This window comes from Capsicum annuum, chromosome 1, assembly GCF_002878395.1.
Source record: "Capsicum annuum cultivar UCD-10X-F1 chromosome 1, UCD10Xv1.1, whole genome shotgun sequence".
Classification (NCBI taxonomy): Eukaryota; Viridiplantae; Streptophyta; class Magnoliopsida; order Solanales; family Solanaceae; genus Capsicum; species Capsicum annuum.
The window spans coordinates 249,099,140-249,171,228 of record NC_061111.1 but is presented as its reverse complement, the minus strand read 5'-3'; the positions used below and the strand labels follow the sequence as shown (position 1 = coordinate 249,171,228).

At 33.2% G+C, this 72,089-nt stretch overlaps 1 protein-coding gene across 1 annotated transcript; it reads left to right on the top strand.

Moving 5' to 3' along the window:
* Positions 1-50,611: 50,611 nt before the first annotated feature.
* Positions 50,612-54,142, top strand: LOC107850059 (abscisic acid 8'-hydroxylase CYP707A2). Its single transcript, XM_016694530.2, has 7 exons — positions 50,612-51,099; positions 51,425-51,743; positions 51,879-52,265; positions 52,459-52,633; positions 52,755-52,861; positions 52,959-53,077; positions 53,205-54,142. Exons 1-7 carry the CDS (start codon positions 50,900-50,902, stop codon positions 53,305-53,307), a joined length of 1,410 nt encoding a protein of 469 aa, XP_016550016.2. The 5' UTR covers positions 50,612-50,899; the 3' UTR covers positions 53,308-54,142.
* Positions 54,143-72,089: the final 17,947 nt, after the last annotated feature.

The window sequence follows — 72,089 nt, the reverse complement described above, 5'->3', positions numbered from 1 at the left end:
AAAATTCCGCATGCATGTCATGTCATAGAATCAGCATAAAGAGAACTGTATATATATAAATATATATATATATATATTAGACACAAAACAAAAGGGACATTGTATTTCATTAAATAAAAAGATAAAAGGGTTTAAGCATAGATGCCAACATAACATAAACAAACTAAAATTCAAATTACAACCCTGCAATAACTTAGATAAACAGAAAGAAAAACAAAATAAACTACCAAAACTCCCTCCTGATGGGGAGAGGAGTGACTTCCCAATTATTGAGTCAGACGGCTGGACCTATGAATTGCACGTCTTCTATACTGGTGCCTTCTCCTGCTTCGACCATATCAACTTCAATACAAAGGTTCTAGCAGTTATCAACCAATTCAACTTTAATTTCCACATGCTTCGTGACACCACTCTTAAAAAATGATTCACTGAGTAGTGGCATTGGGCGAGGGAGTGACCATGTTTCCTTTTTCCTTCCCTTGGCTTTCTTCAGATCTTCAGCCGTAGGCTCAAATCCCAGACCAAATGTACCCACGTTCTCACTCGGATATATGGGACAAACTATACCGTGCAGAGACGCTCCCAAACCCTTTCCTAGCTCAAATCTATATTTCCAAAGTTCACTTACCATCATGATAGAAGCGGAAGACAATTGCAGTCCCGGTATGACCTACCATTCAAGGATACGATTCACTGGCACTGTATCAAAAATTTGATAGACGAATATCTCCTCTACATTATTTTCTTCAATAAGAGACAAGGGAGAATCTTCGTAGGCGGACAAATCTCCTTCACCGTGAATAACCACTTCTTGCCTATCATGTTCAAACTTAATCATTTGGTGCAGTGTAGATGCAATCGTCTTGGCCTTGTGGATCCACGGCCTTCCCAACAACAGATTGTAAGAGGAGTCTATATTCAATACTTGAAACTCTATGGAAAATTCAACAGGCCCTATGATCAACATTAGTTCTATTTCACCAATGGAGTTTGATTTTGCACCATCGAAAGCCCTGACATATACATTGTTGGGCCTGATCCTCTCAAAACCAATATTCAACTTTTGCAAATTAGAAATAGGGCAGATATTTGTACCTGAACCTCCGTCAATCATAACATGAGTGACATAGAAAACTCCGTACTTCACTGTAATGTAAAGGCCCCGGTTATGCCTTGTACCTTCAACATGCAATTCATCGTCAAAAAAGCTGATCCAATTGACCTCAAAGATTTTTCCAACCATTTTCTCAAGCTGATTTATTGTAATCTCCCTTGGAACATATGCTTCATTTAATACCTTCAGTAAAATATAACGATGCTCTTTGGAGTGCAACAACAAAGATAAGAGGGAAATTTGAGCATAGGCTTTCTTCAACTGGTCTATTATTGAATACTCTGGCAATTTCATCTTTTTCAAAAATTCTTTGGCTTCTTCTTCGGTGATAGAATTTTTGATAGATGATGGTCCACTCACAATTGCCTTGGACTTTCTTAAACTTTCAGGCACGAAGCATCTTCCTGACCTAGTCAAACCCCTACCTCATCTACATCTTCCACTACTTTTTTCCCATGATAGGTCATCACAGTCCGCCTATAATTCCAGGGAACCCTTTTTGTATCAACTATCGAAGGTTGGGTCACCAATTTGATGATAATAGGTGCTGCCAGTGCTCCTTTCACCGTCAAGATGCGCTTACTCAAAGCTCCTACCACAGTCAACTTAGGTTTATCCTGACTTAAATCAACATACCTTCTGGCACCTTGCACAGTGATCAAGGGTTTCTTTGTGCTTTCTTGGGCTTTATCTTCTCTCATTCCTTTCTGGCTCAATGACATTGCTTTCAAAGACTCTACTACATTCACCGATTTCTCCTCAATGGTCTGTATCTTGACGATAGGCTTATAACACCTTGACGACTCTTTCCCGTCATATATCAATTCTAACATATTGGTTTCAGCATGGGTTGGCAGCGGATTCTGGTTAATGTTTGGACCCTCTGGGGCCTGGACCAGCGTCTGATTTGTGTCAATTAAATCTTAGACAGCTCTCTTGAAATTCCAGCATTTCTCAATATCATGACCTAGTATGTTAGAATAGTACGCACACCTTAAATAATAATCGAGATTCCTCAGCGGTGGATTTGAAACCCTTCCTTAAATTGGGCTTAAGACCTTCAACTTTCTCAACCTATCAAACAAGCTAGCATATGACTCGCCAAGAGGTTTGAATTGATTTTTGACCGCCTTTTCTTTCTTATATTCTGGCCTAGGTTAAAAACAGGGTCTGGAGGGGTTTTGGTAATTCGGTGGAGCGAATGGGCGATTTTGTGGGGCTTGCGCACGCCATTGTGGGTAAGAAGGGGTTTGGGCATATGGCTGCGCATTATATACTGGGTATGGAGGTGGTGGAATGGAATATAAAGAGTTTTGTGGAGGATAGTAATGGTGGGGAGAAATATATGGATCTTGGGCAAAGACTTGGGCTTGGGATTGGGGATAGGGGCGAGGTGGTCTTTTGGGATAGGAATGGGTTCCAGCTACGACAGTCGCCACATCCTCTTTCTTTTTTTTACCTCTGAATGTGCAGATCCACCTTGAATCGCTTGTGTGGTGGCTTTCAATGCGGTAAAACTCACTATTCGGTTGGTTTTGATTCCGTCCTCTATCATCTCCCCCATTTTGATGACTTTAATAAAAGACTTTCCCATTAACAGAAGTAAATATTGAAAATAGGTCTTATCTTATGCCTTAATAAAAACCTCTACCAACTTACTTTCTTTCATTGGAGGCTTTACCCAGGCGGCCTATTCACGCCACCTTATTGCATATTCCCTAAACCCTTCAGTGCTTTTCTTCTTCATGTTGACCAAGGATTTTTCATCTGAAATCAGGTCGATGTTATACTGAAAATGTTGTACAAACTTAGAAGGTAAGTCATCCAAGTTGTTCAACTTGTCGATATCTTGATGGATAAACCATTCTGAAGCCAGATCAGAAAGACTCTCGCTAAAGAAAGCCATAAGCAGCTTTTCCCTTCCTCCTACAACCCTCAATTGGTTGCAATAACGTCTCAAGTATGCCACGGTATCACCGTGCCCTGCATACTTCTCGAACTTGGGCATTTTAAAATCGAGGGAAAGGTTGATGTCTGGGAACATGCAAAGATATTTATAGAAAACACTCTTATAACCTCCGATTCCCTGCAAATTCCTCATGGCATGTTCTAAACTTTTCAACTTCCGTGCTATGACTTCCTGTTCCTCTGTTACGATAGGTTTCTCCGTATCAAATGGAAATGCAGGTGGCTGAGTGTACCCATACGGTTCATTCGTTCTCAAAGTAGGCTCCAGGGCATAATACTGACTATCTGGAACCTTCAATACTGGCTCACTAGCAGACCTAGGAAGCCTCATTGTCGGACGCACTGCATATGTGGGAGCTTTCAGTGGTGGCGGAGCCACGAATACTGGTGTGATCGGTGGCGCCGGCTGACCAGTGGGTCTCGATTGGGGAGCTGCCAAGGGCACACCAGAACTACCCGGATAATAATGTCGCGAAGTGAATCCTGGCGCGTGCTCAGGTAACTCAGTAAGAGCAGAGAATTGTTCTTAAGAGAGAGGTGGACAATTAGAGATATTCCCAAGACCTTCAAAGAGTGGAGGAGGAGGCATTCCCCTGGCCCATGTCCGGTGCAAATCTATCAATTGTTGCCTAAGCCTTACTACCTCATTATTGTGTTCTGAACTTTCTTCCCTGTGATCCCGATCCGGGTCAATGAGCGAATTTTCAATCTCCCTGCTAGTCATGGGGAGATTTTCTTTGGATCTAGTGAAGTATGGGTGACTAGCCAGAGTGCTGCAAACCTACCACTGTTATCTGAAAGAAAATGCCCATCAAAAACGACATCCATTAGGATTAGGGCACACAACAAGCATGGGAATCACATTGGTAAAATTGTCCTAAATTCATGTTCATTTCTACCAGCTTTTGAGGGTAGCGAGGTCATTTTAACATCATCTCGATTTTTATTTACACTTATTATTATTTTTATTATTATTTTTCGCCCTCCTTTCCCTCTTTTTTTTTCGTATCAATCTCTGTTCTTTTCCTTTCTTGTCTCATCATCCTTTTTTCTTTCTTCTCTCGCTATCTACCTTCATTTTATCATTCTTTATGGCTTTTGCCTTTCTTTTTAAAAAAAATAAAAAACAACGAAACAAAATGATTAGATCAAACCCAAAAGTAGGTTGCCTACGTATCATGTTATACATGAATCAAATCTTGAGTAGTTCGGGAAGTCTTGCCAAAATGGTCGATTAAACTGTTTTTCTTTCTATTTTATTTTTCTTGAAACTTTAAAAAGAAACGAAAAGAAAATTTGTCAAAATAAATGACGAAAATATTTTTGAATTCTTCGGCTTTAACATCCCTATACAAAATGAAACCTATGATTACCAAAGAAAATCTTTTCGGGTTTTCGATTTAGAATTTCATATGAAAACGAAACTTGAACCTATTAAAGGAAAAATCTTTTTTGTTGTTTTCTCTTAAAGACGTATATGAAACACCTACACTAATAAAGAGTGAAGAAAATATTTTTTGGATTTTTGAAATAAGATTCCCGAACCCACAATAGGTTGCCTACGTATCTCACTCCCGAGAGAGGAGAATCAGGGGTGCGAAGTTCGTCCAGATTGGATAATTAATGATTAAATAACAGGCTAGACCCTGACTTAAGAGATACGACCAAAGACAGATGATGAACCATGTTAATAAAATATTTTGAGTTTTTATTTTGATACTTCACAGAAAAATGGCATCAACAACTATGAAAGAAAAATCTTTTTGGTATTTTCATTACACGAAATGTAAAAAATTTCTAACAGCTCTTTTTTTTTTTGCATTTTCTTTTATAAACACATCCTATGAATGAAAAAAATCGTTTTAAAGTTTTCGAATTGTGAATGCATGCTAAACGAGACAAAGGAAAATCTTTTTGATGTTTTTGATAAAATGAGTGCGAAAGGTAAAAAAAGTCCATCTGAATTTTGGAATTGTGAAAAATAAAAGCCATAAAAAACTCTAAAAACTATGAAACTCTTCTTTTTTCTTGTTTTATTTTTTTCTCTCTATTTTTCATTACCCATACACTTTACTTCTAACACATGTTTTTCCCAAATCCGTCCGTCAAATGACCACGTTATCCTCAAAGATGCTACATTTAGCACGTAGGGATGTTTTAGAGGTGATTCTCCTACAAAGGGCCAAGTGGGCCCCACTAGGTCTCAATATGATACACATAAGCATGACCTAAAGGCTGACCTACATTGGGGTTCACTAACAAGGCTGTTCGGGGGAGCGTATGGTCGATAGTGGCTGCGACAGCTTTCCACCTACTCCATAACACCGACGGCTCCCCCCTACAATAAGGGTGACTCAACTAGAGGTCGTGTACAACACGTGTACTACGGACTTGTTTCAGAAAGAAGGCCGGGGGTAGACACATGATGCCAGATATAAAAGCGGTAACACATAGAATAAATACTGTAAACAAAGAGCACAAAAATACACAAAAGTGAAAACACAAACAAAAATCACAAACAATGCTTAAACACTCGTAATGTCAAACAAAGCCGATACGACTCCATAAAAAAACTCGGATTCTGAAATGTCCCCAGTAGAGTCGCCAAAGCTGTCACACCCTTTTTTCGTACTCCAAAAGATTCGTTTTAAGTTCGAAAGGGTTTTTATTATCAAAGTGACAAAAGTGAAGATTTGTTTCGAAAAGGACTTTTTATATTCAAAACTCAGAGTCGCCACTTGGCATAATCCGGTGTGCCAAGTCACCATTACAAATCCTTTTCAAAACGGTTTTTACTCTATAACTGATTCGCGAACAAAGATTCCAACTAAGGAATTCTGTTGGCCGAGGGAAAGGTGTTAGGTACCCCTCGATCCCGTAGTTCGACCATGGTCGCTTGATGGAGTGTATCGGGTAATTTGACATTACAAATGTATAAACCCCATAAAAACACATAAAACAACAATCAAACACACAAAACAAAACAAATCCAAAATTTAGTGTTCAGTCCAATTATACAGTCCAAATAAATAAAAATGCAAAAATAAATCCTATCTAACCTACACTAATCCTAACTACGCTCTCGTGCTTTACCCGATGCCTCGGGCCTTCATCATGAACCTCCTTTGCGCACATGATCCGTCGGGGCATTTCCCGATGAATAAATACAATGTGTCTCGGGGCATTCCCCGACTAAATGTATACATTTGAATTAAATATGATAAACTAAAAAGAAACATTCACACGCACATTCCACATTCAACAAAACACCCAGGTTTTAAATTTGCTTACCCAACCTACGTTTGCCTATCAATTGTCGGCCTGAACATGAAACTATCACAATTAACGGCATCGATGAATTAAAACAACAATATTCACTTTATCAACTTTTAATCTCAATCCCACCCCAAATTTATTTACAACCACACGATTAACTGATTTAAATAGAGAACCAACTGATCAAGTCACGACAATTATAGAAGCTCAAACACATAATCTGAATCATATCATCAAACACATACAACTCATGTAATTAACATCAACACACCACATTAAAATAAAAATGAAAGTAGAACAGAGTTGAAGAAATGGACCTCAAACAATGTTTTGCAATTATAATGATATCAGCATCAACAATAGACGAAAGGACTGACTTCGAACACGGAACCTCGAATGAAAACCAAATTCGCAAATCTTGACCCCGAAATCTGTTATCCCAAACCCGTTTTCTCTCTGTATTTTTATTTGTACCATGGGAGAGGGAGCTAGACGGAGCTGCTGTGTGTTTGTCAATTGTACATGGACTTCACCGGCAATTCGGATCTGACCGAAGTGATAGAGAACGAGATTTTATAAATAGATTTCACCGATGGTTATGGAGTTTTGGAATTCTGTAGGGTTTTTGGTCACTGGTTTTGCTGTCAGTGGGGTGCTCCAGTGATGGAATAGTAACAATAGGGTGATTTCGGTTAAATATCAGCGAGTTTCTCACCGGAATAATCAACCTCTGCCTATTCTCTCTCTCCGATTGGGTGGTGAGGTAGGGTATGGGTAGGAGTAGGTGTTCTAATTTGATTGGGTAGGTTGTTAGGATAAGATAAATTTTGTTAAGGTAAGGGTTGTTATTTTTGTCATTTCGAGGGGAATAATTACATGGGTGAGGGTACATGATAGGATAAAGTAAAAATGGGTAAAAATGATATCGGGGAGGGACGAAATTAGGGGTCTACAAGGATCAAAAATAAGTTTTTGAATTTCTCCAGGTAAAATATAAAATTGATTTTTCTTCAATTTCAAGTTCAATTTCAACTCATTTTTAGTTGGATTTTAAGATTTAGAACCCTAAGAGTAGGGGTGTACAGACCAAACCGTCAAGTCAAACCGAACTGACGAACCAAACCAAACCGAGAAGAAAACATCCAACTTATGGTTTGGTTTGATTGGTTTGGCTTTAGGAAACAAAACGACCATTCTTGGTTTGGTTTGGTGTTAACAAAAAAAAAGTCAAACCGAACCCGAATTAAACCAACATAATATATATATATATATATATATATATATATATATTAGTTTAACCGCACGTGTCTCGAACATGTAACCTTTGATTATTTAAAATTAGACGATTTTGTCTATTGCAAAAGCTTATATTGATATTTATATATAACTTTATTATAAAAAGTTAATAGTAATTTACTCAAATAGAGTGGATTATAAATTTTTACAAAGATATCTAATTATAATAACATTGTTTGCTTACAAATCTTATGCCAAAAAAAGACTAAAATTGAACACAACAGTACAATTAAAACCTTATCAATTACATGCACAAAAGATGATAAAAGAAATATTCTTAGAGAAAAAAATGCAATATTGTCGAAGGCAAAAATAATTGAGAGAATAATACCTTAAAAATTTTTGATGAAGAATGTTGAATAACGGCCTTTTATATATAAGCGTTCGGATCCTCCTCTTTACATAAATATCAGTTGAATTTTCGTATTCATATCTCAAATCTATATAGTAAGATTTTTTAAGTAGATATTTGAATTATATTTAGTCGAATTCCTACATCTACATTTGTGTGTGGCTCCATATCATCAAATCTTTAAATTTAGATTATGAAAATCAAATATCCACATGTGATTACAAGCAACCAAGACATTCACATATAAACTAAAACTAACTCAATCAAACCCAACCTTCGATAGAGAAGGGTACTATGCATAATGTAATATTGGTGAAAATGACTATACTACAAACAGCTTTTTTGCTTCGATTTTATTTTGTTCTTTGAAATTCCACATCCTCCTTTTTTATGTTATTCTCATAAATTAGTATTACGATTTTCTTTAACATAAATAAAAATTAATATGTCTCAGTTACAAATAATATGGATTACTATAGTGGTTGAATTGTACATAAAAGTTACGATATTACAAAAAACATAACTCATAAATAAAAAAGAATTTAACCTCCTATCCTAATTCGTGACCTTGATATGTTTTTTAAAAAAATAAATATGGGATTGGAGCCCTTTTTATGTCACGATAATCAAAATTATGTCACGATTACGCAAAGAAAGTAAAATAAAAAACGAGTAATAAACCTTTGATTTTTGACAACTTCATTCGACGGTAACATACTTATCTAAATTTTCGATCAGAAAACTAAAAGAGAAACACAAGAAATTATCAAAAGAGAGAATCAATGTCAATTGTTGATTATTATTCTTCATATATAATCTTTAAAGGTATGATTTAAAAGAAATAAATAAAGGCAAAAGGGATGATGATAATGATAGTAAGAAAACACGAGAATAAAAACTAAAATAAAAAGCAAAATTACAATATAAGAATTTATTTCGTATAAATTTTGATCCAAAATATTACTTAAGTAGAATTATAAAGAATATTTTTTATATAAGGCAAAATTCTATTTTTAGAAGTACTAAATATTACCTAGATTAAATAATCAAAATCAACAAATATATGTTATTAAATCTTAAAACTCATGCGTAGAAACAATAAATTAAATTTATTCTATTTATAAAAATTTCTTTTTATAAATCATATAATTAAATATAAATTTTTCCGCCTCCTTTTTTTTACGTGCACAACGATTTTTTCCCTTTTTAACTTTAACTTGTCCTAAAATTTTATTCATAATATTCTACTTATTCTTCTTTATAATTTTAAATTATCAAGTACTAGAAGTTTTTAGTTTATCAGGATTCTTTCTATATATTGTAGGAGTTATTAAATTCTTTTCTTATATTTTAGGAGTCTTTAATATAATTAAATAATAAATTGAGGAAAATAGTAAAAAAAACATTTATATCTATTGCAGAGGCTTCAAATGAAGGGAAAAAGTTCAAACGTCATTTTTAAGGCCCTTCACACTTTTAATATAGTATAGATATAGATATAATATTCAAACTTTTTTATACATAAAATATTAATTATAATCTACTTTTTAAATACTTTTTCAACTAGTTTTAGTAATTTTCAATAATTTGAAAGTAGATGTAGATATATATTTAAATTTGGGCATTTAAGTTGTAATATTTGTCCATTAATTGCTAATTAAGTGATCCAAAATCCAATATAAACTTAAAATCTTAACTTTTTACTCTTCATCTCAGTTTTTAGTTTCAAGAAGTTTTTCGCTCCTCATTTTATCATAATTATGGTTTTTCATTAGCACATGAGTGAAAACATATTTGATCTAGTCTTCGATCACAATATAATTGTAAAAACTAAATATTATTAAAAAAAACCCAAAAACAACCGAAAAAACCAAAAACTCCGAAAAAAACAACTAAAACCTAAACCGAAAAAATTAATATTATGTTGGTTTGATTTATTTTATAGTTTTAATAAACCGACGTGATTGGTTTGTTTGTTTTTTTAATAAAAATCGAACCAACCCGACCTATGTACACTCCTACCTAAGAGTATGGAGAACATTATTCTTAAATAAAATTCTGAGTTTACTCTGTCTTTACTGAATTAAATTTTGAAGCGAATTTTGGATCCAAAACAAATATAGTCCATATGGGTACCGTCAGACTCCTTTTGACTGGTAAAGTGACATTTGATTAGATTGAATGCGCTAAGTGATGATTTGAGAGAGTAGAGGCTCTGGTTGATGCTTTGGGTTGAGTTTTGGCTTACAGATCTTCTATAAAGGCAAATTGAGAGGTACCTTGGCTTTTTCTGAAGTGTTGTATGTTTGTTGCTTGTGTTCTACGAATTGTTTAGGATTAGAGGTCCCGCTTAGATGAAATAACGAGAATCTCTTCGGGTACTAGAGTCTTTTGATGGATTGTAGTAATATAATGGCTTACCTTTGTTAGTCTTAATTGAGGATATGATTAGATTAGGTTGAGGTAGATACTGGTAAACTTCAAAGCTTACAGGATCTCTCTTTATTTATTTTATGCTTATCCATATTTAAGATACTTTAGCTATTGATATAATTCTTTATTTAAAGGTTTGCACTATTGACAACCAGACCTAAGATATATCTTATTATTTATCTTTAAGCATGTTTTGGGATTAATCTGTCTTCTTTTCTTCTGCTTCTAATTTACTTAGACCATTGAGTTTGGATATGGAATAGGCTTACCTATCTGGAGAGTGTGACACATGCCATTATGTACTCTATTTGGGTCGTGATAAATTGGTATCTGAACCTCAAGTTCGTTGATCTCATAAGTACAAGTTAAGTCTAGTAAAATCTTGTAGATCAGTATGGAGACATCAGTTATCTATCTTCAAGAGTCTACATTACTTTAAGAGAAATTCATTTTTTATTATGTGTTATGCATTCATATCTTTGTATTACTCAAAAACCTCTTATTCACTCTCTCACAGATGGTGAGCGCGCGTTCTTTCTTAGCTAGAGATTCAGAGTTTGTGTCCTACGTGCGCATAAGAGCAGAGGTCGAGATAGAGGCCAACTTGTGATTGAATCTTCGGGTACTAGGATTTCCAGTGATGGATTTATTGAGTTAGAAGGGTTGAGGTCAATGCAGGCACTACCTGTGACCATATCTATGCTTGAGGATAACTTGGTTTTGAGTGTTGGATTTCTCTTAAAGGGTGGATCTTATTTTAATTTCGAATGTTATTATGGGGCTCCAGATTCTAGATGCATATTTAACTGTACGCTCTCCTGGTGTTGATGAGATACTGTCGGGGTTTCTCCATATCCGGTGATGCTACTCTTTATGTACATGGAGGGGCGGAGTAAATGTGTAGAGTTCATGAGGACGGATCTTCCTTGATTCGATGGAGATCCTAGGTGGAATGCTTAAATGTTCATGCTTGATGGCCATAAGAGATTACAGTTTGGGCTTACTAGATTCTAATAGAGTGAATTGTGTTGCCTTCCAGTTCTTTCATCTTTGGGCCAGCCAGCCAGTGGTGAAGGACTTTTGTAGCCAGTAAATCAGTTGGATCACTTCTTCTTTTATGGGATCAATTTGCTCGCGAATTTTTAGAGGAGCTTTTAGATCAAATATCCTCAATATCTCAGTAAAATGTGATATAATTCACCGTATGACACCACAAAAATTAATACTCATGTAAGACATCAATAATATCAATTCATGGATTCACTCAGGCATCATAATAAAGACAGATAGCAAATAATGCTCAAACAAAACCAATATCAACACTCACTCTGATATTACTATAATAATCACCTCTTAAGTTAAATATAATGGTCATATAGGCCCCCACTTTGACATCACAAATATAATAATATCTTACATCAACAATAATACTCAAATAAGTCTCCACACGAGTAACACAATAAAATAACTATCTAAAAATATGAATCGCACAATGCAATCCCCAATCCATAGAATGATTTACATGAATGGTTAACTACCCAAATCAGTCTGAAGAAATTTAAGTCATAACCTACTTCAAAAAGGCAAAACACGAGTCAGGGCCCTTCAACATGGAGCTTTTCCTTTACAAGTTGTTTTGAAATACATCAAATCTATCAAAAACGTAATATATATATATTAAAATGAGTCTGATAATATTCATATTAATTACTTTTCTTTTAGATCCAAAAACAGTTCAAAAATCATCCCCGAGAAAAAAAAGGGTAAAATCAAAATTCTATTTAAGAAACATGTTTTTCGTACTAAGAGGATTCTAAATTTAAAAATCCAATGAAAAATGAGTTAAGCTTGACTTAAAATCGAATAAAATCAATTTTAGATTTTACTGCGTGAAAACTTCAAAATTCAAGTTTTGAAATCAAAGATCTGAAATTGTTTTGAAGATGAAATCAATATGAAATAACAAAAATGGAAATTTAGAGTCTACACAAACATTATTGATGAAAAATTACTTTGAAATCTCTAAGAACTAAGGTCTTAGGGATGAAAAATACTGAAAATGAGATTTTGGACAAAAACGAAATTCAAATTTTGTTCTGGTAATATTTGTCCTTCGCGAATGTAGACCACAGACTAAAAACGCAAAAGTCAACCCAACCCAAGTACCACAATCACAATAAAGGTTGATCCAGACTCGAACCAGTCAACCAAACCCGAGTACCACAATTACAATAAAGATCAATCCAGACTCGAACCATTTAACCCTTCATAAACCTGACCACAACCCCGCGATCACAATGAACCATACTTTCATTCTCCATGAACGTGACTTGAGGCCTGCAAACATAAATAAAGAACTCTTCAAACACCAGAAACAACTAATCAGAAGTAACATAAGGCTGAAAAATATCTCTAAGTGGATCCTCAAAATTTGTTCGTAACTCCATAAAAATAAATTAACAATGGTGCTAGGCTAATTTCAATATATTTGGGCCTAATATAACTATTAGATATACCAAAAGAGGTCATATGAATAAATTAAATTAAACCGCAAGACCTCTTTTAAGCTATATTAACTAATTTCTCGTCTAAGAGCTCAAAACTAAATATAAAGTCTCAAAATCCAAACCATTCATAGTACTAACTCAACATCAACATTTCAGATCTATTGGAACTAGCAGAATCATCACCCAACGCTCAGATCATGAAATATGATCAAAACGAAATTATACACTTTCAAGACTTCAAAAGCTTAAACTCACTCCAAACACCGTTGAATGCTTTGGGGACAGTTCCAACAAGCCTCATGATACAAGAGAAGACTAGGAATTCACAAATTAGACACACAAGATGTAAAAATCAGCAAGCAAAAACAACATAAAAGAAAGGGGATGAAGAAGAAGATTGCATAAACATAAAGATAGATAGAAAGACCCTTACTTCTACCAAGTGATTAACAAAAGATGGTGTATCAAACCATCAATCACACCTCACCAATAGAATCTCAAACCTTCCTCTTAGGTGGACCAAGAGAATTCACACTCCTCAAAACCCACCTTTTTTGCCAATTTGTCAACACAAGTTAAGTCCATCAATTGTGTTAACTCTAATTCAGTTTCTCTCTCTTAAGGAGAAGGAGAATAATACAAGCTAACACTAATATTACAATCTGAAAATTCACTCGATTCATTATGTCAAAACTTAGGAAAATAAAAGCTAAGGTTCCTATTTATACTTATTACAACCAAATGACAAAAATGCCCTTAATGAGGGGCTTAGAAAAGGGCTCCTATGGAGTGTTATTTTGGAGTGTAAAAAGTCCATCATGCCCTTAGTAAAAGGCGCCTCTTGAGTGTAAGGACCCTTCTCCTTTCTTCACTTGGACAAGGCTTTGTAATGGTTCCAAAAGGTCTTCAAGTACTTACAAATCCGAGACTTGATCCTTTGACAATCCAAAACTTGAATCTTCTACAAGACCTTGTAATTATTGTGCTCTTTATGCTTGTATCATCCTCTCCATCTTGAAAGGAATTTGACCTCAAATTCACACCTTGCAAAATCAAAGAGAGGGACAACAAACACACAATCCTCATGATAGGAGGGTTAGCATTAGTGCCAAAATTATACAAACACACCAAGGGGTACACTCTTGGAATATAGCCAATAATCCTTTGTTATAATCATGAAACACTTATTACAAGCATTACAAAAGACATGACTAAGACTGACATCAAAGAAAGAAGAGTGCAACCCAAAATAATCACATATATCAACAAGCCAAGGTTGTTCACATCTGAAATACATCCACGGGTCCCTTGTGTGTGACATGAAAAGCTTAGCATGAATGACACAAAGGAGGTAGTTTTGAAAAATATCAAGATATAAGGAAACTACAATGGTCTTAATGGTTTTACTATACCCAAAAGGTAAGACTACCTTTGGTTTAGGAACCATAAGTTACATTTATTTTATTACCTCTACAAAGGACCTCATAAAATATGGTGCCTCTACTGATATCAAGGTCCACCTCACCCACATATCACTATAATTCAAATAACGAAACCTGCCACCAAACTTTCTACCTCTACACAATACAAATTCAAAATTAGCATTATATCATCATAGGTAAAGAGGTAGTATAGAAAGGAATCAAGTGTGAATACATCATGCCGAGGGGGTAAACTTTTAAAATACAACCAGAAATCCCTTATTTTTTCCATAAAACATTAATTATATGCATCACAGAGGATAGGGCTAAGGTAAACATCAAGGGACAATAAATTCAAGCCAAAACAATCCCTTTCCCAGCCCACTAGTACAGCGGGATCAAATGGGTGAAGTGTCCAAAGGAATAAACCGAGGCTAATCATTCCATTTACTAGGTTATTACACTTACCCAAAGCATTATCAAAGAAGGAAGCATGTACTTTTACACTAGATGTACCTAAAATCACATCACAACTTTTTAAACTCAAGGGAGTGTAGAATGTACCCAAGTTACCTTGGTTTGTACTAGGGCAGACCACTAGTGTGTGAATACTCTTGTCCCTTGGTAATGGAACCTTATTCAATTTATAAGTGCTAGCACTAGATGGACACAAATCATTCTTACAAAAAGAATTAATTTTGTCATCCAAAAGATCAACTAGTGCTTGCATACTCACAACAAGAGTTTGGTCCGTATGAAAACTAACAACACCAAGAGTATCACAAAAAGAAGATTCACACACTTCTTTACTAAGAAAATCCAAAACTACACCACTTTGGCCACTACTAGCCACATCACAACATTTTAAGTTCAAGAAAGTGTAGAAGATAGCTTTTTTACCTTGTAGATCATGTGAAGTGTGTTCTTCACTTGATTTGGGGTTAGGGAAGCCTTCATGCTCCACATTTCAAGGGAATAGTTCAAGTTTTCACTTTGGACTCACTCCTTCATCACTTGCCCCAAAATTGAGACTTTCGACCAAGGGCTTGAAGGGAATTTCCTTGGCCTTCTCCTTGGGGATTCTAGGGTCTTGAACCTGCACATGAGAAGAGAAAATACTAGGCAAAATGCTATTATTTGGGTTAGTGAATATCAAGGGTCCTTTGTGGACAAGATCCACGATCAAGTGTTCTTTTTCCCTTCCAATTTCACTACCCGTGGCTTCCCTTTCCCTTACCCTCTTTTATTCACACTCTTCTTGTATCCCACCATCCATTTTCTCTCTATATAAGGCTTGACCTCATTCTCCTTGGATTCTAACTTGTGGAGAGGAGGCATTGGATTTGGTTGATGGTAGGCTTGGATTTGGTGGTTTGAATTTTGTGGAGGTTTTGGTGGACATAGTCTATCAACTCCCACTTTAATTATAATTATGTCACGCCTCATGAATCATAAATCACCTTTTATAATGTAATAACCCACCCTTCAAATCTCTCCTCAAAGCATCATTATTATCCTCCATTTTTCAGGCAAAGGCCTAAAAGTGAGCCTTCAAGGATCCCATTATATCATTTCCCAAGGATTGGGATAAAGAAACCTCGACTTTTATGGTCAATTGTACCTTAAAAAAGCAAAAAAAAAAAACAGCAATAAACACAACCTACAAAACGAGCAAACAAGTTAGTTCAAAAGCCTCACTTCACTCTCACTCAACCTCACCTCACACTTGGCTTCACAAGTGTTGGAGAATCGGCAAAACTTGGCAAGTTACTTAAGAGGTGAGAAGCTTTGGATCGGAATTGATCTTTGGTTGAAATGACTCAAATAAAGTGATGCACGCACTTGAACCAACAAAATACTACAACTTAAAATGAGAAAAACACACAAAAAAAAACTGAAAACACGAAATAAACGAACTCTAGACTAATTACCAACCTAGTAGGTACTTACTAGTTGCTAATTAGTGATAGAATTAGCTTAGAAGAAACTAGAATAAAAAATCAAAAACTAGGAAATCTAATTTTAGAGTCGAATTTTGGTTGAGCACAAGTGATGACATGGCACTACGCGGTTGGTTGTCACTTTCCGAATTTTCAATTTTTCCAAAACCTTGTTTCAGCCAAGCACTCTTCTAGGGATGAAAGAATTTTGGTTTTAGAGTAAAAATAGAGGTTTTTTTAAGCCTTTTTGGAGCTTCAAATGAATTCAAAATGAGTTGGTCCCCTCCTTGTACTTTCAAGTATACTTGTTTGTCTTTTGTCCCCTCCTCATTTTGGAAGAATGGAATATTCTTTGAATATGCCTTTGGACCAACAACTTTTCACTCTCTTTCTTCCATTTTTTTGGATAAAACAATATCTTTTGAATATTCTTCTTCACTAAGATATGAAGATCAAGGATGAACAAGATGAATATTCAAGTGTTGGCCAAGTTTGACCAACAAGCAAATGGACTCCAAATCTGATTTTCTTTTTGTATATCTAGGTTCCTTATGCTAAGACAAACTCAACCCACTAAAATTCATCCACAACTCAAGTCACAAACACAAGCCAAAAATGCCACCCCCTCCAATAAGCTTCAAACAAGCCACTACAATGGTCGATCTAGCTCAAAACCAACCAAACTTCACTCTAAAAGTAGATCTAAACTCCCTAGGCACTAGAGAGTAAAGATTTAGTGCAAGAAACTTCAAAGACAAAGTAAAAACTTGTAGATCTAAGTCCTAAATTTGGATCTAACACAAGACAACACTAGACAACATTTTTTTTTTGTATTTTCTGATTTTTTGACTCTTTTTTGTTGAGATAGTCTAGATAAGAACACTAAAACCAAGATTTAGGGATGTTGGAACAACCCTAACCAAGGCTCTGATACCAAATGATACAAGAGAAGTCTAGGAATTCATGAAATGGACACATAAAATGCAAAAATCAGCAAGCAAAAACAACACAAAAGAAAGGGGATGAAGAAGAAGATTGCATAAACGTAAAGATAGATAGAAAGACCCTTACTTCGACCAAGTGATTAACAAAAGATGGTGCATCAAACCATCAATCACACCTCACCAATAGAAGCTCAAACCTTCCTCTTAGGAGGACCAAGGGAATTCACACTCCTCAAAACCCACTTTTCTTGCCAATTTGTCAACACAAGTGAAATCCATTAATTGTGCTAACCCTAATTCGGTTTCTCTCTCTTAAGGAGAAGGAGAATACTACAAGCTAACACTACTATTACAATCTAAAAATTCACTCAATTCATTATGTCAAAACTTAGGAAAATAAGAGCTAAGGTGTCTATTTATACTTACTAAAACCAAATGACAAAAATGCCCTTAATGAGGGGCTTAGAAAAGAGTTCCTATGGAGTGTTATTTTGGAGTGTAAGAAGTCCATCATGCCCTTGTAGACATGTAATTTTGTCCTTTTCCGAAAATATTTTAATCATTTTTATTTTATTTTTATTTTTTTAATTTTTATTTTTATTTTTACTTTTATTTTATTCACCTTACCATACTTTTGTTTAATTGATAATTTCTCCGAAAAAAATTGAAAATAATTAAATACATAGCATCTTTGTCACCTCACTATACCACCTCAACATCTCACTTTCCATTTTTCATTGAATACATGCAAAAGGCACACACCCTACTCATTTTTCCACACGCCACCCTCATCTTTCCACATGACACACTAAATTTTTCACATACCACACACTTATTCCCACAAGCTACCAGTTATATGCTTCCACATAGGATAATAAATAAAGAAAACGAAAAAACAAATTAAAAATATAAAAGAAAATTCTAAAAGGGGAAAAGGGGGAGACTCATTCTTTCATCATGATCTTCTCCACAATAACAACAATCACCAAATCATCTTCCTCACAAGAAGAACAAAAAAATGAGGGAGAGAAGAGAGAATCGTGCGAGAGAGAAAAAAAATTGAGAGAGAAACAATATCGTGAACAGTGTCATGAATAGTATTGTGAACAGTGCCATGAACAGTGTTGTGAACAGTACCATGAATATTACGTGAACAGTGTCGGTTTTCGGGTTTGATTGGATTTATAGAGCTTCAGTTTTGGGTCTCATATTTTTCATTACGGTGTTGGAGTTCGTCATTGCTGAGGTCCTATTAGGAATTCTATAGTCCGGGCTTTCTTTATTTTACTATCAATGAAATTGATTCTTCAAATATCTATCTCTCAACTCTACTTTTTTATTATATCGAAGTTGATTAATATCGTGATTTTGTGGTGCGGTTTTGAATATTTCGAGCAAAATGTTAATTGTTGTTGTGGATATGAATGATTGGCATGCTTAAATGTTTGAATTTTCATTGGGGTATGTATTGTTGGTTTCGGATTTTGAAAAGTGATTTGATAGTCGAACTGGTTTAATAATGTGGTTAAAAATAAATTTGGGGGATGAAATTGAGAAATTGATAAAAAAGTTGAATTTAGATTAGCTTTGGTTTATTGTTGTTTTGTTTAATTCGTAATGAGCATGAATATTGTTGGAATGTGATAAAATTATGATATGTTCAAATGGATAGGCGAATGTTGGTTTGGGTAGGTAAAAATTTAGGAATAAGTTTTCTTGTTGAATGTTTGAATGTGGAATTTGAATTGAACGGTTTTGTTTTAGTTCTTGCATTTGGAAATGTATTCATTTAATCGGGAAATGCCCCGTTATCACTTGTATTTATTCGCTGAGGAATGCCCCGAAGTATTTTGTATTTGGAGGACGTCCGTGATGAAGGGCCGAGGAATCGAGTAGCATGGGAGTGTAGTATAAAATTAGTGTAGGTTAGAGTAGGATTTACATTTTTGCATTCTTTTTCTATTTTGGACTGTATAATTGGACAGGACGTTGTTTTGGGATTTTTTTGCTTGATTGATCGTTTAATTTATGTTTGGTGTGGTTTATACATTCATAGTGTTCAAATTAGCCGATATACTCCACCAAGCGACCGTGGTCAAACCATGGGATCGAGGGGTACCTAACACCTTCTCCTCGGTCAACAGAATTCCTTAACCGGAATCTCTATTCGTGGATTAGTTTTATAGAGTCAACACCATTTTGAAAAAGGATATCCACAGGTGACTTGGCACACCTGATTTATGCCAAGTCGCGACTCTGAGTTTAAATGTAAATAATTATTTTCGAAATAAAATTTTTATTTTTTGTCACTTTAATAATGAAAACCCTTTCGAACTATAAAATTAATCTTTTTGGAGTTGAAAAAAAAGCGATGTGACAGCTCTGATGACTCTGCTGGGGATTTTTCAGAATTCGAGCTTATTTAGGAGTTGTATCGGCTTAGTTTGGCACTATAGGTGTATAGACATTTTGTTTGTGTTGTTTTGTGTTATTGTTTAACATTGTTGAGTGCCTACATGCTCTTTGTTTACAATTTTTACTTTATGTGTTACTGTTTTATACTTGGCATCATGTGCATAACCCGAGTTTTTTTTTCTGCAACAAGTCCGTAGTACACGTGTGTACACGACCTATAGTTGAGTCACCTTTATTTTAAGAGCGGGACCCTTTGGGTTGTAAGGAGTAGGTGGACAGCTAAAGCAATCCACTATCGACCATATGCTCCCCCGAACAGCCTTGTTAGTGGATCCCAGCGTAGGTCAGCCTTTAGGTTATGCTTATCTGCATCATATTTAGAAGTAGTGGGACCCACGTGGTCCTTTGTAGGAGACTCATCTCTAAATCATCCATATGTGCTAAATGTTGCATCTTTAAGGGTAACGTGGTCATTTGACGGACTGATTTGGTGAAAGCATGTGTTAGAAGTAAAGTGCGTAGGAAAGAAATGTTGAAAAGAAATAGAAAAAAAGAAAAGGAAGGAGTGAAAAAAAAATATATAGTTTCGTAATTTTTTTAGAGTTCTTTATGACTTTTATTTTTTCACAATCTGAAAATTCAAAATGATTTTCTTACTTTTTCACGCATTTACTGAAAAAAGAAAAACCTCAAAAAGATTTCTCCTTTATATCCTTGAGCATATATTCACAATTCAAAATTTTCAAAAAACATTTTTAGGAGCTTTTTATAAAAGGAAAATTCAAAAAAACATTGTAGAAGTTTTGTACATTTCATATAATGAAAATACCAAAAAAAAAAAATCTTTCATAGTTGTTGATGTAAGTTTTATGTGAAGTGTCTGATTAAAACCCCAAAAAGATTTTATTTGTCTCTCTTTGGTCGTGTCTCTTAAGTTAGGGTCAATCTGTCGTTTAATTCTTAATTGTCCTATCTGGACGAACTACATACCCCTGATTTTCCTCTTTCGGGATGTGAGATACATAGGCAGCCTATTGTTTGTTTGGGGATCTTATTTAAAAAATTCAAAAAAAAAAAATTCTTTACTCTTTATTTAGAGTAAGTGTTTCACATATGCCTCGAAAAGAACACTACAAAAAGATTTTCCTTAATAGTCATAGGTTTAATTTTTGGTTAATATTATTTGAAAAATTCAAAAAGATTTTCTTCACTCTTTATTTAGAGTAGGTGTTTCATATACATTTTTAAAAGGAAACTATAAAAATATTTTCCTTTAAGAGCTTCAAGTTTAATATTCATATAGAATTCAAAATTGAAAATCCAAAAAGATTTTTCTTTGGTAATCGTAGCTTTCATTTTTGTATAGAGAGTTTTAACCTAAAAAATGTTGATAATTGGTTATTTTCTTTTTCTTCTTAAAGTCTCTAGGAAAAAAAAAAGAAAAATAAGAGGAAAAAGAGTTTGGTTGGCCATTTTGGCAAAACTTCACGAACTACACACACATGATTCTCCTCTTTCGGGGGTGAGATACGTAGGTGCCCTTCTTGGGTTCGGTGATCTTTTAAAAAAAAAGGAAAAAGAGGCTTTGAAAAAGTGTTGAACTCTAACACATTTGTTATTTTTTTGTTGAGTCAGTTTAAAGTGGTTGGTTTATGGCATTCTGGCTGGTCCTTCACATCACACCAAATCCAAAGGGTTAGTTGTGTCCAACAAAGATATAGAGAGTGACATCATGGATCAAACAAAGAATCAGGAAAATGAGAGTTTAAAACAAGAGATTAGGAGGCTAAGACAACAAATGACAAAAATGCATCAAGCTTGGGCCAGTGGATTGCCTCCTCCTCTATTTCCCTTTATTTATCCTACAAATACCTCAAGTTTTCCACCAAAATCTCAAAGTCAGTTTTCTACTGTTGTTGATGCATTTCAACATGACTCAGAATACATTCTAAGCCAAAAGCATCTTAATACTTCCACCACTTTTCCTCTAGCTCCTCAGCATAAGCCTGCTATATTCACAACACCACATGTCGTCTGTGATCTTGTTGCTCAATCCTTTATTGGAACTTCCACACTGGCTCGCCCAACGGTTGTGCCTCCCCATGCTGTTAGTGAACCTATATTCAATACTCTTGGTGATTATTGTTATACTCCTGAGCCTGATTTTAAGTTAACTATACCACCAAAATTTATTAATAAAAAGTCCAGTGTGCTAGAAGAGTCGGAGAAAATGGTTGGAAAAATGAAGAGTGCAAACAATGCTATGAAAATTTCTCTAGGACCTGCGGGTAAAGAAAATGTTTCATACAAAGACTGGGGCATGCCTTCAAGTGCTAACCTTCCTCCAATATTTGGAATGTCAAAATTTAAGGAGCAAGATGGGCATGAGGAATCCATGAAACATTTGGGAAATATTGCAATCAATTAAGGGAACCTGGAGGGAAGAAGAATGAGAAAGATCACATTGCTATTGTAGTTGCAGAACGAGCACATCCAAGAAGATGACGTCATCGTTACCGTCAGTCTCAAGCCCAAGTTCATACCCAAGCTCTCTGTAATCACTCCCAAAATCCATTATACCCTGTTTCCCCACCTCCATATCTAGTATATTGCGCACAACCGTATGTTTAACTCCCTCCTTACTCAAAATGGCGCGCACCAACTCCTCAGAGTCATCCTCCAATTCTACAAACATACCAAAGCCCTTCTAGGACCGATGTCTGATCCAGGTTAAATAATGAAATGAGGCAGAAATTGAGGAAAAGTTTCACACCAATTGGAGAGTCGTATGCCAATTTATTTCAGAGATTGTCATAGAGAGGCATGATCACTCCTCTCCTTGGGTATACTCCTGACCCACATTTTAGAAGTTTTGATCCTAATTTATGATGTGCATATCATTCTGATGTTCAGGGTCACAGTATTGAAGATTGTCGTGCTTTGAAAAGAGAAATTAAAAAGATGATTCAGGACAAATTGATTATGGTACAGAACATTGACAGTGAGGAAAAATCTAGTCATGATGATATGCAAACCAGTGGCTAAGATGTCAGGCTGAGCAATTGAGAAGTCACCCCTCTCCCTACTAGGAAGAGGTCTGGTAGTTTGTTTTATTTTATTTTCTGCAATCCGAATTATTTCATGGTTGTAGTTTGCGATCTATCTTGTTTTGTCCATTTGTCATTATGTTTAAACCCTTCTATCTTTTATTTTAATTAAATGAAGTGTCTCTTTTTCCTTTGCATTTTAAATATGTTTTGTTTGCTTGTTTTCTTTACATAGTACATTTTATGTTGATTCTAGTAATATGACATACTAGCATAATTTTCGGTCAGATCTTAAGATCCACTTTAAGCATGAACATTGAAACAGAGGGTTAAAGTTAGAAAAAGAGAGAATCTGAGAAAATAGGTAGAGTGTTGGGGCATTTGGTGATCAAGTTGAAGCCTTATTTGAAAATTAAGGCAATTATTTTGAGAATCGTGAGAATAACTTGGTCAGCATTTGAAAGACATGTCTCAATTAGGTCAAATAGTGGATGTGTGATCCTACATCAAAAGGAATAGAAAAATTAGCTCCACGAAAGCATGAGAAATGTACAACAAAGATGGAGTTTGCAGAAGAAGTAGCGACGCACAGTCTCAGTTAAAATTAGTGTTGTAAAAATATCACAAATAATCTTCATCTCTCACTTTCATATTGCATGATATGTATTTTCATTTTCAAGGATTGATATGACGAAGGCATTTCATTCTGCTATCCAAATATCGTGCATCCTTTCTTTACCCCATTTGATCTTTAGTCCTATTTTCTTTGATTCCCTTTTTTTGGAATCAAGATAGAGTCAGCAAAACTCAAAAGAAAGGTGTCGAGCAAAAAAATAGAGTCAAAAGGTATAAAAAAGAAAGAAAAAAAATGTGTCCAAAAAGAAAAAAAAGAGTGTCAAGCAAAATAGAGTCAGAAAAATCTCAAAAATAGAGTCAATAAAAGAAAAGAAAAGGAAATCAGAATCAAACAAAAGAACGAGCCGCCAGAACTACGCGTGACCTGATTCTCCTCTTTTGTGGGTGAGATATGTAGGTTACCCTACTCAGGGCTCGGTCCAACTAAATAAACAATTTAGAATTGGCCAGTCAAAAGGAGTTGGGGCATGAGTTAATCCTCATTGTTTGAGTTGACTCCAAAAGTTGTAAGTCCTCTAAAATTGGTAAGTCCTACCCACTTTTAGTATCGTTTGGGCCCCATGTCATCCTTTCTTTCCAACCCTATCCAAAATCCAAGTTACAACGAAAGAAAGACCTTCGGATCAATCTTTGAGAATGTTAAGGCTAAGCATGCAATGGATGTGATGACGCATTTTGGGAACTACTCCTCTTCCTCATAAAATCAGGAGAGAAATAAAAATGAGAGAGTCTTATTGGTGAAAATTCTCACGGGCACCGTAAGATGATAGTAAGTTGAGAGAGATAAAAATGAGAGAGTCTTGTCGCTGAAAACCCATACAGGCACTTTAAGACGACTGTGAGTTGAGAGAAATGAAAATAAGAGAATCTTATTGGTGAAAAACCCTTTCGGATACTATAAGGCAATGGTAAGGTGTTAAAAAGAAATGAGAGAAGCTTGTTGGTGAAAACCCTTCAAGGCGCCACTAGCCGAATGGGGTCTTAAATGCAGTTGACCTAAGGAAGCAACTCAGTTTCAGGGCCATTAACTCAACAACAATGGGTAGAAAGTTTGGATGAAAAGATCAAGCTGCTTAATTCGAAATGCATGGCATATTCATTAGTGTTGACTGTCATTTTTAGATGGATTTTTTGTTTCTTTGTTTCAAAAGGGTACATTCACTGTCTTTTCTTTCTTCTCTTTATTTTTATTTTATCTTTCTTGAGTCAGTTATCCAAACAAAAATTGTCATTCTTTTTTTCGTTTCTTGTCTTTGAGTCAAGTCTGTGTCAAAACAAGTAAAAAAAAATTGCAAAACTGGCTACCAGCTTCTTTAATTGCACAAAGCAAGAAAAAAGAGCCAGCACATCAAAAAAGACATGATTGTGAGCCAAAATAAGGCATACAGAAAGTTCTGTCAACAGACAAGTCTGGGCACTCATGGAAATACCAAATTTCAAAGGATTTATCTGAAGAGCATGGCAAAGCAAAGATATTGTATTTGTTTCAAAGTCACTCTTAATAATCTTAGTTTGGGTCAATGATGCATCAAGTCAATGATATATGTAATAGCTGGAAGCAAGGTTAAATATGATGACCGCAAGAGCATTTTCCACGAAATCCAAAGCCATAAACCTGCCTCCATGTTTTTAAACTCACAACTTTTCATTGCATGAAACAGGAACACATGTTACCTTCAAATCAAGGATTTCAAAGCCTAAACATCAAGGCCCGTAATTTCTCATTTTTACTAATGCAGGAAGCAATGTTGCTGCACAGGTTTGATAATTAAATCATGGTAAAAATTCATCATCTTATATCCCTCGGAGACACACTTTCTTGTCCAGGGATTTCAACTTTCATTTGCTGGATGATACACTTCTTAAATTAAACCTTCACTCCTAGAAGACGTACCTTTTAGTCGAGTCATTCCCTTTGATTCCTATAAGACGTATCTTTTAGTCAGGTCATTCCCTTTGGCCCCTAGAAGACGTACCTTTTAGTTGAGTCATTCCCTTTGATTCCTATAAGACGTACCTTTGAGTCGAGTCATCTCCTTTGATTCCTAGTAAGACGTACCTTTTTAGTCAAGTCATCTCCCTTGATTCTTATAAGACGTACATTTTAGTTGAGTCATTCTCTTTGACTCCTAGAAGACGTACCTTTTAGTCGAGTCAATTCCTTTGATTCCTATCAGACGCACCTTATAGTCAAGTCATTCTCCTTGATTCCTATAATGATGTGACTTTCGCAAAGGTCCTTTTATGATAAACTGGGGAAAAATTTAATTCTTGTGTTGGAACTTTACTTTCCTGGCATATGAAATCTCTTTATAATAATCTTTGTTTGGGATAATTTTCTTTCTAGTTTTGATGTGATTTCAGGAGTCCGCCCGAAGCACAGGGCGAATAAATAAAAAGTCAAGCAGCAAGGTGAAGAAATTGAAAGTCAAGCAACAAGGTGAAGAAGTTGAAAGTAAAGTAACAAAGTGAAGAAAATGAAAGTCAACAGATCGAAAATAGCAAGTCAGGAGCCCGCCTGAAGAACAGGGTGATGAAATTGAAAACCAAGTAACAAGTTGAAGAAATTTCAAATCAGGAGCCCGCCTTAAGAATAGGGTGATGAAACTCAAGTCAAGAGTCCAACAGAAGCTTCGTAGATAGGATTTTGTAATTTAATTTATGTTTTTAACTTGTAATTTTTATTTTGATGTAATAACAGAGCCATGGATCGGAACCTCGATGGGACCTCACTCAACTCTCCAACTCGGCATAGTCCATATCCTTCCAATCCTTTGAGATAATTGTCACTCGATTCCCTCATAACTTGGGTGGGTAGGATGTCCTAAGTCAAGACCTAGTTTCCCTCCTTCCTCATGCTCCGTGCTTTTGAATAAAGGCCAGGACAAAATTCTTTCTCGTTATCTACTACTTTGTATGAAAACACCATGTGTTTACATCCAAAGGGGGCATGATGTAGATACGTAATTTTGTCCTTTCCCAAAAATATTTTAATCATTTTTATTTTATTTTTATTTTAAAAAAAAAATTATTCATCTTACCATACTTTTGTTTAATTGATAATTTCTCCCCAAAAAAAGAATTGAAAATAATTAAATACATAGCATCTTTGTCACCTCACTATGCCACCTCAACACCTCACTTTTCATTTTTCATTGGATACATGCAAAAGGCACACGCCCTACTCATTTTTTCACACGTCACCCTCATCTTTCCACATGCCACACTAACTTTTCCACATGCCACACACTTATTCCCACAAGCCACCAATTATATGCTTCCACATAGGATAATAAATAAAAAAAAAAAACAAATAAACCACAATAAAAACAATCACCAAATCATCTTCCTCACAAAAAGAACAAAAAAAATTGAGGGAGAGAAGAGAGAATCGTACGAGAGAGTGAAAAAATTGAGAGAGAAACAGTATCGTGAACAGTGGCGGTTTTCGGGTTCGATTGGATTTACGGAGCTTCAGTTTTGGGTCTCAAATTTTTCAATACGGAGTTGGAGTTCGTCATTGTTGAGGTCCTATTAGGAATTCTATAGTCCGGGCTTTCTTGATTTTATTATCAACGAAATCGATTCTTCAAAGGTCCATCTCTCAACTTTACTTTTTTATTATATCGAAGTTGGTTAATATCGTAATTTTGTGGTGCGGTTTTGAATATTTCAAGAAAAATGTTAATTTTTGTTATGGATATGAATGATTGGTATGCATAAATGTTTGAATCTTCGTTGGGGTATGTAACGACCTGAAAATTTGATGAAATATGTGAAATTTGTGATTTTATATGTTTGACTATTTTACCCCTCCCTGTAGTTGCATTATGGTATTTCTGGGGTATGGGAGTTATTGGCATGATTTTTGATGCATTTTAGTATCATTTATGCAATATTGTGGTTTTTGAGGCTTTAAGAGTCTTATTTTGGACTTATGTGGATATCTTTTGATCCGTGCGACAGATGACCGAACGGACTGCGCCAGAAGCTCCAGAATATTGATTTTAGGCTAGGTAGACCTTGGGTTCGGGTCCTGTTGCACCCGAGCTCATTTCGACCTATTGGTCAGAAAGTTGAAAAATTAGAAAGTTGGGTGTGGGACCCATTTTTGGTCAAAACGACCTCGTATAGAAAATCTGACTTTGCCAGTAGATCCGGAATGTCGATTTTAGTGTGTTAGCATATTTGGTATAATTTTACGGCTTTTAAATCTCATTTCGATCTTCGGTTTGGAAAATTGTGATTTCGGATTTCGAGGGTCAATTGTGTGAAAATGAATTTTTCTGGAAATCGTGTAGCGCCATTGTGTCCGGAACGTCGAATTTAGTCTGGTTGCATAGTTCGTTTGTATAAATCAGATTCCGAACAAATCCTGAGCACCCTGTCGAAGTCCGGAGTAACTTTAAAAAAAAAAATACAGCTATTGCAGATTTTTTCGGCTATAAATATAGCAGATTTTTCTCTTTTTGGCCCATTTTGCTCATTTTTCATCTTGCCTCTTGAGAGTTAAACCCTAAATAGTTTGGGAGCTTGAAAGTGAAGTTTGTGGGAGCTTAAGAAGCTATATTAACACCTATTTCTTAATTATATTACGGATTTAAGGTAAAAATTCACCCTTTTCTTAGTAATTTCTTAATTTCTCAAAACCCCAAAAATCTTATCGCATGATTTTAAACCCAAATTTTACCCTTTTCACTTGCATAATATTTTTATCTTATAATTACTAGTTTTTCTTCAATTTAAACTTCAAAACAACTTTAATTCTTGATTTCAACCCGAATTTCAAATATTTTACCCGATAAAACTCAAAAATGGTTTTTCTTAGATTTGAACCTCGTTTTTGACTCGATTTAACTTGGGTTTTCAGCTGTAGGTTCCTAAAAATATGAGAAACATATTTTTGAAGTAAAGTTCCGATTTTGACCTTCTTTTTCGGAAACTCATTTTGGGAGTCTGTTTTGACCCCGAACCAAAAGTAGTTAATATGGGTGTCGTTGGTTTTGTTTTGACACATAGATTTCATATTTGATATTTATAGTGAAGTTCGGGATTGTTCGTGAAAAGTAAGGTCGTGGGTTCAAGTATAGCGGACCGATTTCAGCTTTCGAAGTAGGTTATGACTTAACTCTTCAGACTGGGATGGATAGTAAATGATGGTACAAAATACATATTAAGGGTGAAAACTAATCATGCAAAATGGCTATCTACGTGTTGTGCTCGTGTGGGGGCCTATATGTGATGTAATTGTCGAAATTGAAATATTATGTGATATGTTTGACCGTGTGGGGTCCTATGTGACATTGATAGCCTTGAATACATGTGAGTAATTGTATTGTATTGTTTAATGTGGTACCATGGGTGTATTGTGATTATATTCATACTTTACTGGCATATGAGAAGCGGAAATTCATGGATGAAATGAAAATAACGGGTGAATATTGGCTCATGTGGTTGTGGAAATGTATCATTATGGTTGGTTGTGGAAATATATCATGTGGATGGTTGTGGAAATACTTATTGTGATTGGTTGGTACCACCGTGGCAACTTCTGAGAAACACTGGCAACACCTTTTTAAAAATATTGTAACACCTTATAAAACCCTTTCCGAGGGATGTGCCGAAAAAGAGATATAAGATATATGGATTTTATATGGGTTGACGAACCCCCCATGGGTCCTACGTCGGGAAGTTTTGGCTCCATAGGTGTATACGGGTATTGTGCGATGATCCCGGAGGTTGTGTGACAACCTCGTGCATCATCATCATCATCATTATCATATACATTGCACTTACTTTATTGTGTTTATGTTGTGTTGTATTGCCTTATTGACTTGTCATCTATGCATTTGTCTTACCTTTCTTTACTTGTATTTGATGATCTTGTATCTACATGTTCTCTCTTGCTCTATTTTATATGTGACATAATCTATACTTGTGTTCTATATCTTGATGTGTTTTTTGCAATATATGTGAGATATATTAGAATTGTTAGTGCAAGCGGTGTGGGCTACCGTTGTGGGATATTTTCTGATTGCAGGTAACGTGCCCTTAATGTATATTTTGTATGCCTTATTTACTACTTTGCTTAGTCGTCCTATGATACCTACTGAGTACAAGTGGACCGTACTCATGCGTACTGCGCCCTTTCGATGCAGGTCCTAGCTCGAGTGCGCCTCAGCTTACTTAATTCTGGCGGTTGTTGGAGCTTTCAAGGTAGCGGTTGGACATTCATACGTCCGAAGTTCACCTCTATCTTTCTATACTAGTTATGTCTTATTAGTGTTCGGAGACAGTTATTATTCCTTTGTGGTTATTTTTTTGATGTATTTGACTCTTGGATTGTATTAGTAGTTCTTACACTATTGACACCTGGTTTTGGGCATGATTGATGTTTTGGATAAGTTCTTTCCTCAATGTTATGATTATTTATATGGTTCGACTTCATTCTAGAAGCCTTACCTTAGGTATTTCTGTCTTTTTCTCTATTCGTATCAATTTGGGTGATAGGCTTACTTGTTAAGGTACGCTGCGACAAGTGCCATCATGACCCTCATTTTTGGGTCGTGACAGGGTATGTGTTGTTGGTTTCGTATTTTGAAAAGTGATTTGATAGTCGAACTGGTTTAATAATGTGGTTAAAAATGAATAGGGAATGAAATTGAGAAATTGATAAAAAAAAAAGTTGAATTTAGATTAGCTTTGATTTATTGTTATTTTGTTTAATTCGTAATGAGCATGAATATTGTTGGAATGTGATAAAATTATGATATGTTGAAATGGATAGGCGAATGTTGGTTCGGGTAGGCAAAAATTTAGGAATAAGTTTTTTTGTTGAATGTTTGAATGTGGAATTTGAGTTGAACGGTTTGGTTTTAGTTCTTGCATTTAGAAATGTATTCATTTAATTGGGGAATGCCCCGCAATCACTTGTAGTTATTCTCCGAGGAATGCCTCGAAGTATTTTGTATTTGGAGGACGTCCGTAATGAAGACCCGAGGCATCGAGTAGCATGGGAGCGTAGTATAAAATTAGTGTAGGGTAGAATAGGATTTACATTTTCGCATTCTTTTTCTATTTTGGACTGTATAATTGGACTGGACATTATTTTTGGATTTGTTTACTTGTTTGATCGTTTTATTTATGTTTGGTGTAGTTTATACATTCATAGTGTTTAAATTAGCCGATATACTGCACCAAGCGACCGTGGTCGAACCACGGGATCGAGGGGTTCCTAACACCTTCCCCTCAGTCAACAAAAATTTTTAGCCAGAATCTCTGTTCGCGGATTAGTTTTATAGAGTCAAAATCGTTTTGAAAAAGGATATCCATGGGTAAGTTGGCACACCTGATTTATGCCAAGTGGCAACTCTGAGTTTAAATGTAAATAATCCGTTTCGAAACAAAATTTTCATTTTTTGTCACTTTAATAATGAAAACCCTTTCAAACTATAAAATTAATCTTTTTTGAGTTGAAAAAAAAATGGTGTGACAGCACTTAGTAAAAGGCGCCTCTTTAGTGTAAGGATCCTCCTCCTTTCTTCACTTGGACAAGGCTTTGTAATGGTTCAAAAAGGTCTTCAAGTACTTACAAATCTGAGACTTGATCCTTTGACAATCCAAAGCTTGAACCTTCTACAAGACCTTGTAATCCTTGTTCTCTTTATGCTTGTATCACCTCACAACTCATAAATATCATTTAGTAACAATGGAAAAGGGTAAAATAGTCAAAATACAGCAAAAGCTAAAAATACACAAAGGTTATTACATGTCATGTCCTCATTAAGCTACAGTTGTGTCATGTTCTTTCTAATCATCTCTCTAATACTTCTTCAATCTACCTCTATCTTTCTCAGACCCGCCATAATTGACCCTCCACGCCTTCCTCATATGGACATTTGTACATATTATCTTCAATGCTCCAACTAGTTGTCTCTTTTCCCTCATCTTATCCTCCAAGGAGGCCACTTCCACCTTATTTAGAGTATTATCGTCCTGAATTCTCCCAGTATGCCCACACATCTATTTCAACATCCTCATTATCACTATTTTCATCTTCTGAACGTACGAGTTCTTGATCGGCTAACACTCCACCCCATAAAACATAGTTGGTCTTATAACCACTTTATAAAACTCACTTGTAAGCCTTGGTTGTTCATTCTCATCATATACAACACCAGACGTAAACCTTAATTTCATCCACCGCTTCAACAAGATGTACAATATCCTCACTGATTTCACTATTTTCTTAGGTTATAGACTCAAGATATCTAAAACATTCTCTCTAAAAAATGACATGAGTATCGATCCTCACTACCATATCTAACTCGATAGTTATATCACTAAAATTGCACACTAAGTACTTTATCTTAGTCTTGCATAACCTGAATCCTTTAGACTCCAGGATTTCTCTCCAAACCTCCAACTTATCATTAATTTTATCCTATATCATGTTAATCAATTTATGTTATCTGCAGACAACATACACCCTGACACATCCCCTTGGATATGTCACGTCAATACATCCATCACCACGATAAATAAAAATGAGCTAAGAGCAGATCCCTGGTGCAACCCCATCATCACTGCTCTAAATCTCCTCCCACTGTCCATATCCAGATCTCAACTCCATCTTACATATCCTTAATCATCCTAATATAAGTTATGGATATATCTCTAACCTCCTAACATCTCCATAGAAATAGGAATTAAACATAGATAAATTATGTACTAAATAACAAATTAATTGCTAATTATATGAACAATAAATTAGCAATAAATTATTAAAATATTTATTAATTACCAACACATGTGCTACAAATTTCATGAAAATTCCAATGGAGTGAACTTTATAAATGACTCATACCCAACCACCCCTAAGAGGAGAAAAATGAGGCACAAGACCCTCCCAAGTTTGCAATTAAAAAAGGGGATAAGTGGATTCCACAACTTGTCCCTTTTAAAAAAATTAAGTCCATTGAACATTTGGGACAGTTGTTTGACAACTGCATTAGTTGTCTCAACAACTTCGCACAGTTGTTAAACAACTTCTCTCAATTGTTGAACAACTTCGCTCAATTGTCGAACAACTTTAATAGTTGTCGAACAAAGCGTAATTGTCGAATAACTTTGATAATTGTTGAACAACTTCATAAAGTTGTCGAATAACTATCAAAGTTGTTCGACAATTGAGAGAAGTTGTTTGAACAAAAAAACTTTAAAAAAAACTTAAAAAAATTTTATTCCTACCACCTAATTTTAAAAACTTGAAGAACCTCATTTAATTTGACAACTTGTTTGTTCCTTTTAATCAAAGTGCCCCTAAGAGACAAGACCCCTCACATCTAGCATTGAAAGCCAAAAGCTACTTTTTAAGTGTAGGGTCTTCACGCGTCATTGAAGTGAATGATTGAGCAAACATGAAGACAAACAAATAAAAAAACCATAGAATTACTAACTAACATGCATGCACTTATGTTTTCAAGTTGTAGCAAGTTAACTGTTTTGTTTACTTTTAATAGTATAACTTTTGTGATAAAAAAGAATATGGTTCTATATTGTAGGAGTTTATTTTATTATAGCTATTGTCAAATTTATTATTAAATTAAGATTATATGGGGTCCTCCAAAAATAATAAACTATGACATAACTGAATAATACTGTGGGTAAGCCCAGCTAGCTAAGTAAATTTTCTTATAATCCATCGCTAATACACAATTAAATCGGATTAACATATGAAATTTTTGTTATTTAGCTATGAATTAGTCCCTGGAGCTAATTCTTTATTTTCTAGTGGAATAAAAAAGAGAAGAGGTAGGAGTATTTCGGCCTCTTCAACACTTTCCGTTGTCATTTCAACATAAAGTGAAACAACACTTAGTTACGTCTCTATCTTAATTATCAACCTTTACACCTTCATGTTTAAAGTCATGTCCTCAATCAGCTGAAAATCTAAAATTATGTCATGTCCTATTCAGTCAATTCTCTTAAATTCATCATGATAAAGGGTAACAAATGTAAACCAAATACTCATTGCAGATTGAAATTTAAGATTTTAATTAAAAAATTGCGTTGAATTTCTATTCATGAATTGATGGGTTGTATGATTTAGCTACTATATTTTATTGTTTCCTGCAATACCTTTCTTAAGGATTTGTGGGGTGCAATTGAAAACTAAAAAGCTGTGTGCTGACTCTTGCAGCGATTTCTGAATTTTTGATTGAGATGTATTGTATCATGGACCATGGGTTGTAAATTTTCAATAGTTTGACTTCATGTACTATCTACACATTATCAATTATCAATTTAAATAAATAGTAGGGTTATGGATGCCCCTAGTTAATTTTATTACCATAGACTTTTTCCAATAGAATATTACTCCATTGGTTGTTGTTGACTTTTGACTTAGCAAGACAAATATTGTTTTGAGTTTTGAGAAACATATCAGATAGTAGAGTTTGAAAAGAGTGTTTTAAACACTATCTTATTCCTATCTTGTAAAGATAGAGTAATTGCTTTCAGTAGACTTTTGACTCGAACAAAATATATTAAAATCGGTGAAAAAAGAAATTTAATATATAGTGCAAAACGATGTAGAAAATAATTGTCAAAAGAATGGTGCAACAACAAATAAGATAGCCGAAGCTAAGAAAATAAAACAAGAAAAAGTAAAATTGAAGAATAAGATAGTTGGATACTGTACTAATAATAATACTATGAGGGAAACTCACTACCTACAAAATTCGACCTTCATATTTTTCTACATAAATTCATGTCTTTGTTAAGCTGCAAATTTGTTATATGTTTTATCTAATCACCTTTCCTAAATATTTCTTCATCAACCTCTGCCTCTCAAAAAAAAAAAAAAAAAAAATTAAATAAAAATCAACATTATAAAGATTAACTAAAAAAAGTAGACAGACTTGAGGGTTTGTCTTTTTTTTTTTTCTAATTTATTTATTAATATTATTTCTGATAGTTCACGAGACGTTGAATGTAATCGTTCTTTTTTTCTAATTCTTGGCTAGTAACACTTGATTTTATTTATTTATTTTCAAATCCATTAATTATGATGATGGACGTAATCAAATGTAAGGATAATGCCATAAATATTTTATTTCAACCTTATAAGCACACTTGCAAATATGTGTCCTAGCCGTGTGTATTTATGACCAATAATTAATAAAAACAAATTAGTTTGTTGACAGGTTTCTTTCTCATCAAAACTTTATGAGCTCCTTTCATTACTTATTTTTGAGTGAAGCATTTAGTGTCATCAAACTATGATTAAATTTATTACGATATATTTCAACTTTATAGGGGTCCTATTATTTTTATGAACTCAATTTTAATGTAATTTTATCACCCTTTTTAGTTGATATAACATCTTTTTAGCCGACGTAATACCTTTAACGTGGATTTCATTTTTATGTAATAAAGGTGTCGTGTCAACATAAAAGGGTGACAAAAATATGTTAAAATTGGGTTCAGAGAGGTAATAGAATACATGTAAACTTAAAATATATCGTAGTAACTTTGATCATATTTCGAGGAGGCACCAAATACTTATCTCTTTATTTTTTTGTTTTTTTGTTTATTTTTTCTTCACTTCCTAGAACCACTTATGACCCTCAAGTTGATGTTATATTGGGAAGTGGATTATGGGATTATTTTTGTTTTTTTTGGTTGTTGGGGGGCCAGAAATAACCCCACTTTTACCCGCGTGGAAATAATTATTAGTGTGGAAGGTATATAGTGACTTCCTATAAAGTTTGAAGTTCTCAAATAAAAAGATTTTGGTACTTTGTTTTGTATGTATTTCTCTGTCATTGTTCACCACTTGATGGAGGCTAATTTAGTCAAAGAGTTCTAAGTATGGACAAGGCAAGGAAGACAAGTGAAGAGAGTTCTTTCAATTTTTCAAATATTTTATATTATTCTATTGATGTTCTAAAAAATTACTAAAGAATTTTGAAGGAATTTCTAAATTATTATTTTTATTATATGTTTTGATGATGGACAAAGGACCCTTTTGGTCGTTAAAAAATTTCACTTTTTTTCGAAAAATTATTTTGCTTTAGTTAAAAGTGAAGTGTTTGGCCATGAGAATTAAAGTCCAATTCCAAATTGTTTTTGAAAAATTTCACTTTTTTTCAACTTTAGTTTCAACTTTCTTTATTATTACAAATGACTCCCTTTTTTTATTTTTAAAAAGACACTATTAACTTCATCTAACAACCGGATTTAAATGTCTATTTAACACATTGCTCACTTCTTTCTACTTTCATTGATAAAAGACCTCGAAATTGAAGGCAACTTCTGGTTTTTCTTCTTCCTCAAAATCTCCTCATGATACAACGGAACATTAGTCCATCCATTCTTACGACTCTTGATGCGACGCCAATACCAAAGGCAACACTATTGTTTCCTCTCATATTTGGTTGTATCTTGTAGGTAAATTAGTTAAATCGGATGATTTTGATTTTAAAAATTGAGAATATAAAATTATTTTTAAAAAATCCTTCCAAAAGTGTAAGAAAATTTTTCAAAAAGACATGACAAAATGCAACTTTAACTCTAACTTCAATTCCAATTTCAATTTCAACTTCAAAAATTTTTAATTTTTACGAGCAAACGTAGTATTAGGTGTCTACATATATAGTGTCTACATATATAGGGGGCGTGCATGTCAAATGAGTACAAATATAAGAAAGTCAAAGTGATCAAGGCAAATTCTGAAAAAGAAAATAGTTAGAGTCAACTGTTTATTTTAAGTGCTGGAGTTAGTTTCTTTAATTATACAGCTATAATCATAAAATTGATCAATTGAAATTAATGGATTTGGTTTGAAAAATTCTACGCATCACAGATTGTGATTGTTACTCTCTTGGGTAAGAAGGTTTTTCACGTAAAATTATGTATTCTTTGATTTACTTTCTTTAGTCATCTACGTAAGAACCTGGTTCCTGTGTTAGCGGTCGGTATTAGTTCTTTTCAATTATTTATATTTTCTTTTGAATAATTTATTAAACTTATTAGTGAAATCTCTATACATTATTAAATACGACATCTATTTTTGAGTTCTTTTGGTGGATAATTTTGAGATTGTGTAAGAAGATTATTATATTTGTTGTGATCAGGTTTAAGGCATATCAGATAGTATAACTTTTCTATATTATCTTACTAAATGAATTCTAATTGAAAATTTAATTGTAGATTTGAACTCATAGAATCCTCGATAACCTAGAGATGTAGTTTGGTCTTAGGTTTGGCCATATAGGTTTGGATTGATCTTTTGGGGTTGCTTTGACTTATTCTAAAAAAAGAAAAGGATCAAATATACTATTGAATAATAAAAATGGTTTATTTATATCATCCGTTATAAGTTTGGTTTAGTTATATTCCTGTTTTTAAAAGTTTGGTTAATCTATACCATTACCGTTATAAAACGCTTCATTCATGTCATTATTTTGTAACAGTGATTTTACAAACTATTTTTGTCGTATGACCTCTTATTAGAGGTCAGCATCGTCAAATTCAAATTAACCAATGTTACTCAAAATCAAAATTAAAAATCAGACTAGTAGAAAAAATGTGATTTGCACCGTCAAAATAAAAATTGGACTCATAGAAATAAAAATCACACCCATTAATTTTGACGAGTTTTATTTTAGTGGGTCAGATTTTTAATTTTGATTTTAAGTAATATTAGTTGATTTAGATTTGGCGACTTGGACTTGTAATAAGTGGTCATGTGGTAAAAATAATTTTGCAAAACTACCATCGCAATTAATGGCATGAATGAACCTTTTGTAATGGCAATGATATAGATGAGCCAAACTTTTATAGACGACGGCATTGATGAACCAAACTTAAAATAAATAACATAAATGAATCATTTCTAATAATTCGATGGCATATTTAAACTTTTTCCCTTTTTAGAAAAAGCCAAAGCAACCCCAAAGATCAACCCAAACCTATATGGCCAAATCTAAAAACAAATTACATCTCTGGGTTATATTTACCAATTTTTTCATTCGGATCAAGAAATATTGACTGAGATTTATTATTGACTCTTAAAGCTTCAAAATAATCTCAAACTCGCTCGAAATCTTCCCCAAGTTCTAGAGAATCGTGTCAATCATTCTCACAACTCAAAGTCAATATATAGTAACTACTGAGAAGAATAAAATGTTAAAAACACATTAAAAAATCACCTAAATTTAGATCAAAATGATAAAAACACATAAAAAATTACCTAAATTTAGATCATTACCGATGTACACTAGCTTAGTTCCATTTCATCAATTCAACTAAAAGCTTCTTTTTCTCTTTACATATGTTTGTGTGTTCTAAGCTTCAATCCAAGAATTTCATAGGAAATTCATGAGAAGTAACAGTTATAAATTTTTTAGTATATACCAAAAGGGATATAATGAAGTCATATTTATCTAGAATGATATTTATTCAAAATTTTCACTTTCCCCAATTTTTTTATTACTCCTTTAACTTTTTAGTTTTTACTCTTGCATTTCATTTAAATATGTTATGTGGAACAATTTTTTTAAGTTGGGGTCTATATGAAATAACCTATTTACTAGTGGTGGAGCCAAAAACTTGGTAAAAGGTGTGCAAATTTTATTCTCAGCAATATCAAGAGTGTGCAAAATTAAATTTACACTCATTATGGCTAACATTTAATTTTTATTCACTACATAATTTTCCGGCACAGAGTGTGCATCTGACCACCTTTCGTTAAAGGTGACCCCACTCCCGCAGTATCTACCCACAAAGATAGAGGTAAGATCTGCAGATTCTCCGCCTTCTCCAAATTTCACTTTAAAATTAAACTGAATGTGTTATTATTATGATATACTCCCTCCGTCTCAAATTATCCATCTCAAATTTTTTAATTTGATTTTTCATTTTAATTGTCTTTTTTCATTAATCAAAAAGAGATAAAAATCTTTTTTCATGTTTTACTCTTTACATTAATTATTTTTTCTTCACATTAAAATGTAAATATTATGATAAACTAGTGATATTATTAATTATTTTTTTAATTAATATATTATCTCAATTTAGAACGAATAATTTGAAAGGCAAAAAGTATCTAAATCTACAATCCTGAAGAAAACTATTTTGATGATCTTAGGGGTCTTTGCTTCCTTCAACAAACAAGAAAGATAATGATGATCCACGTATATATATCATCAACTTACTGCAAAACCCCAAAAAGATTTGGTCAGCAATATGCATTAAAAATAAAATTTTAAAATGAATCTTGACCAGATATAATGGACCCACACATAATAATAACTACTATTATTTCCGTTTATAAAAGAATGACGTACTTTAATTTGACATAAAATTTAAAATAATAAAGAAGATTTTTGAATTTTATGATCTTAAATTAAAATTATGTTAAATATATTAAAATATCTTTTAATCTTGTGATCCTAAATATGTTATATGGAAAGTTAAAATTAAAATATTATTAAAAAAAGAAAGAAATTATTTTTTTAAAATAAATTAAAAAAAAGTAGATTATTTTTGTTTAATCAGAGAGAGCACTAAAAAGTACTGTATCTGCTTGACAGTATGATCTAAAATTTTGTATGGAACGTTTACCTTTTAACAGTTAGTTTCTTTTAATGTTTTCCATGTTTTGTACTTATCCGGCTACTATTGTTCCCCACTCTTAACCAACCTGTCTGGTTAGATTGACGTTGAAGTCGTATGCAGGAGTTTTCATAAACAGTGTATACTATTATAATTTGATTTACAAAATAACTTTAGTTGATACATTTGTATGTGTTGTATATCAATTGTTTCATATTGAAAAAATTAAAAAATGCTAATAAATTTATAGCACAAATGAATTCTCTTATATGTTAGACTAGTTTTTTTGAATTGGGTTTTTCAGTTTGGTTTATAACATTGGTGCTCTCGTTTGAGAGTCTCACGCATGTGGTCGTAGCTTGGAGTGGTGGCCTGGAATCAAAAGGAGTGCCAGCGTGACCAATTGGGCCCATCCATGACCAATGATGATCGAACCACATGTGGGGCCACGCTTTGAAGTGATAGTCTGGATCTAAGAGGGGTGTCAACCGTGGCCAACTGAGCTCAATCGTGACTAACGAGGTCGTTGGTTCTCACGTGGAGGCGATTGTCATATACCAATTATCCCACATTGAAAAAATAGAGAAATACTAATGGATTTATAGGTCAAATAAGTTCTCCCATCTATTAGAAGCTAACTGAAACCAGTCTAAAGAGAATATGTATGTAAGGGCGGAGCTAGCTAGCTGAAAGGGAGTTCATTCGAACTTCATTCGTCAAACAATGACATATTATTATGAAAATGTTGAGATCTTTTACGGATTTGTAATAGGTATTGAATTTCTTCATAACTTCTTGGTATGTTTACTTCTTTATATCTTGAATCTCATAAGTGATAAATCTTGAATCTCATAAGTGAAAATCATGATTTTGCGTTGTCATCAGTGGGGCCGTTTGGGTGATCAAACATGCGAAAAAGGAAGAATAAATCATTTTTGGGCCAAATCGGTAGGTGTTAGCCCACGGTTGTTGGGGTGGGTCTGAGACATAAGCGTATTTTGGACCGAAAATTGACCAATGGCCCCCAGACAGTGTGTGGAGTCGGTGAGGGTGACCTGACGAAGTCGTTTGAATGATCAAACGTGCGAAACTGCATGAATATATTTGATTTTCTTTAGTTTATGTTTTTGTAAGGATGAATCTATTAAGTTTGATCAATCATTAGAGGAGAAATAGTCATGGCATGCAACATTGTGGCCAATGTGCCTTTAATATATGTAAAGCTTAACTATTTCATTCATGAATAGAGATAACATTTAAGTATTTTTGACTTTATTTGATTTTGTTGACCTAATGGTGGTTGGGGTGGGGAAGAGGGGTGTGGCTAAACTCATGGCAATGGCATTGCATGGATTTGTCTCCTACTTTGTTGTCTTCCCCTTTAGAAAGTTTGGATATGGCATGGCATTTATGGTTGAAAAAGGTGATCTTTGTTTGATCGTTTTGTGTGTATTATTATATGTCATCAAGAAAAGACTTATGTTGTATTCTACCCCTATGGTACTAATTTTTTTTTTTAGGTTGGTTGTTTCATCTGATGTTCGGTGTCTGCATTGGATTTCCATTAAAGTGGGCCGTGCATTGCAGGGTCCACTCTGGGGTTACGCTTCCCATAAATCATTTTCTCTATACTCAGGGCTCAAACTCGAGACCTCTTATCCGGTGCCTGTACTGGAGCCCAAACTAATCCGGATCGCGCGTTGCGGGGCTTATTCTGAGGCTAGCACTCTCTACAGATCAATTTTTCATACTTAGTACTCAAACCCAAGACTTCTGATTAAGGGTAGAACAATTTTCATCACTACACCACAATTCATATTAATCCTATGTTTCTAATTGATTGTCTTTCATATATACTAATTCTTGTATTTTACCCAAATGTTAAGTAGTGTAACTCTTAGAAGTGATATCGTTTCGGGACTAGTCATACATGAATATAACTAGATATCGTAGCTCGTCCCAGCACATACTCAATATATATTATTTAATTATTTCAATTTATATAGCACAAATAGTATTTAGAGTGTCAATCAAATTTTTATTATTATAAATTTTTAAATAATTTAAGTTGTTAATCATTGTTATTTATAGTACCTTTTACGTAATTTAGTAATTTATGTTACTACTTTATCCCAATTTTAGAATTTATAGAGTCAATCAAATTTTTACTACTATATTTTTAAAAATATTTTAAGTTGTCAATCGTTGTGATTTAAGTATCTTTTAATGTAATTTTAAATAATTTATGTTACTTGCTTTATTGCAACCTATGTGACACTATTAGAATTTCAAAAGTCAATCATATTTTTTACTACATATTTTAAAATATTATAAGATGTTAATAGTTATGACTTATAATTATTTTTTTGCATAATTTTTAAATATATAATATTTTACCAAATAAAATAAATAAATTAAAATAAACAAAGTACTAAATTTTCAAAACATTTTAAATTCAAAAACATCATTTGGATCAACAAATTACTAAAATAAAATATTAAAATATGCAAATTATAAAATGACAAAACTACCCCGGATTTATGTGACACAAATATAATTTAGATAATCAATCATGTTTTTAATATGTCTTTAAATATTTTAAATTGCTAGCTAGTGTAGTTTATAATATTTTTTATGTAATTTTCAAATAATATATGTTACTCTCCTTATCCAAATTTTTGTGGCATTGATAGTCAATTATATTGTTAAAATAATTTAAGTTTTTTAATTATTATGATTTATAATACTTTTTCTTCTATTCTAATTTAAATGGCACTGAAATAAATTCAAGAGTCAATCAAATTTTATGATTGAAACAGCAAGCGGATATGTCCTAGATGACTAATACCTAAGTAGAAGTAATATAGCAAAATTACTATAATAAAATATTTGTAAAAAAAATTAAATGAGTCTCATATAAGATGTCATATTAATTTAAAACATCAAGAATTGATTTATCATTTTATGTCAATTTTATTTTTTATTAAATATTATTAAATTTTTAATACCTAAATAACTTATAATAATTAATTAGGGGTGATATAGTAAAATTACGGTTGAAACAACTAAAACAGACATGTCATAAATGTCTATTTTACCTTTTTAATTAAATATTATTAATTTTCTTACACATAAATGTCTTACAATAATTAATTAGGAGTAATATAGTAAATTCATGGAGCAAACATACTTGAATTATTTTTTAAATGAGTCTCATCATATAAGATGTCCTATTAATTTAAAACACCAAGAATTAATTTATTATTTATATCTATTTTATTATTTATTAAATATTATTAATTTTTTAATATCTAGATGACTTACAATAATTGATTAGAGTGATATAATAAAATTATAATTAAAGCTGCTGAAATAGACATGTCATAAATATCTATTTTACCTTTTTTTAATTAAATATTATTAATTTTATTATATATAAATTACTTAAAATAATTAATTAGGGATAATAATAATTAATTAGGGATAATATAATAAAATGACGGAGCAGCTAAAACAGGCATATTCACGAACAGTTACCTGCTTCTTCACACTTATTAATAGTAGTAATGCAGGAATTATTTATGCAAAAATTAATACTAATATGTAAAATACTATATGGTGAATAATAGAGTGAGGAATGTTATGTGGAATCTGGATATTGATAATTTCAAGGGTTTTCTTTTCTTTTTTATTTACTCATTCTTATTCTACAATATATTTGTTGAAAATAAAATAATATAAATACTTTTGCATAACTTAAAGCATATATTTTTTGCTTCTTGCTTTCGAGTTGGAACTTATTAGGTGTGCAATAATTCATAAAAGTTAAACTAAAACTTGTATTATGCAAGCAAAATAGTTAAATCATAATGGGGGAGGCAAAAAACGTTTTTGTTCGATCGATAAAATAATTCTTACTTTCATTGATGTGGAGCAACTATAGTCCAAACATTCCCTAAGGTACTGGATAGTCGTGCATCATTATGGCAAAGAAGTATTCTATAAAATGGTTCATATTTTGACATAACATATAAGGGATAAATAATGATGTAGAATCATATTCCATTTGATTTCGTTTGATATTTTTAAAATTAGAAATAGTAGGTATTCTCTTCGTCCAGAACTATCTGTTGTAATTTTTAAAAATAGTTATTTAAATTATTTATCATTTTAGAGTTCAAGACAAAATTAAGTTTTATTTTATTGTATGTTAAGTAGTAATTATTGTTAAATACTATAAATACATATATAGAGTAAATATATAATGAAGCGCGACTATAATTTAAGATATAATAAAATTAAAATAATATATAATGAAGCGAGACTATAATATAAGATATAAATAAAATTAAAATTGTCAAAAATTTCTCTTAATTAATATTTTCTTAAGAAAGATATAAGAGAAAATTACGATAAATTATAATAATTTGAGATATAAAGAATAATTAACACTAGATATTTTCAATTTTATTGACCATAAGGGAAAAACAATAATATCTCTCTAACCCATTATATTAGATTTTATACTTTTCTTGCATGAGAATTTTGACTGATAAGACACTTTTTTTCTGTTTTTAGGGAATTAATTAAATGATGACTTTTTGAGTTTTGACGGCCTTTTTTGTATTGAATGCAAAATGGCATCTACATTTTCTTTTTTTTCCATATAGTATATTTGACATTATTGAATACATAAAGTGTACTATGAGTAGTTTGTTCACGAGCCATGTTAAGTACTTAAAATAGCAATCACATGACGTACTAGTTACATGCAATGCATCAACATATAAGAATATTTATTAAGGGAATTTAAAAATATGTACTGATATGGACTGCATATATTCTATTTTTTCCAGACTCTACGATGTAGGAATTTACTGGGTTTGTTGTTGTTGTTGAAAAATATGTGCAATTAAATACACAAAAAAGTTAAGGGAATTCAACATCTCTTAAATTTAAATAAAAATAATTTAATTTAATATATGTATATATATAGTGTAATTTTTTTACTGAATACAGTTTGAATGAATCCACATGTTCTAATTGTACATGAGGTGAATTATCGAATTTTTGAGATCTTTTTAACCCCAGAACCTGATAAGTTAACATCGAGGTACCAAACAACACTGTTAATAAAAGCTTATGGGAGTCATCAATCTGTTATCTCTGACATGCCTTTGATCCGTTGTGCGAGATCAACCCTTTGACACTGTGGCTTCGCCCTTGCGTCTACATGTTCTTATTTTATTTGCTTTTTTTTTTTATACTTTCTCTAAGTTGAAATGAACCTTAATTTGTAATATTTGCTACTTATTAATTAACATGAAAATATATTATACTGATTGGAGGCAGATCAAACTTTAAATCTAATGAGTTTGAGATTTTTTTAAAATAAATACGATAGTTTATTTGAATGAAAATTATTGAGTTTGACCGAATCCGTTACCTACATACTAGATCCCTGTTGATCAACCAAAATCCTAAAGCCAAATTGTTATTTTCACAAGTCTTGGTGACAATCTCCGACAAAAAATGCAGGTAAGACACGTACAATAGATTCTTGTGGTTGGGCTCTTTTCCAAATTCTGCACATAGCGGAAATTTTAATACACCGAACTATCCTTTTTTAGTGACTATAAATGTCCAAAAATAAAATTAATAAATGACAAGTAAACACTATTTTTTCAGAAAATATTTTCTTCCATATCGAACACACACCTTTAGTACTCTATTTTAATTGCAAAGAAGTTTAGGTGAAACAAAATGGTGTGGTAAAAAAAAAAAAGCTGTTAGCTCATGCTTATAAGATTGATGAAAAATAAGAAATTCGATGGAGTAAAATGGTGAATTTAGAAAGTAAGTAGTTAAGAAACACTATATTCATGATGGCTCTTGTTTTTTGTTTTTTTTAAAGGACATGATTAATCTTGATTTCCCAAAATTATACTCTCCTCGATTCATATTATGATGTTTTTAAATAGAAGTAGGTTTAAAACATAGGTTTTATGTATTTGATCTTTAAAATTTATAGCACTGAATCAACGATATTTTTGAAGTTATTGGTTCGATATATATTATTTGTTGTAGACGAACAATTGATTTTGTTAGCATCTAGGTGTGTTTTCCTGACCAGAGCGGATCCAGGATTTAGGATCGTGAGCGTCCGAGAGCTTGGAACACTCATAGTAACGCCCAAAGCTTTAAGGTTTTGGAAATCAAAGCACCCAACTATCTTCTTGGTTTCAACCATGTTTTTCTAAATCGAATATCAATTTTTATACATTTCTTATATAAGTATACCTAGTATGCGTCGGGTTAAATAGGTATCTGAGCACCACAAAATTGCACATAAGTTCTCTCTTGTCGCTAACCATTTGGTTATAGCTAATTCAGATAGGAAATTCACGATGACAATAATTCAGGATGAAACTTAAAAAATTGAAATAGATTAGGTGTATTTTTAATACTTAGCTCTAATTTAGGTCTTAATCAAGAGATCAATTGACTCCAAGTAATAATAGTCCAAAATTTGACCACTTATTTTATTTTCCTTGTCCGAAGCTAATTCGATGAATAATGAAGACTTTATTCGAAAATATATTCTTTTAAAATTTGATTCTATCTTGAAATGACAAAGGAAAAGAAAATCATTAATTCTTTTACTGTGGGTTAAAAAAAATGGAATATTTCTTAGAATTTCTTTTATGTTTTGTTGCTCAAAAGTTAGAAATATTATTTTTTATGTCAAAAATAATGTTTTTAAAAATAAAGAAATTAAATTTTGTAGTTCTATGCATGTCTTTCTTTGGAATTATACACAAACATACTGTTACGGTTTTTGCCCTGATTTTCTTACTATATTTAAGTTTTACTTTTTTTTAGAAGGAAAATAAAAGTTACCATAATTACTTTTAGTTTTCCTGAAAGAAAAAAATATAATTCTTTTCTATATATGGCTAACCTCTTTCTTGGAGGAAAGGTTTTGGAACTCTATAAATAGATGATCCCTTCTCATACCATAACACAATATAGCATCCACGATGTAGTCTTTTAAGAATTTCGTTTAGGGGGGAGATTTTCTCTCTCATTAGTTTTATGTTTTTTAATATTATTTTTAGTATTAGGTTTTATATGTAGGCCAATTGGCCAAATCATATAATAAAATTATGTTTTTAGTATTGTTTTTCGTTGTCATCTTATTTATCGTCTCGTAGTTTGCAACTAATAGCTTCCGCATGACGCCCTTTCGATTTCGAATCCAATAATTGGTATCAAAACCCACGGTTCAATGATTCGATGGTCCAATTGTCGAACAAAGTTGCAATCAATTTGATGATAATGAAGATATATGTTCAAAAGCTACATGTGGAGATGATTGTCAATCATATTTTCAATAATCCTATTGTTTTATATTTGAAAAGAAATCTTATTTTTAACCCTATAAAGGACTCCAATATTTTTAACCCGAAAAAGGCTCATATACTTCTAAACCAAAAGCTCTATTTTTAAGCATGCCAAGCAGCAATGATGAAGACTATATGAAAAAAAAAACGATTAAAGATGTGAAGAAGGCAGATCAAGTGAAGAAAATCAAGCCAAAAAGGGGAGATTTGTTAGCATTTTTGTCCTAATTTTCTTACTATATTTAAGTTTTACTTTTTCTTAGAAGGAAAATAAAAGTTACCATAATTACTTTTACTTTTCCCGAAAGAAAAAAATATATTTGACTAACCTCTTTCTTGGAGGAAAGGTTTTGGAACTCTATAAATAGATGATCCCTTCTCATACCATAACACAATATAGCATCCACGATGTAGTCTTTTAAGAATTTCGTTTAGGGGGAGATTTTCTCTCTCATTAGTTTTATGTTTTTTAATATTATTTTTAGTATTAGGTTTTATATGTAGGCCAATTGGCCAAATCATATAATAAAATTATGTTTTTAGTATTGTTTTTCGTTGTCATCTTATTTATCGTCTCATAGTTTGCAACTAATAGCTTCCGCATGACGCCCTCTCGATTTCGAACCCAACACGTACATCGTTGTCCATATACAAAACAATTGTCCATATACATATATAGTAACAAAATGGTATTATAAAAAGAAAATACATGCATATTTTTCAAGTGACTTAAAGTTATAAAATTTCAAAGTTGACTTGCTCGGTATAATAGTATCATATTCAATATAATAGAATTAAACAAATTAATAAATAAATATTGCATATATAGTAACAAAATGGTATTATAAAAAGAAAATACATGCATACTGTTTAAGTGACTTAAAGTTATAAAATTTCAAAGTTGACTTGCTCAGTATAATAGTATCATATTCAATATAATAGAATTAAATAAATTAATAAATAAATATTGCAAATACCAAAGATCTACTTACTAATAAAAGGGAATGGGAGAAAAAGCAAATAACTCTCCGTCAATATGCCTGCTTCTCCTTCCTGTTTCATCAGCTGTTTTCTCTGTAATTTTATTATATCATCTCTAATTAATTATTATAAACTATTTATGTATTAAAAAATTAATTATATTTAATAAAAAAGTAAAATAAATATTTATGACATGTTTGCTTCAGCTGCTTCACCCATAATTTGACTATATCATCTATAGTTAATTATTATAAGTCATCTAAATACTAAAAAAATTTAATATTAAAAAATTATTATAAAGTCATTAAAGTATTAAAAAATTAATAATATTTAATGTTAAATTTACTGACGTTTTATATGAAGCTCATTTAATTTTTTTCGACAAATATTTTTGTGTGGTAATTTGTTATATCGCTTCTAATTAATTATTATAAGTCATCTAAGACATGTCTGCTTCACTTTTGCAATCGTGATTTTACTATGTCACTCTTAATTAATTATTATGACAATTTAAGTATTATCTCGCTTACATTGAGACTTGAGTAATTATTTTCTTAAAAAAGATAAAATACAAAATCTTTTTGAAATGAATAAATAATAAGTCTTATCACTTCTAATTAGTTATTATAAGTCATTTAAGATATGTCTGCTTTGTTGTTTCAATCGTGATTTTACTATATCAATTCTAATTAATTAGTATGATCATTTAAACATTGTGTCGTTTAAATTGAGACTTGAGTAATTATTTTCTTTTAAAAAAAGAAAAATATATTTTTGTAAAATGAATAAATAAATAAATTTTATGATTTAATTATTATTATAATATTAATTTACTATAAATATTGGGTCCGTGCATTGCACGGGCTACTCCTAACTAGTATTTTTAGAAATATTAAGGTAGTTCGTCTTGAGGTCACTTTTAAGACTTTACGGTATTGAATTCAACAAAACTTGGATAATTCTTTCTATTAATAGAAAGTAATTATTAAATAATTAATTTCAGAAACATATTGGATGGGATATGTCAAATTTCAAATCAAGTTGGATCCATTTTCAACCTAACACTTGGCAACACAAAACAAAAAAGAGGCTTTATTTTTATGTTAAGTATATTATATAAAATAGATGATAAATATATATTGTATTATAAATATAAAAATAGATGTTCCACAAATCATAATACATGCAATATTCAATATGGTTCGATGTCTCCTCCATTCGTGCCTAGAATATGTAAAGTATTTTTAAAAATAATGAAAAATGACAAAAAGATTTGAGGAAATCAAGAGGTGACAAATGATTGGTTGGGTTAAATTTGAAGGAATTAAAATAATATATAATAATTTAATATGTTTAATTTTATTTAAATTTAAATTAAATATATTAAATAACAGACCATAATTTTGTTTGTAAGCTAGCGGAATTTAGAGTGTAATCTATCATTTAAAGTTTGTGGGTTCACCACATTAGACAAAAATAAAATCAAAATAATAAATAAAGAGATTTAAACCTACAATCAGAAAGTCAATAAAACTTTAACAAGTTCCTCTACAAAATTAGACCAACAATATATTGTGTTTATGGATTTCAACTTATATTTCTTATATATTTACAATATTTCTCAATATAAATACAAGAACCGCACAAAAGTTACTGTGTTTTCAGGAACCCCCACCCAATCCCCTGGACCCACCTCTTGCCAACGTTTGACCATAAATTTTTATGTATTTTTAGCAAGTTATTTTTGAGTAAAAATTTGAGCGAAATTTCATCATATGTTTAGTCATAATATTTGAGAAACATATTTCACTTTAAAAAGTTCTCAAGAAATAAAATTTAGCTCAAGTACTAATTTTTTTTAGTATTTGAAAATTTAAATTATTTATCAAATAATAACAAATTATGTGACCAAATATTATTTACCAAGTTTTTTCCCCAAAATTATAGCCCTTATAATCGACTATTCAGAGCTTAAAATGTTTTAACAATATTATTAAATTCTTGTTGATTTTCTAAAACAACAAATACTATAAATAAATATGTTTAGCAAATATAATAAGTGATTACAATTACATCTTTAAATAATTTCATTTTTTTCCCTTCCACTTCTTCTATGCGCATGTCATTAATCTCTCTTAGGAAAAAGAGGTTCAACTCCCTAATATAAAAATATCACCAAAAAAAACTCCCTAATATAAAACACTCACTAATTTACTAATCATTGTCCTTTTTTTTCTTTTTCTTTTTTTTTTTTGTCTTCCACTTCCTTTTAAGTTTATTTTAAAATAGTTCTAATTTGAATTTTGTCTTCTAGCTTCTTTTAATCTTATTTCAAGATAATACTGATTTTAATTTTTTAAAATTCTTGATTCCCCTTATTAATCATTGTTTAAAATTTCTATACGATTGGTACGGATAATAAGTTCATCCCCTCTATACCCTTTTTCCCCATTTGGCCTTTCATAATGTGTGGAAGCTGTCAGTCTATAGAGTCAACCAACTCCTCCCTACCCACGACTTGTACTTTTATAACCCCCCCCGGCCCGCCACCCCATCCAAACAAAGATAAACTCCGAATTTAAAATTTATTAAGTTGAAAATTTAGTCGTATTAACTTATTTAATTTTAAGTTAATAATTTGCATGTATATCAATATTGAATCAAAATTAGCTAGTATGATCAAATTTGTAATTGAAGCTCTAGCTGCATCCCTACCTTAGTCTAGTGGTCAGACAGAGGTGGAGTCGAAATTTTAACTCAGGAAATTCAATATTCGAAGAAAATCTAATCGAACGAAATTCAACATCTATCATAGCTACATAAAAAATAATTTTAATTATATATAAATAATATATTTTTTCGTCGAAAAGGATTCGGATGAACCCCTGTCACAGAACTAACTTCGCCCCTGGGGTAATAGTCAGGTAAGATCGTGGGTTTCATCGAAATCTCCTTCGATAAAAACTCACATCATTCATACATGATTAAAAATATTTTTTAATTTATAAATAATAGCTGCTCTCCCACACCCTTGTAGGCCCCTCTTTTTCTGATTATGTATATAGCGGGAGTTTCCGACTTCTTTATATTTTGAATCTTACCGCAAATTCAGACTCCGCCACGATCCACCCTACCCTACTTCACTCACACACTCTTTTTACATAAACCCAAACTTACACGTGCCACATACCCCTTTCCTCTCTCTTTCTTCTGTTTATGTTTAGTGTAAATATACAAAAAAACATGAGCTGTATGGAGATTCCGTGTGTTGATTCAAGCTGTAAGTTAAAGGACACCTCCGCTACCCCACCCCCACCCCCTACCTACGCAACCCCCTCATCACGCCGCACCCCCATGATTTTTATTTTTGATTTTTTTATTTTGCCTCAAATTCACCTATATATAAACCCTTTGCACTTAGTTTACTTCATTCATTAAACCAACAAAGTTGTTAAACTAGTACACCTTACTAGCAACAAACCAACATTTGAAAGTACCTATATTTGGTACCTTTCGTTCTTGTTTAAACTCAACAAAAAAAAAAGATGGAATTTGTTTCTATGTTTTGTTTGTTTACTTTCATTTCTTTCACTCTTCTTCTCATCCATTCAATCTTCAAATTCTTGTCTTTTGCTGCCAAGAAATTGCCACTTCCTCCTGGAACTTTGGGTTTGCCTTATATTGGTGAAACCTTCCAACTTTACTCTCAAAATCCCAATGTTTTCTTTGCCTCCAAAGTCAAGAAGTAAGTTGAAAAAAATATGTACTATAAACCATCCACTTTCTTTAGTCCTTTCTTGATTGTAAAGGGTCTGTCGGAAGTAGCCTCTCTACCTTACTTCTGAGGTATTGGTATGGACTGCGTACACTCTGCTTTTTTCAGACCCCACTATGCAAGAGGTGTATCAGAAACAGCCTCTCTACGTCACTTTGAGGCAGTGATACGGACTGCTTACACTCTACCCTCTTCAGACCCCACTGTATGGGAATACAGTGGGTATGCTGTTATTGTGTTGTTGTTTCTTGATTTTAAGATATTAATGATAAATGGTCTTTGGTTATTTGATTAGGTACGGTTCAATATTCAAGACACACATATTGGGATGTCCTTGTGTAATGATATCAAGTCCAGAGGCAGCCAAGCAAGTTTTAGTTACAAGGGCTAACTTGTTTAAGCCTACATTTCCTGCTAGCAAAGAAAGAATGTTAGGAAAACAAGCTATTTTCTTTCACCAAGGTGATTACCATACCAAATTGAGAAAATTAGTCCTCCGCGCTTTCAAGCCAGAATCTATCAAAAATATCATCCCGGATATTGAATCCATCGCGAAAGAATCACTCGAATCATTCGAAGGAAGATTGATCAACACTTACCAAGAAATGAAGACAGTATGTCCTCGAATTACCCTACTTACCAAATAAACAGGGGAAAACAGAGTCCCCTGTTTTTTTCCCTCTGTTATTTGAATGTTGCATTTCGGATATTTCAATTTACTGAACTTTTTGTAATTTCGTTATTTGCAGTATACATTCAATGTTGCATTGATAGCAATATTTGGTAAAGATGAATTCCTATATAGAGAGGAACTCAAGAGGTGTTACTACATTCTCGAAAAAGGTTACAATTCGATGCCAATCAATCTCCCTGGTACACTCTTTCACAAAGCAATGAAAGCTAGGAAGGAACTCGCGAAAATTGTGGCCAAAATCATTTCAACTAGACGTGAAATGAAGGTTGATCATAGCGATTTGCTCGGGTCATTCATGGGAGATAAAGAAGGACTCACTGACGAACAAATTGCAGATAATGTCATTGGTGTCATATTTGCAGCTAGAGATACTACTGCTAGTGTACTTACATGGATCCTCAAATACCTTGGAGAAAATCCTAGCGTCTTACATGCTGTCACAGTAAGTTCCCATTAACCTAAGAAAAAAGATCAATCACGTTGCTCAGACTCTTCAGAAATGTCAACTGTCTTGACGCGAATGTGACATGACAGGACACTTGTCACATTGCAACAACATTTCTAGCGAGTCCGAGAAAGATAGGATTTTTGAAACATGAGATTGAAATCTAATACTATTTTTGTTGAATTTACAGGAGGAACAAGAGGCAATAATGAGGACTAAAGAGGAAATTGGTGAAGAAAAAGTTCTAAATTGGGCAGACACAAAACAAATGCCAATGACAACAAAAGTAATTCAAGAAACACTTAGAGTTGCTTCAATTTTATCCTTCACATTTAGAGAAGCTGTTGAAGATGTTGAATTTGAAGGTAAATTTTTAATATCATCACCCTTTTGATTTTTATTTTTTCTCTTCAAGTCAAACTATCATATTCCAATTTTAGATATTTTATATATATTTTTTTTCGTAATTTTGTGATAATTTTTCAGGATATTTAATACCTAAAGGATGGAAAGTACTACCACTATTTAGGAACATTCATCATAGTCCAGACAACTTTCCTGAGCCAGAGAAATTTGATCCTTCAAGATTTGAGGTAAATATCACACAAAAATTGTACAATATTTAATTTTATGTGTTTAATTTTTTTTTTCTTTCTATTATCTAAGAAAATGTTTTTTTTTATGTGACAGGTGTCACCAAAGCCCAATACTTTCATGCCATTTGGCAATGGGGTCCACTCATGTCCAGGGAATGAATTAGCCAAGCTGGAGATTTTGATCCTTGTACATCATCTGACCACAAAGTACAGGTCAGTAACAGAAAAAATCACAAAAATAATATAATAATAATAAAATAGAATAAAAGAAAGAAATCCTAAAAATAGTACTCTTATGTCAAATATATTTTTTTTTAATTTTTTTTTTTTTTTTTGATAGGTGGTCTATGGTGGGCCCACAGAACGGAATTCAGTATGGGCCATTTGCTCTTCCCCAAAATGGTTTGCCCATTAGGCTCTCTCTTAAGACATCATCAGCATAAGCCAATCAAGAAAATCACAAATGGTTTTTCCTCAAGAAATTAAAAAAAAATAAAGATATCATATACAAAAATAAGTTTGGGATCTTAATATGAGCTTGACCAGTCCAAAAGGCACGACACACCAAGACAAACATCACGCGAGCTTGCTCTGTCCAAAAGGAACAGTCGGGATCAAGACAACCATCACACGAGCTTGATCAGTCCAAAAGGCACAACCAAGATCAAGACCAGCATCATATGAGATTGATCGGTCCAAAGGCACAGTCAAGACCAATTCATGCACATACGAGCTTGATTAGTCCGAAAGTCATGACACACTCCAGACAAACATTATACGAGCTTGCTCTATGAAAAAGGAGCAGTTGGGACCAAGACAGGCATCACACAAGCTTGATTATTCTGAAATGCACGACTAAGGGGAAGACAAGCATCACACGAACTTGACCCAATCCAAAAGGCATGGTCAAGAACAAGATAGGTATCACAAGAGCTTGATTAATTCAAACGGCATGACATATATCACACAAACTTGATCAATTCAAAAGGCACTAAAAAGATCATGATGGGACCTAAATTGTAAATACATAGAGTCCCCATATATTACTTTGAGATATTCAAAAATCAGAAGAAAAATCACAAAGGATCTTATTCATTTTCCTTGAAGAAAAGGAGAAAAATAGGAGAAGGTAATTCATTAGTACAACATATAGTAAGATGATTTATTATTTTTACTTTTTAATATTTTGGGTTAATTTTTTTTTTCTTTTATAAAAAAAATTCTGACATGTAAAAGAAGTCCGCAAGGCAATTAATGAAAGGTCTGATTCAGACAGCACATAGTTGTGTCAATTTTTTAAGATTATTGTTGTTTATTTGTTATTGCTCTGAAGATTCATATTCAGTTGATAGGTACATATTCATCCTCATCCTTTGGATGTAGCTACCTCCCAACTTCCTCACAATATAAAGAAAGAAAGAAAGAAAGAAAGAAAGAAATATATATAATTAAAAAAATTAAGTGCACACGTTTGTACAGTACAACTTGTACTGAATTTCTTATAATAAATTCTCCAATCATAAATAATCCAACAATATTTTTTGTTTGTCCTCCCTATATCTCCAAATAATTTAGCATTTTTTATTCACATGTCCCTTCTCCATCCGTTTTTATTTTTTTACAGTACCAAAAATAAGTTTTGACTTTTACTTGTTCAACTAAATGAAGCGATAATTTGTCACTTAATTTTTAATTTATCGTTATTATTAACTATAGTATTGGTTTCATATGCGGTCGGCCTATATACAATAATATAGTGGAGAGAATATACAATGTACTAGGGGTGTACATAGGTTGAGTTGGTTCGGTTTTATAAAAAAAAAAATAATCATGTCGGTTTATTAAAACTATAAACCACATCAAACCAACATAAAATTGATTTTTTCGATTTAGGTTTTGGTTGATTTTTTTGAATTTTTTGGATTTTTTGATTTTTTTTTTATAATCTTTAGTTTTTACAATTATATTATGATCGAAGACTAGATCAAATATGTTTTCACTCATGTGCTAATGAGAAATCATCATTATGAAAAAATGAGGAGCGAAAAACTCTCTTGAAACTAAAAGTTGAGATGAAGAGTGAAAAGTTTAGGTTTTAAGTTTATATTGAATTTTCGATCATTTAATTAGCAATTAATGGATAAATTTACAACTTAAAGGCCCAAATCTAAATATAATCTACATCTAGATTATAATTAAAATTTTATGTATAAAAAAGTTCGAATATTATATGTATATATATATATATATATATATATATATATATATATATATATTATGTCGGTTTGATTCGGGTTCGGTTTGACTTTTTTTTTGTTAACACCAAACCAAATCAAGAATGATCGCTTTTTTTTTTTCTAACGCCAAAGCAATCTAACCAAACCATAAGTAGGTTTTTTTTTCGGTTTGGTTTGGTTCATCGGTTCGATTTGACTTGACGGTTTGGTCTGTACACCCCTATAATGTACGATAAAAGTATGAAGGAAGTATGAAGGAAGAGATATACAAAGAGGTAAATAGTAATGATACAAAAAGAAATATTTATAATAAGAATTATGAAGGGAACCAGTCATATATCATAAGTTTAAGCTAAACATAAAAGTGCTAACTAGAGGGAGATGACCTAACAACTAAAATCTCATTTTCTCAAAATATTATTAATTATATTCAATGAGCGATATAATAAGATTGTAATTTTATTTATTGCTTCGTAAGAGGTATGTGAAGTAAAAGATGGATCAGGGGAGTATTAATTAGGAGGGATGTTTGACTATCTATTTTATCGCTATTTATGTCTTAAGATTACTCTCTTTTTATTGAATATATATTTTATTTAAAGGAAAAATTCAGAAATAGCATACTTAACCCTTTAATTATGAGATTCATAACAACACTTTCATAATTGCATATTATAGCAACTTTTGATAGGTATTTTTGCAAAGTGTTGCTATAAAAATACAAATACAATTGTTTTTACTGCATTAATTATCTGATCTAAATATGGTAATAATTCCATAAATTAACAATTAAAGATTACAATCCCATTAAAAGCTCACTAATCACCCTTTTTCCGTTACCTTCCAACAATCTTATTCAATTTAAAAAAAAAAAAAAATTGTATTATCCACTCGCTATATGCGTTATTCTTCTTCTGCTTCAAAAACAAAAAATTCAATTCAATTTTCCAGTCGCTAAACGCATGATCCTTAAAAAAAAATCAATTCAAATTTTTGTTGAAGCTTCAAATTCGCTGTAATTGAACAATCAAATTCAATTGTACTTGTTGATGTTCAAAAAAAATTTCGTAAAGTTCAACTATCAACATTACCTTGTTCTCGATAACACTTTGGAATTCAATTATCTTCTACGAATTAGTGCTTAAGTGTTGTTTCAGGTATTACCGTATTTTTTTTTGAGTATATTTTATTTTTGTCGATCGTTTTTTTCAATTACTCAATTTGTGATGCATCGTAGATTTATTTACTGATGCTCCTATCTAGTTTTTTATTGTCATCGTTAAATTTTGTATGAATAATTTCTAAACAAATTTCGAGTTATAAGCAATGAAGGAGTAAATTCAACATATATAACAAAAACCTTCAGAATTCAACTATTTGTTGCCAAATTTCAGTTGAGAAGTTGTTTCAGGTATTAAAATTTCACTGTTCGACTATTTATTTGATGATCGTTTGTTGTTATTTTGATCGGTTTAACAATTGAACAAATTGTGACGCTTTCTAGAATTTCGATTATGAACATAATTTAAACAAATTTTGATTTGAATTTTATTCAATTATTTTCTAAAATCCTAGATCAATGAATGATCGAATTCAGCTGTTGAATGTGATGAAATTCTATTGACACATATCAAAATATAAATTAGGTATGCTCCAGATGTATTTTTTTATGTTTAATGTTAAAACTGCATATGTATTTTTGCTATGCTTAGTGTTAACACTGCATATGTATTTTTGGTTTGTTTGTCGGAATTTCAGAATATAACTGTATATGTGAAAATATATGTTATACGTGTTTTACTTCTGTTCGATTCAGTAGTTTCTGTATTTGGTTGAAAACTTTTGTTGTGTTTGTATTTTACTTACAAATTTTATTTTAATGTATTTTTTAAACAAATGGTGAAGCTTTGTAGAATTTCAATTATGAACATAATTTAAACAAATTATTTGTATATAATGCAAAATCTGAACACTGCTTATGTATTTTGAATCTACATATCATATGTATTGTGAACACTATATATGTATTTTAAGTACAAATTTAGTAACTTTGGTTAATCTCATATGAATGTTAGCTTTAGAATGAAGAAAATTAAAATAAATATGATGTATATTGCATATGTATTTTTAATGCAGTTTCATATGATTTTAAAAAAATTTTAAAATAAATTAATTTCATGCATTTTTCTAAATTAGTTAGTTTGAATCACCTCATATTTATTTTGAAACTATTGAACAAATGATAAATACATATGATATATTCTGCTTATGTATTTATTTAATGCAAAATCTGAACACTGTATATGTATTTTTGATCTCTAAATCTCACAGCAAAAAAAATAAAACTGCATAAAATACTTAAATGAATTTCTTTCATTCAATTCACAAACTTAAAGTTGAATTCATCTCATATGTATTTTGAAAGTAAATAAACACAAATTAGAATATATATGAAGGTAAGTGCATATGTATTTTTATTGAAAATTTCAAGACTGCATATGTATTTCAAAGGTCAATCGCACTGCAACCAATATTATTGAACACTGGAGTAAAACACATAGTACAAAATTGTTGAAAACATATTCAACTTATACAACAAAAATGAATTACTTTCATTCACTTCAAAATAAGTAACATTTAAACACTTCAAAACATGAAATAAGTTTGTACAAAAAAAAAAACAACATCCATACACCAATTTGTCAACTATCCAATGTAATAAATTCAACAATCATCATATTTCTAAAACTTCAGTGACACTAGTTATTCGACTTTGCCTGCCAGGCCTCAAGGGTGTTTCGACATCGGTATGAGCATTTGCTTCTTGTTTTCTCATGCCATATATAGTCCCACAATAGTGCAACATAAAATGTACGAAGTGTGTTGGGGTTGAACTCAATCAAAGGAACTCTTTTACCATAAGAAAGACACTCTGCGTATGTTACCATATACCGACCACAGTCCCTACAAAAAAGAAATTGAATAATGAAATTTAATTTCTACAAACGATATTGGTAAATGTATATTAAAGTACTTACAAGCTTTCACTTGATTGTTGAACCAATTCATCTGCAAATGACACATCAAAAAGATCTGACAAGTTTTTATCTTTGTATATTGGATGGTTATGAAGATCAATACCTCTCTTTTCGTAGAAATTACAAGCTTGGGACACAATGGGATAATCTCAGCTAATTTTTGTATCTCAGCCAGAACAACTGCATAGTGACCAGAGAATTCATATGAATTATATAAGAATATGCACCTCTCGGAGAATGATAAAACTGCGAGAACCCAATGATGTTTCTCAAATTTAACAAAAAAAAATCTTGTAAAACTGTAAAAAAAACAACAAAACACATTAAAACTACACCTTAAACTGTATAAATCAACAAAATACAACCAACACATCAATGTCACACCCCTTTTTCGACTCCAAAAAAAAGATATGTATTTTAAGTTCGAAAGGATTTTATTATTAAGGTGACAAAAATGAAAAATTTGTTTCAAAAAAAAAGGATTATTTACATTATTTTTTTTCTTATTCAGAGTCGCCACTTGGCATAAACCGGTGTGCCAAGTCACCTTTGGAAAATCCTTTTCGAAACGGTTTGACTCTAAAAACTGATCTGCAAATAGAGATTCCAGCTAAGGAATTCTGTTGACCGAGGGGAAGGTGTTAGGCACCCCTCGATCCCGTGGTTCGACCACGGTCGCTTGGTGGAGCATATCGGCTAATTTGACATTACAAATGTACAAACCACATAAACACACAAAACAAGCAAACAAACAAATCACACAAAATTCAAAACAAACCAAAATAATGTTCAGTCCAAATTATACAATCCAAAATAAAAGAGGTGCTGAAATATAAAACCTATTCTATTCTAAACTAATCCTAAACTAAACTCCACCTGATGTTCCGGGCCTTGATCACGAGCCTCCTTTGCGTATATGCTACTTCGGGGCATTCCCCGGATAAATCAATACAAATCCTTCGGGACATTCCCCGGCCAAATGAGTACAATTTAAATGTTTCGTGCAATAAAGTAGAAAGTACCATTCACGCACATATTCAAACACTCCAGCAAATCGTTATTCCTAAATTTGCCTACCCAGCCTACGTTTTCCAACCAAGTTCAACCTATCACAATTCTATCATGTTCAACATTATCAATACATCAAAATTAATCAATATTCATTTTCCTCCATTTTTAATCCCCACCTTAATTTATTTTCAACCACGTGATTAAATCATTTCAATACACAATCCACCAATTGAGAATAACAAAAATTCACCAATCATGCTTAGCACATCACACACCCAAATGTCACCAACAATTCACATCAACAAACAAACCACGGTATCAAATCACACGCAATCACAATCACATAAGAATTAAATAAAAGAGAAGAAATAATTGGACCTTAAATTTGAAGCTTTCAAACTCAATGTTATTCGAATAAAGAGAGTCCGCACCTGGAAATCTCGAGCCGAACCTTAACACCAAAAATTCAACTCGACAAATAATGACCCGTTCACCGTCACTTTTCATGCCGGTACTGTTCACCGATACTGTTCACCAGTACTGTTCACCGGTTACTGTTAATCGGCGCCCCCTTTTTTTGGTTGTTCTTGTGAGGAAGATTATTTTGTGATTGTTGTTATTGTGGAGAAGATGATGATCAAAGAATGAGCCTCCTTTTTCCCTCTTAGAATTTTTCTTTTATAATGGGCATGGATTTGTTATGATGTGAGAATTTTGGTGGGTCCCCCATATATTCTTTCTTTTAGTTTGTTATTGTGAGGATAAAAATGTGAGTGGGTAGGGAGGTGGAAGCGTTTGATTGGGTAGGTTGTTAGGATAAGATAAATTAGTTAGAGGTATTGTTTTTTGTTTATTTTTTATATTTTTGTGGGATATAATTACATGGGGTTGGACACATGGTAAGGTGAACTAAAAATGAATAAAATTAGACTTCGGGAGGGACAAAATTAGGTGTCTACATCATGCCCCCTTTGAATATAAACACAAAGTGTTTTCAGACAAAGAAGTAGACAGCGAGACTAAATTTTGACCCGACCATTATTCAAAGAAAGAAACAGAAGGAAGAAGGACAACCGGGTCTTGACTTAAGACATCCTACCTACCCAAGTTATGAGAGAATCAAGTCACGGGTATTTCAAAGGATTGCAAAGAGAAGGACTATGCCGAGTTGGAGAGTCGAGTGAGGTTCTGTCGAGGTTCCAGTCCACGGCTCTGTTATTACATCAAAAATTAAAATTACAAGTTAAAAACATAAATGAAATTACAAAATCCTATCTATGCAGTTTTTCTGGACTTTTGACTTGAGTTTCATCACCCTATTCTTCAGGAGGGCTCCTAACTTGCTATTTCTTTAACTTGTTGCTTGCCTTTCAATTTCTTCACCCTGTTCTCCAGGCGGGTTCCTGACTTGCTATTTCATCAACTTGTTGCCATACTTTCAACTTCTTCACCTTGTTCTGCATGCGGGCTCCTGACTTGCTATTTTTCAATCTGTTTAACTTTCAATTTCTTCACCTTGTTGCTTAGTTTTCCATTTATTCGCCCTGTGCTTCGGGCAGGCTCCTGAAATCACATCAAAACTAAAAAGAAAATTATCCCAAGCAAATATTATTATAAAGAGGTTTTATTTGCTAGAAAAGCAAAGTTTCAAAAATAGAAATTGAATTTCTGCCCTAGTTTATCATCAGAAGACTTTTGGAAAAGTAACATCATACCTACTTGCATGTTGCAATAATGAATCAAGACTCTGACCAAGAAATGCATCTCTTGAGAGTACAATTGAATAAGCAAGACTAGGAAGTGCGTCTCCTAAGAATTAAAGTGAGGGACTCTAACTAGAAAGTGTGTCTTCTAGAGATACAAGTTTAAGTTAAAAGTGTGTCGCCTGACAAATGAAAACTAGCAAGGAAGTGTGTCTCCTAAGGATTAAGTGCAATAACTCGACTAGAAAGTGCATTTTCTAGAAATCAAGACTCAAGTTAGGAAGTGCATCACCTAAAAATGAAAATTCGAAATACCCAATCAAGGAAGTGCATCTCCTTACCAATGTTGCTCAAATTATCAAAACAAGAAAGTGCATCACCTAAAAATCAAAATTCGAAATACCCAATCAAGGAAGTGCATCTCCTTACCAATGTTGCTTGAATTATCAAAACAAGGAAGTGCATCTCCTTACCAATGCCGCTTGAATTACTCAAACAAGGAAGTGCGTCTCCTCACAAATGCTTCTTGAATTAACCAAACAAGAAAGTGCATCTCCTTAGAAATGTTTTCATGAATTAACCAAACAAGAAAGTGCTTCTCCTTACAAATATTGCTCGAATTTCCTAAACAAGGAAGTGCATCTCCTTACAAATGTTGCTTGAATTAATCGAACAAGGAAGTGCATCTCCTTACTAACACCGCTTGAATTACCAAAATAAAGAAGTGCGTCTCCTAACAAATTTTACTTGAATTAACCAATCAAGGAAGTGAGTCTCCTTCAAATGTCGATCGAATTACCAAATAAGGAAGTGCGTCTCCTAACAAATGTCTCTTGAATTACTCAAACAAGGAAGTGCGTCTCCTCACAAATGTTTCTTGAATTAACCAAATAAAGGAAGCGTATCTCCTTACAATATTGCTTGTATTGTCCAAACAAGGAAGTGCGTCTCCTTACAAATTTTGCTTGAATTACCCAAATAAGGAAGTGCATCTCCTTACAAATATCACGGGAATTACCCAAACAAGGAAGTGCGTCTCCATACCAATACCACTTGAATTACCAGACAAGGAAGTGCGTCTCTTTACAAATACCGCTTGAATTACCAAACAAGGAAGTGCGTCTCCATACCAATACCACTGGAATTACCAAACAAGGAAGTGCGTCTCCTTACAAATGTTGCTTGAATTACCCAAACAAGAATGTGCGTCTCCTTACAAATACCGCTTGAATTACCAATCAAGGAAGTTCTTCTCCTTACCAACACCGCTATAATTACCAATCAAGGAAGTGCGTCTCCATACAAATTTCTCTTGAATTACCCGAACAAGGAAATAGGTCTTCTTACAAATGTCTCATGAATTAACCAAATAAGGAAAAGCGTCTCCTTACAAATGTTTCTTGAATTAACAAAACAAGGAAGTGCGTCTCCTAACCCATGTCTCTTGAATTTCCCAAACGAGGAAGTACATCTCCTCACAAATGTTGTTTGAATTACCCAAACAAGAAAGTGCGTCTCTTTACAAGGAAGTGTGTCTCCTAGAAATCTTAAATTATAAGTTTTACTATGGTTTTGATTACCAAACTTGTGCAGCAACATTACCTTTTGCATTTGTAGAAGTGAGAAATTACGGTCTTTGATGTTTAGGCTCTGAAATCCTTGATCTGAATGCAACATGTGTTCCTATTTCATACAAAGAAAACTTGTGAGTTTAAAAACATGGTGGCTGGCTTGTGGCTTTGGCTTTCGAGTTAATCGCTCTTGCTCCGACCACGTTAATCTTGCTTTTGACTATTAGCATATGTCATTGACTTACTGCATCATTGATCCAAACTCAGATTATTAAGATTTCTTATAAAACAAACACAGTATCTTTGCTTTGCCATGCTTCTCAGATAAACTCTTTGACCCTTGATATTTTCATGAATTTCCAGAATTTTCTGTTGACATAACTTTCTGCATGCCTTATTTTGGCTCACAATCATGTCTTTTTCACGTGCTGGCCTTTTGTCTTGCTTTCTGCAATTGAAGAAGCTGGTAGCCAGTTTTGAAATCTTTTCTCACTTGTTTCGACATAGACTTGACTCAAAGACAAGAAAAAAAAATGACAGTGATTTTTATTTGGACAACCGACCCAAGAAAAATAAAAATAAAAATATAAAGAAGAAAGAAAAGACAATGAATATCCCCATTTGAAATAAAGAAATGAAAAATTTATCTAAAAATGACTATCAACTCTAATGATTATGCCATGCATTTTGGATTAATCTGCCTGATCTTTCCATCCACACCTTCCACCAGTTGTTATTGGGTTAATGGCCTTGAAACTAAGTTGCTTCCTTGGGCTAATTACATTCGGAGACCTCATTCGGCTAGTGGCACCTTGAAGGGTTTTCGCCAACAAACCTCTCTTATTTTTCTCTCATCTCACCATCCTATTATGGTGCCCGTAAGGGTTTTCACCGAGAAGACTCTCTCATTTTTATTTCTCTTAACTTACCATCGCCTTACGGTGCCCGTGAGGGTTTTCACCAATAAGACTCTCTCATTTTTATTTCTCTCTTGATTTTTTATGCCGAGGAAGACAGGTAGTTCCCAAATACATCATCATATCCCTTGCATGCTTTGCCTTAACATCCTCAAAGATTGATCTGAAGGTCTTTCTTTGGTTGTAACTTGGCTTTTGGATAGGGTTGGAAAGAAAGAATGACATGAGGCCCAAATGACACTTAAAGTGGGTAGGACTTACAACTTTTGAAATTGACTCAAACAATAAGGATTAACTCATGCCCCAGTTTCTTTTGACTGGGCGACGCTAAATAGTTTATTTGGTTGGACCGAGCCCTTAGTAGGGCAGCCTACGTATCTCACCCCCCGAGAGAGAAGAATCAGGTCATGCGTAGTTCTGGCAGCTTGTTCTTTTGCTTGATTTTGATTTCTTTTCTTCCATGTTTCTTTTATTGAATCTTTCTCTCTTTTTCCTGACACTATTTTTGCTCGAAACTTTTCTTTTGAGCTTTGTTGACTCTATCTTGATTCCAAAAGAGGGGTATAAAAGAAAATAACACTAAGGCTCAAATGGGGTAAATAAAGGATGACATAATGTTTGGATATCAGAATAAAATGTCTTCGTCTTATCAATCCTTGAAAATACTAGTATATTGCATGCAATGTGAAAGTACACGATCAATATCACTTATGACATGTTTTACAACGCCAACTTGCCCCGAACATGTGTTTCACCTCTTTTTATATACAACTCCACATTTGTTGTACATCCCTCACATTGAAAGATTCATTATGCTTTCGTAGAGCTGATTATCTTCTTGTTTCTCTTGATATAGGGATCACACGCCCACTATTTGACCTAATTGGGACCTGCCTTTCGATCGATAACCAAGTTGTTCTTGTGATTTTCAAATAATTGCCTTAGCCTATTGCCAAATGTCTCAGCACTCTATTTATTTTCTTATATGCTCTCTTTTTCTAATTTTAACCCTTTGATGCAAAGTTCATGCTTAAACTGAATTTTAAGATCTGGCTAAAAATTTCACTAGCGTGTCATATCATGCTTAAACTGAATTTTAAGATCTGGCTAAAAATTTCACTAGCGTGTCATATCACTAGGGTCAACATAAAATGTACAATGTAAAGAAAACAAACAAACAACACATATTTAAAACACAAAAAAAAATGAGACATTTCATTTAGTTGAAACAAAAGATAGAAGGGCTTGAACATAAACAACAAAAGGACAAAACAAGATAGATCCCGAACTACAACCCTGAAATAATTTGGATAGCAGAAAATAAAATAAAACAAACTACCAAACCCCTTCCTAGTAAGGAGAAGGGTGACTTTTCAACTGCTCAGCTTGACATCTTATCCACTGGTTTGCATATCAGCATGACTAGAGTTTCCCTCACTGTCAATGTTCTGTACCATGATTGATTTATCTTGAATCATCTTTTCAATTTATCTTTTCAAAGCACGACAATCTTCAATACTGTGATCCTGAACATCAGAATGATATGCTGTAACACCCCGTATTGAAGTACGTGTATTGGCGTATTCAAGTACGTGTATTGGTCTTATTTATATGGAATTAATTTTTTTTTAATTTTATTTATACCGAAATTTGCCCGTCGATGGTTCCATGCGAAGGTTATTGAATAAGCTTTCCGACGATATAAAGATTTCCAAAAACGGATAGGTTTCGGATATAATCGAGTACGTTCAAAACTATAAAACGGTGGCCGGAATATTTGGGAATAGTAAATGTGCAGAAAATTTCCTACACACAAACTACTGAGGCCAGCCGAATTTTTGGGTCAAATTTGAACGATCATAACTCCTTTAATATAATGAACTGGGAGAGCTGCAACCTATGAAACGAAAGAACTTTGAGTCTCCTTTCCAATTCAATTGGTTTCATCCAAATCCAACGTCTGAGTAATGAGTTATACTCATTTTACTTCAGCCTATCAAAATAGATTTTTAGGGTCAACTTCAAACGATCATAACTCCTTGTACAGGACGAACTGGGTGGCCTACTTTATATGAAATGAAATCCCTTTGAATTATCCTTCCAACGATACTAATTTCACCCAAATCCGATATCGGATAAAAGAGTTATGGTCGATCTACTTTAGCTTATCAAAACAATCAACCAAAGGACAGATTTGACATTATTTAAATTTTAAAGGCATTTTGGTCATTTCCTATTATATTATGGACGAGAATATGTGTATATATACATGTATATGAGTTCAAAAAATCATTTTCATCATCAATTATTGAGAAAGAAAAACCCTAGCCAAATTTGACCTTTAAATTACTTTTGATTCAACCGTAGAAATTTCAAAGTAATCCGATAACTGCGTTTGTCATCTCGAGAACTTCAAACGGCACCTATTATTTGTGCAAACAGGATTGCATAATCAAGAGGTGAATTCTAAGGTATGAATATTGTTTGCCTTTGTTCTCTTCCATATGTATATGTGTGATAGAGGATTATATGTATTGGTTGTTATTGAAAGGTGATGAAAATAGGGTTATGGACTATTTTGCATGGTTTGATTATATTTAATTGTGAAAAGTGGATATGGTAATTGAGTTATGGAAGGTGGATATGGTGATATACTATTGAATTGATGATTATTTATGTCTATGACTCAATTTGATTTAATGGATTGGTTGGAAGGATAAATGAATCCAAACTTGATATTGGAGGATGTTGTATGAATATGCATGGCATGTGAATGTTGGAGTATAAGAGAGCTAAAGTGACACCCTTTATGGTGTAATTAAGGCTTACTACTTAACCACTAGTTTGGTGAATTCAAATAATTGAATTGTGACGTTTGGTCGCTAATACTAGATTGCTATATATGTTCATTGTAGATAAGTAATCCGAAAAGATGGGAAGTCCATTTGGGACTAGTATTGAAGGTTGACAGTCAGGTATGTAAAGTATACTCTATACCATATCTTTAGCATGAAAGTGAACAATTGTTCTATTAAGAAAGTTTCCAAAGTTATTCAGTAACATGTGATCCATAATGGTTTTGTATGATGTCCTACGTTACCAATGAACTTGTTTCCACCCTACAAGATGTCAAGACATTCCAATACTTACTTGTTTTTCAAATCTTACATGTTTATTGCACTAATGAATGTCAGAAAGTATCTGGTTGCTCAAACAAGATCCATGTGCTATTAATGACTCCAAAACATTTCATTGATATACCAATAAGTTCCTACTTCATTGTTATGGCATTGATGACTCCAAAACACTTCATTGATGTGCCAATGAGTTCTTACTTCATTGTTATTGCATTGATGGTATATTTATATATCTCTTATTGATGTATCATTGTTTCAAAGTATCAAAAATGTGGTGGCGACCGAAATAACAATCTCAAAGATTAATTGAACTAAGTGATGGAAGTTCTCTCTTATCGGGTGGTATCCCAGGGGCATAAGCCTATCATGGGTCGATCCCTATTTATGTGTTTATGGGTGGTATCCTAGGGGCATAAGCCTATCATGGGTCGATCCCAGTTGATATGTACTGGAGGCAGCCTAATGGTCACAGTACAATACAGTAATGATTACAAAGATGATAAGAACGAAGGTAAAGTGATTGAATAAATACAATGTACAGGTTGTCACAAGTTCTAGTAAGTGTGGTCCAATCCTATTACGATTTATTCACCTGTTTCTGATTTCTATTGAGCTCCTATATCATATGTGATTATCTACAGCTTTACATGCTTAGTACATATTTCGTACTGACGTCCCCTACGGGGACCTGTATTTCATGCTGCAGGCACAGGTACCTCAGCTCATACACTGCACAAGTAGGAGCCAGGCTATCCAGCTGCTTTTGGTGAGCTCCAGTTTGCTTCGGGGCTTTTCGTGTCATATCCAGTCACTTTTGGTATTGTATAGAAGTTAGTTATATGGCGGGGTGTGTCCCGACCTTAGTTAAACTCTGTGTATTATCTAGAGGCTTTATAGACCTAATGTACAGTCAAGGTGGTGTTTTGTTAATAGACGTGATGACTCCAACGGCCAAGTATTGTATATACATATATATGTGTGATCGAGCTTATACAGGTGATTATTTCCTTTTATATGCGACATGATGCTGTCCGAATTTTGGGTTGTCATAGAGGTATGCATGGGAAGTATAAGGTTATGAGCTGATTCTCCCGGGCCTCCTCGGTTACGGGTGCCAGTCCGCCCCAATAGGATTTGGGGTGTGACATATGCGCATCGCACATTAGGATCAAAACTTCTTGAATGCGGGTCAGGAGTATACCCAAGGAGAGGAGTGATTATGTCCTGCTGTACCAATCTCTGGAATAAACTTGCATACGACTCTCCAATCGGTGTGAAGTTATCCCTCGACTTCTGTCTCATTTCATTATTTGGCTTAAATTAAAAACCAGACCTAGAAGGGCTTCGGTATGTATGTGGAGCTAGATGATAACTCGACAGATTTGGCGCGCGCCAGTGTGGGTAAGATGGGGGTTGAATATATGGTTGTGCATTATACACTTGATATGGAGATGGAGGAATGAAATTTAATGGATTATGGGAAAGATTCTGTGGAACTTGGCCATAAACTTGGGTTTGAGCCTGTGGATAACGATGATATGGCCCTCTTACCCATGGCTGTTGTCCAACTATAATGGCAGATGCATCTTTCTCATTCTTCTTTCCTCCAACACTTGCCAAACTTTTTTGAATTACTTAAGTAGTCGTTTTCAATGTTGCAAAACTCACAATACGACCGGTCTTAATTCCATCCTCTATCATTTCCCCCATTTTGAGGACCTCAATGAACGGCTTGACTAATGCAGGTAACAAGTGTTGATAATAAGTTTTGTCCTGCGCTTGAATAAACACCTCCACTATTTTGCTTTCTTTCATTGGCGGTTTTACTCTAGTAGCTTGTTCGCGCCATCTGATCGCATACTCCCTGAAACTCTCAGTATTCTTCTTTGTTATACTAGTTAGGGATTTTTCGTTAGGGATCAACTCCACATTGTATTGAAATTGTTGCACAAATTCGTTAGCTAGGTCATCCCAACTAATCCATTTGTCAATGTCTTGGTCAACAAACCATTCTGAAGCTAGACCTGAAAGACTCACACCGAAATATGACATTAGTAATTCTTCTTTCCCTCCAGCGCCCCTTAGCTGGTTGCAATAGCGTCTCAAATGTGCTACAGGATCGCCATGTCCATCATACTTCTCAAACTTCAGCATTTTAAAAACAAGAGGAAGATATACACCAGGAAACATGCACAGATCTTTATATGAGACACTTTTGTACCCCCCAAGTCCTTGCAAGTTTTTCATAGTCAGTTCCAAACTTCTCAATTTTCTGGCTATTTCCTCTTGTTCTTCTGTCATAACAGCCTTCTCAGTGTTAGGAGGAAATTCAGGCGGTTGAGGGCAATCGTAAGGACCAGTTGACTTAAATGTAGGCTCGAGAGCATAATGCTGATCACTAAAAATATTCAATTCAGGCTCTCTTGTAGAGCAGGGAGGCACAACTTGTGGATGGACATCAAAAATAGGAGCTTCAGGTGGGTGTGGCGCCGTAAAAGTATGAACAACAGCTGGAGCAGAGTATGTGGTAGTCTTGGATTGGGGAGTGAGGAAATGAACATTGGAAGTGGTTGAATATTGTTGCCCCAGAGTCGATCCTGATGCATGTTGTGGCATATCAACAAAAATGGGAAGTTGTGCATGTGACACGGGAGGCAAGCTAGAAAGATATTCCGGATTATCAGTGGGAACTGGAGGAGGCGGCAACCCATTAGCCCAAGCTCGATGCATTTCTATTATTTGCCACCTTAATTTCTGAATCTCTTCATTATCTCCTACATTCTCATTCCCCGAACTCCCTATCTGATTAGTGACCACTAACTCGGTATCCTTGTTGGCCATAACTTCCTCTGTAACTTGGAGTAATATGGAGGACCAGCCAAAATGCCACAAACCAACCACCTTAAACTAACTGGACAAGAGATAGCAAATGCGTTAGAGTTTAATAATTTTTCAAAACCTTTTTTTTTGAAAAGGTCACCGAACCCAAGAAGGGCGCCGATGTATCTCACCCCCGAGAGAGGAGAATCAGGTGTGCGTAGTTCGTGAAGTCTTGCCAAAATGGCCAAGTAAACTCTTTTTTCATTCTTTTCCTTGAAACTGTGAGAAGAAAAGAAAACAACAATTTGTCAAAAGAATTGACGAAAATCTTTTTGCATTTTTTACTTTTAAAATACCTATACAAAACAAAACCTATGATTACCAAAGAAAAATCTTTTTGGGTTTTGCAATTTTGAATTTCATATGAAAATGAAACTTGAAACTATTAAAGGAAAATCTTTTTGTAGTTTTCTCTTGAAGATGTATATGAAACACCTACTCTAAATGAAGAGTGAATAAAACATTTTTTTTGAATTTTTGAAATAAGATCCCCGAACCCACAATAGGTTGCCTACGTATCTCACTCCCGAGAGAGGAGAATCAGGGGTGCGTATTTCATCCAAATTGGACAAATAAAGATTAACTAACAGACTGACCCTAACTTAAGAGACACAACCAAAGACCAATGAATAATATAAAAAAAAATTGGGTTTTTAATTTGACACCAACAACTATGAAAGAAAAATCTTTTTTTTTTTTAAATTTTCGAATTATGAATGCGTAGTAAAGGAATAAAAGAATTTTTTTTCTTTTTTTTTTGATATTTTCGTTATATGAAATGTACAAAACTTCTACCATTTTTTTTTTTGCATTTTCCTTTATAAAACCTCCTATTGTAAAAAATTTTTTTTTTTTGAAATTTTTGAACTGTGAAATACAAAAGCCATAAAGAACTCTAAAAACAACAAAACTCTTTTTTTGACTTTTTTTTTCCACACACTTTACTTCTAACACATGCTTTACCCCACATCAGTCTGTCAAATGACCACGTTATCCTCAAAGATGCAATATTTAGCACGTAGGGATGCTTTAGGGGTGAGTCTCCTACAAAGAACCGTATGGGACCCGCTAGGGCTCAATATGATGTACATAAGAATGGCCTAAAGGCTGACCTACGTTGTGGTTCACTAACAAGGCCGTTCGAGGAAGCATATGGTCGATGGTGGCTTCTTTGATTTTCACCTACTCTATACATCCAATGGCTACCCCCTTAAAATAAAGGTGACTCAACTAGAGTTCGTGCGTACAACATGCGCTCCGAGAGTTGTTGCGGAAAGAATGACTCGGATTATGCACAGATGTCAGATATAAAAGCGGTAACACATAGGATAAAACTGTAAACAAAGAGCACAAAAACGCACAAAAGTGAAAACACAAACAAAAATCACAAACAATGCTTATACACTCGTAATGCCAAACAAAACTGATACGACTCCAAAAAAAAGCTCAAATTCTGAAAGCATCCCCAGCAGAGTCGCCAGAGCTGTCACACCCCTTTTTCGACTCCAAAAAAAAAGCTATGTATTTTAAGTTCGAAAGAATTTTATTATTAAAGTGACAAAAATGAAAAATTTGTTTAAAAAAAAAGGATTATTTACATTATTTTTTTTTTTTATTCAGAGTCGCCACTTGGCATAATCCGGTGTGCCAAGTCACCTTTGGAAAATCTTTTTCAAAATGGTTTGACTCTAAAAACTGATCCGCGAGCAGAGATTCCGGCTAAGGAATTCTGTTGACCGAGGGGAAGGTGTTAGGCACCCCTCGATTCCGTGGTTCAACCACAGTCGCTTGGTGGAGCGTATCGGCTAATTTGACATTACAAATGTACAAACCACATGAACACACAAAACAAGCAAACAAACAAATCACACAAAATTCAAAACAAACCAAAATAATGTTCAGTCTAAATTATACAATCCAAAATAAAAGAGGTGCTGAAATATAAAACCTATTCTATTCTAAACTAATCCTAAACTAAACTCCACCCGACGTTCCGGGCCTTGATCATGAGCCTCCTTTGCTTACATGCTACTTCGGGGCATTCCCCGGATAAATCAATATAAATCCTTCGGGGCATTCCCCGGCCAAATGAGTACAATTTAAACTTTTCGTGCAGTAAAGTATAAAGTACCATTCACGCACATATTCAAACACTCCAACAAATCGTTATTCCTAATTGCCTACCAAGTTCAACGTATCACAATTCTATCATGTTCAGCATTATCAATATATCAAAATTAATCAATATTCATTTTCCTCCATTTTTAATCCCCACCTTAATTCATTTTCAACCACGTGATTAACCCATTTCAATAGACAATCCACCAATCGAGAATAACGAAAATTCACCAATCATGCTTAGCACATCACACACTCAAATGTCACCAACAGTTCACATCAACAAACAAACCACGGTATCGAATCACACGCAATTACAATCACATAAGAATTAAATAAAAGAGAAGAAAGAATTGGACCTTAAATATGAAGCTTTCAAACTCAATGTTATTCGAATAAAGAGAGTCCGCACCCGGAAACCTCGAGCCAAACCTTAATACCAACAATCCAACTCGACAAATAATGACCCATTCACCATTACTTTTCACGCCGTTACTGTTCACCAGTACTGTTCACCAGTTACTGTTCATCGGCGCCCCCTTTTTTTTTTTGTTGTTGTTCTTGTTCTTGTGAGGAAGATTATTTTGTGATTGTTGTTATTGTGTAGAAGATG

Excerpts from the sequence above, each read along its gene's own strand:
- LOC107850059 (XM_016694530.2), top strand. The coding sequence starts at position 50,900 with ATGGAATTTGTTTCTATGTTTTGTTTGTTTACTTTCATTTCTTTCACT. Across the intron at positions 51,100-51,424 it reads TTTGCCTCCAAAGTCAAGAA|GTACGGTTCAATATTCAAGA; the intron begins GTAAGTTGAAAA and ends TTATTTGATTAG. Across the intron at positions 51,744-51,878 it reads CTTACCAAGAAATGAAGACA|TATACATTCAATGTTGCATT; the intron begins GTATGTCCTCGA and ends CGTTATTTGCAG.